Source organism: Doryrhamphus excisus, chromosome 15 (genome assembly GCF_030265055.1).
Source record: "Doryrhamphus excisus isolate RoL2022-K1 chromosome 15, RoL_Dexc_1.0, whole genome shotgun sequence".
Taxonomy (NCBI): domain Eukaryota; kingdom Metazoa; phylum Chordata; class Actinopteri; order Syngnathiformes; family Syngnathidae; genus Doryrhamphus; species Doryrhamphus excisus.
This window is the reverse complement of record NC_080480.1, coordinates 6,870,290-6,931,237: the sequence shown is the minus strand read 5'-3', so window position 1 is coordinate 6,931,237 and position 60,948 is coordinate 6,870,290. Positions and strand designations below refer to the sequence as shown.

Sequence of the window (60,948 nt, the reverse complement as noted above, 5' to 3'; positions counted from 1 at the left end):
TTACAGCAAAGTCAAACTAGTATAGAAAAGAAGTCAGTTCAATTTGTGTGATTTCATTTCACTAAGCAATGCTGAAGTGTGCAAATGTTAGTTAACCTAACATGGTTTTGTTGCATCTAATACAGGTTCAATGAGGTTTTTTTGTATTGGTCAGGAGGGAAGGGGTTAAACGTGTAGTTCCAAACAGAAAAGGCTCCCCAGCCAGCAGCTTCTGGCTAACTTGAGGGAATTAAGGGCAACATAAGCCTGTGGTGAGCAGAGGCGTGCTGACGACATGAGGAGAGAGCCGATCACTCAGTGCCTCTGCCGGCTTGAGCAGCCCCAACCTCCTCACTGGACCTCTAACAGAAGGTGAGACATCTTTTATGAAATATCTTGATTTTTTTAAATCCAATGACAGTTGCTACACACTGCTTTGTACTTGCAGTGCCACTTCATGAACTGACTGGACATTTTTGTGGGACTCCCACATGGAAGGAGCATCGATTCTTTATGAGAATGCTCCATAATTGAGTGACCAAATTTTTTTTTTAAAACTCTTTCCACGGTAGCCATGAATGGATATAATTTCACCGTGTGGAACTCCACTGACGAAGCCCATGCGTATCCCTATTCCACCTCCATAGAGGACCCACTCTACAAGCAGTACAAGCCCATCTCGAAGGACCTGATCCCCTTGCCCAAGGCGGTGCTCTACCTGCTCATGGCGGCCCTGGTGGTGGTCGGAGTTGCCTATGCCATCATTGGTCATCTCATCAAGGATCTGGCCATTGACATCGCAGGTATGATTCTTCTTGAAACTAGTCAAAGGAAAGTCCAACATTTAGTGAAATCAAATCACACAAATGATAATTAAATGTTGAACTGACTTTTTCTATACTAGTTTCTATACTTTGCTGTAATGTAACAGTAATATTTTAGCTTTTAAAATGAATATCAAATATTAAAGTCTTGTATAAGATCTCATTAGACTCTATGTGATATAAATAGATGGCATAAATAGATGAAAAAAATAAAAATATACATGACATTAACATGGCATTTACGTGCACACTATCAGCATTTTCATAGTGCCATCAGGTCATCTATTTTAGCATTTTGACTTGTCTAAAATAGCTAAAATGCTATCATGCTAACAGTTAGCAAGCTAAGTTGTCCAAGTACCACGACAGTTCTAGTGTTTCTACATGATGGTAATGTATTTGCATTTAGACACAAGTGAAATAGCTAAAATGCTACCTTAAAATGCTAGCACCTATCAAGATATACATTTTTGACATGAGTAAAATAGCAAACAGTTAAGTATTGAAAGTGTTAAGGTAGTTCTATAGTGTCCTTACATCATGCCATGTACGTATTTACATTCAGATGTGCATAAAATGGCTATAATGCTAACTGTTAGCATGCTAACACCACCGAAACTTGCATCATGCCATGTAATTGTATACGATTTAATATGAAGCTATTTGCTAAACTAGTAACATGGCACCAAGTACTGAAAGTGTATTTGCATTTAGACATGAATGAAATGGCTAAAATGCTAACTGTTAGAATGCTAACACCACCAAAAGTGCAGTTCTGTCGTGAATGTTGAATGATGCAACATAAATGTATACGATTTAATAGAAAGCTATTTGCTAAACTACCAACATAGCACTAAGTATTGAAAGTGTATTTGCATTCAGATGTGTGTAAAATTGCAAAAATGCTAACTGTTAGCATGCTAACACCACCAAAACTGCAGTTCTGTTGTGATGTTGCATCATGCCATGAAATTGTATATGATTTGAAGCTATATATATATATGAAGCTATTTGCTAAACTACTAACATGGCTCTTAGTACTGAAAGTGTATTTGCACTTCAGCATGAATGAAATGGCTAAAATGTTAACTGTTAGAATGCTAACACCACCAAAAGTGCAGTTCTGTCGTGATGTTGCATCATGCCATGTAAATGTATACGATTTAATAGAAAGTTATTTGCTAAACTACTAACATAGCACTAAGTATAAAAAGTGTATTTGCATTCAGACGTGTGTAAAATTGCTAAAATGCTAACTGTTAGCATGCTAACACCACCAAAAATGCAGTTCTGTCATGATGTTGAATGATGCAAGGTAAATGTATACGATTTAATAGAAAGCTTTTTGCTAAACCAGTAACATGGCTCTAAGTACTGAAAGTGTATTTGCATTTAGACATGAATGAAATGGCTAGCATGCTAACACCACCAAAAGTGCAGCTCTGCATGATTGTATACGATTTAATAGAAAGCTATTTGCTAAACTAGTAACATAGCACTAAGTATGGAAAGTGTATTTGCATTCAGATGTGTATAAAATTGCTAAAATGCTAACTGTTAGCATACTAACACCACCAAAAGTGCAAATCTGTTATGATTTTGCAAGCGCAATATTATACAATATATATTTCAAGGAGTTGGACACGCCTGATGTAGAGTTACATAGACTTATAATGTATGCCAAGGTTTACTGAAGCTGTCCTGGTTCACACTTAAAAGCCTCTTTAACCCAGAGATCCCGCATTGGCAACATTGATGGAACAGGAGATCTTTCTGTCAGACTGCATTGGTCCATTCACGGATGACAGAAAGTCCAATAAGTGCTAACTCTTCATTCTTAAATCGAACGTTAATTTGAATTCATTCTTGCCAGGCCGCCACAAATAAATGAATGCATGGGTAACACTGCGGATGAAGCTGGCAGTTAAGTGTCTGATGGAAAAACGCCGAACTTTTCACTCTTTTCTGATGCTAAATCGTTCTCAGATTGCATGCTGGGTCCACTTGGCAACGAGAACAAGGACCAGAACAACACACAGCCCACAGCCAGTCACCCACCGCACCCCTTCGCTCACAACGCCTTCCACGTGTGGGACCAGGATGACGTGGTCATCCCTCTACCGCCCGAAGACAGCCCCCAGACCAGCCCTCTGTTACTGGCCGCCATTCCCTACATCCCCTCTTTTTTTCCACACCCGCACAGCCCGACAAGTCATCAGAACTCGCCAGCCTTCCCCGACCCCGGAGAACAGCATTTGCAATGAAGACTAATAAGACCATGAACCTTGAAGAAGCAATGCGGGGGAATGGACTCCCCGGTAAAATGACTTTGACATTAAATAAAAATGAATAATTGAGGGGGATGTTGTGCAAGAGATAAATTCAATTTGCATGCAATGTGTGCAAAGGACATGTGCAGACATGAACCCGCTGTGCGCTTCTGTTAAATTTGCAAAGGTTTCTGTGAATAATGTAACGTGACTTGAGACTCACGTTTTGACGAAAACTTGGAAGCAGTCAGTGAAGAAGACAAGAACGAAGAGGAGGATTATAATATAAATATCTGTGTGCCTGAGTTTACATTATAATGGGTTGAAAAGACATACTGGTATATTCATTATTTGATTAACCATTCATTCCTTTGTGTATTACGCTATTACTGCTGGTAACCATTCGTGTTGTTGCCATATTTGTGCAGGCAGCATCACATTAAACCAATATTTTACACAATTGACTCGCGTCGGATGTCGTATTTTTTGGTGTCACCCATTTGTTACTGTACAGTCCAGACTTCCTATTAGGGTTTACCTTTGAATCCAGTCTGCACGTCAAGTCAGGCTGCCGTCCAAACCTGTAAAGTGACCAGCTGGCCCGCCTCACACACTTCACTAAAACGTTATTTCAAGACAGTGAAGGGATTAAGATTAAGGCGAAGACTTAGGGAGTTCCAAGGAGTCCGCTTGTACACAAGACTTAATCCTGGAGTCTTTTAGTGTGCAGGGAACACTCTCCTGGAGTTCCCCCGGCTGGTATGAAAGGCCTGTCATGGAACATACATATTATATCAGTCCAAATAACTGCAAGTAGAACAGCTCCAGTGTGGGAGATTTGTGACCGTTCATCAGGGTAATGATTTAAGCCTAATTTGTAACCATGCTTTTTTTAAGCATTCATGAACCTAGAACACATACTAGTAACACAAACAATTTCAACATTTTGCTGCTGTTCTTTTCAAGAAAAATACAGTACTAAAGTTTTTTTTTAAATATATTTGATTACTGCTGTGTTTCAAAAATATATCAATAAATCCTGTCCTCCCCCTACTCAGCTTTCCACATTTACAGCAACACTCAAGCACAATTCTTGTCTTAGTTTACTCTTATCAATTCTACTATATTGGGTAATTTGTAGAATTGACTATGGGTGTCATTTCATGCCTGGAAAGGTCTACTGACATTAAAAACCATACAGGAAGGTCATAAACAAGGGTTCTATACTCTATCAAACTATCAAAATATTCTCTATAATGATGAATCCTACTTCACGGTCCGGTCTGGAACCAAGCAACTGTGATAAACGAGGGATTACTGTACTTTTAACATTAGAAGATGGAAGCTTTTTGTCTATTTATGAACATATTGACCATTTTCATGAGCTTATCATGTTTTGATGGCTAACATATCACTTCTGATTAGTTGTACGAGATTATCTTCCAAATTACCTACATGAGACAAGCATAAGAGCATTACAATATGGACAGTTTATTTTACCGTTGAAAAAGAAACAGTGATTTTCCCAGTACAATCCGAGTTATGTGTTTTTGTAACAAAGGAGGGTGTCAGTATTAGAGACTGAAACAGAAACAGCCTCTTACATGATTTCAAAAGCCTGTTAATAGAAGTGTACTTAATTATAGCAACAATGGCAGCCATGAAGGTGTCCCGAGGTCTATAAAAAAAAAAAAGAGCTGTACCAAACTCAGGACTCGAGTCGACAAATGGGGCTGTCGTAGACCATCTGTAGGTTGATCTTGTGTCCCACCAGCTCTCTGATGTTGTTTATGCCGTATTTGATCATGGTGGGTCTGCAATGACATAAGACAAGGCTGGCTGAGTTACGGCTGAAGGAAGAGCAGATGGTTGCTGACCTGCTGGCATGTTTGAACGACAGGCACATGAAATCCATACACTGACTACTCGGTCATATTCCTGTTTCTCTTCTATATTACGATCTCATGAGAATACATCAATCAATCTTTCTTTGTAGAGCACTTTTCATACATAGAATGTAGCACAAAGTGCTTTACATGTTAAAAAAGAAAGACAACAGCAAGACACGTATATAGTATATATATAGTATATATGTGTATATATAGAAAAAAAAGTGTATACTTTTATATGTATATATAGAGTATACTTATGAGTTAAAAGCCAAATTAAATAGGTGGGTCTTGAGCCTATTTTTTTTTTAAATCGCAACGTTCTCTACGGCCTTCAGGTCCTCCGGCAGGCTGTTCCACAGACGGGGCCATAAAACTGGAAAGATCCCTCACCGTGTGTTCTTGTTTTAACTCTGGGAATATATAACAGGCCGGTGTCGGAGGACCCGAGGGTCTGCGAGAGTTCATAACTTAAAAGCAATTCAGAAAGATAAGAAGGCCCACAACCCCTAAGACATTTAAAAACTATTAAGAGAACCTTACAATCAATTATACATAATCATATAATTGCTGAAATGTGAGGTGTGTACTGTACTGTAATCAGAAACTAAACAGAAATAAAATCATGCATGTTCACTGAGTTCCCCTTAAGCCAATTAGAGGCTTAAGGAAACACCACGGTTATGTCTACCAACTAAGAAGCAACTAATAATCATTGAAAATGCCAACTGAGGATTCTGGTACACCTAATTCTTTTGTGTGTTTACCTTTCCAGAGAAAGCCCCCATGCAATAACCGATACATCCTCAGGGAGGCCCATCGGTAGCAGCATCTCTGGTCTGAAGACGCCAGAGTTCCCCACTTCCACCCACTTTTTTAGACCTGTATGTACATAGAAACATCACACACAGCTATGAAAAAAAGCATCTATTTTTGACAATACGTGAGGTGGTAGACCAGCATTTATGTCGGCTAAAGTGTGTATTTGTGTGTTTAAACCTTCATGATAGCTGAACACCTCCATACTGGGCTCTGTGTAGGGGTTGTATGCGGGTTTGAAACGTAGCTTTGTGATTCCTGGAAGACAAAAGTTAAGATCTGAACATCCACAACCAAAAAAGCAGACTCTCGAACTCTACTCTTATCATTTTATTGTCAATGAAAACATCTACTATATTTTGATATTTTTTTGTATGGAACAAACTGTGTATTACTTACACTTAGTCAATGTGTGTTATATTGATAATAATGGTTTAGTATTTTATATGAACTTTTATATTTGTATAATTATAATTTTTAATCATAATTTTAATTATAATTTTATAATATATATTTAATATTTTTATATTTTATATATATTTTTAACTTTTATATTTTATGTGAACCTATATGAAGCTAGTTAACATGACCATGTACATGTAATGTTAGCATAAGTAGTTAAATGGTACAACTGGCGGGAGTGTTGCCACCACTACATACTGGACACATGATTTCATGATGTTTGTGTACATTCTAACCCAGCTTGGTGAAGAACTGATGCAGGATGCCCATGAGGTCCCCTAGAGTGAGCCTGTAGTCCGCCACCACGCCTTCTATCTGGTGGAACTCGGCTAGATGGGTGGCATCTAAAGTCTCATTCCTGAACACCCGGTCGATGGAGAAGTACTTGACGGGGGTGAATTTCTCCTGGTGGAAAAAAAAAGGAATAAGTGGAACACATACACACACGGACGCAAAGACACAAAATCCCTGTTCCCCTCAGAAGGCTTTCCAGGAAACCGAGTGTGCCAACGGTATTAGTGAGGTCAGATGTTTGGCATGGGATACCTTCAGGTTCAGTGTTAAGGTGTACTGCAGTAATAAAAGCTCTCCATATTCTTCTGCATACACCCATTTTCAACTCTTAAGTGTTTAGTTAAAGAAAAAATCAACAAGCTTATTATTCCCTTAACTCTACAGCTCACCTGTTGTGCAAGTTTATACAGCATGCGTGCGCTGACTGCTGTGGTGTGCGTACGAAGGATGTTCTTCTGTGCTTCCTCAATCTTCCAGTCGTATTTGTACCTGAGGAGCATTTATAGGAGGCAATAAAATGGGAGTGGTGGTTAGTTGACTCAAAGCAAGATGAATGGACGTTTGTGTGTGGAGTCAAAACATATATATGCATTTCTATTATAAACATTGATCTCAAATTTGAGGAGCATGTGGGGACATATAACCACAGGAAATGTACAACACACCAACCAATCACAGGCTTTATGGTGTACATGCTGAAACGCGACAATAGATTTTTTTGGAGATGCACATCACAATCAGCAGGGGGAGGAGCAACTTGATGTAGGTACAGTCATCTTTTGCTTACTGCAGTTAATTGCTTCCAGACCAGACAGCGACATAGGATTCAATATTAATAAATTGAATATTTTCATAAAAACAGGCTGGACGGCACACAAGTGGTTAGTGGGCAGGGCACACAGCTAGGAGACCCAAGTTCGATTCCACCCTCAGCCATCTCTGTGTGGAGTTTGCATGTTCTCCCCGTGCATGCATGGGTTTTCTCTGGGTACTCCGGATTCCTCCCATATTCCAAAAACATGCTAGGTTAATTGGCGACTCCAAATTGTCCATAGGTATGAATGTGAGTGTGAATGGTTGTTTGTCTATATGTGCCCTGTGATTGGCTGGCCAGTCCAGGGTGTACCCCGCCTCTCACCAAAAGACAGCTGGGATAGGCTCCAGCACTAGAAAATGAATTAATTTTCATAAAAAACCTGTTCATGACTTTCTAAATATGCTTTTTAACCATTACTAGAGACATGAAATGACACCGCTGTAGTCACCTTTGCACTCCTATTTTCTTTGTTTACACCATATTGCTAATACTCAGGGCAGGGGTCCACTGGAGGCACACAAGAGAAGGCCACAGCTTTAAGCATGGTATGATAGTGAGTTAACTTGCCTCAAATCTATTTATTCTAAACTTGAAAGGTAAAAGGTAGAATCCAAAAACTTACCACTTCCACACGGAATGGGAGGAAAACTTTATTTCACTCTATCCTGTCAGACATGCTGTGACTACATGCAGTGTGACAGTAATGTTATGTCATGTCATGTATTATCAATGTTTTGTGTATTGTGTGACCACAATAATTGGTCTTTCAATATTTTTTGACAAATAATGGGCCACCCTCCAAAATCCCTGTTACAATAAGTGTGCAATAACCATGCAATGATTTTGCACTTTCTGTGCTCTTGTGTGCTTTTGTACCTTACTTTTGCTTGTGGGACGAATAAAGGCATATCTTATAGTCAACCACTTAATAGCAGCCATTTCTTAATTCATTAATTTTTCAAAAAATGCAATTAAGTGAGGGAGCGATATTCGAACCGAAATGTGGCGAGGGGCGACTGTACGCGAGTGAGCACTGTGATTGACTGGTCATTAGTCCAAGGTGCACCCTGAATATTTTAACTTTTTACTACATAATAAGACGCCCTTGATGAGTCTCATTATGTGATCATGGGATTGTCTCACCCTTGTGAACCGAACCCCCCCTCTGTGTGGACCCTCTTCACTCTCTCCAAGTAGTCTTGTGGCAACTCACGGGCAAGTGCAGGGTCTAAAAATCAATGGAGTAAAATTACTTATGAAAAAAAAAAAAAAAATGTCCAACACACTCACCTGACAGGAAGAAGGTGTCATGCTGGTCTCTAGCCGGGTGCTGCTGCGGCTGAAAGAGGGAGTCAAAGTTCCAGAAGGAGCTCTCTATGAAGTTGTTGGTTGGCATCTCTGTGAAACTAAACACACACACACCGTTGTGGTCAGGTAAGTTCTCCTGATCCCTTCATAGAAGCAACTCACCCCATCTCCAGGAAGATCTGTCTGAACTGCGTTCGCACTTTCATCAACGGATGCAGGTGTCCGCTGTCTGGAGCCACACCCATTGCCTCAAAGTTGTACGGTTTGAAGTTTTTCTCTTTCCAACTGCCGCTACAGTGCAATGCATTGGATTAGAGAGCACACACACTAGAGAGATAGTCCAAGTAAATAATATAATTCCACATGTTTAAAGGTAGACTACAATGAGATGTCCTTTTGCACTTGTTAGCTTGAACATGTTCCTGCAATAATGGGCCTTTAAATCAATTAAAAAATGTCATCCTGTATGGCTTTGTGCCGCCCTGCCTTTAGGACATTGTCCTCATCTTTGGACGTGTCCCCTTGTGATGAGCGGAGGCTTCTCTGCGTCCACTGTCTGAAACTCTGCACACTGTCACTGACTGACACATCAGAGCAGACCCAGACGGATTTTAAAGTTTTGTTCAAACCGTATTCCGGTAGAACAGCATTTTTAAAATGTCTAATTAAAACACAAGTTGGACTCACGTGGCAATCATGTCGGGTGTGAGCTCCGTCTCCTGTTTGGTGACAGTGGTGCTGAAGGAGGTTCCTTTTGCGATCCAGTAGGACTTTACCGTCCTGAAGACAGTGATTAAAACCAGGACACTCAGATGAGCTTGCATGACCAACTTTCTCCTACGATTTCATTTCAACATTTGCAATCAGAGTAACTTGGAATTATTACATTACAGTAATCTGAAGTAGGACTCCTTATTATAAATGGAATATTGTTGTAATGTTTATGACCTCCCAAATACATTTTAATTCATTAGAGTCCTCCAGATATGAAATAACCCCTATAGTCATACTGTGCTACTATACTGTGCCTATTGTGAGATAATTCAAACATGTAATAATATCCTGTTGTTCCGGCAATCAAGACTGGTGCTTGTCTCTCTCTCCCTGAACATTACAGTAACATTACTTGAATGCACCTTCTTAATGCCTTATATTAGTTCATTCAGTCATTTTGATGTTAAAATGCTTCATTTAGGCTAAAATTGTATACTTATGTACTTTTGTAAATAATAGGCCATATTTGACCAGCAAAAAGAGCAAATTATTAATATATTTTGGAGTGAAGCCGCAAAATTTGAAGCACCAAGTGGCAAGGGATTACTGTACATTCAGTAGCGGAACCCTATCCTCCTTGCTGCAATATGCCTCACATACTTATTAAAACACATATATGCATATATACAAGTTTCACTTTTGCACCTCACAACAACTGTGGTGTGTTCAAGGACTGTAAAACTGTGCTAAATCTCAATGCTTGACGAAAACACTGCAGTCTCATGTTAAGTTTGATCTGTTTTACCACTCGAACAGTTTTCTCAAGAACTTTTATGAAAAAAACTATCATACAAAAAGCTACAAAATGGGGACCTCTGCTGCCACCTTGTGGCACAAAAGGAACCCCGGTATCACTTACACCTCAGTGAGAAGTTTGCGCTTCTTCAGCTCGTTCTTTTCTTTCTCTTCCAGGTTTGTGGCGTCCCCTTTTTGAACCAGAAGCAGTTTCTCTCTCACCTGGTCCTCTATGTTCTCCATCTGTGAAATCAAAACAGAACCACACAATTAAACACATCCTCTGGATCAATCGAATGTAACAAAACACATACGGTTCTGAATATTCTGGGGCCGCCTTCATGTCCTTTGTCCAATCGGATCCACTTGTTGGACATGGCTTTGCTGAAGCCAATCTTTCCGAAGGACAAGTTCTACAGACAAGAGACACAGAGTGAGAAATGTCTTTTCACGCTTTAAAATGACCAACTATATGAACAGATGAATGTGTAATGATGTGACTAACCATCTGTCACACTCACCATTAGGTCACTTTGTGCCAGACCCTCCAGCGGGATGGAGTTGAAGACCCGGGCTTCATGACTGCCTTGCTCAGCAATTTCTTTGCCCTCAACTGTCAGCTCCCAGTGTTTGGAGGAACGCAACTCAGCTGAGATGATCTAAATGCCAGAAAGCATGGAAGTATGATGATTTGCCTTCATATGACATTGAAAAATGGCCCCCGGGCCACACTTTGTACACCAGGGTTTGTTGTTTGGAATTTAATATTTATATTACAGGTCTTTAGAGGGTGTTCAGATTTTTGTATTTGTAACACTGTGTCGTTACAATTGCGCTTTAAGTGAGAAAAATATGATATTGGTGGTCTTTATTTGTTGCCCCATTACTAATATAAATTCCACTAAAATCGGTAAGTGCCTCTAGCATTGATTTTTGTGCGGAATGAATACGACTCCAAAGGATAAAAATGCTGGTTGATACAAGACATCTTAATAAACCTGCCTGACAGCAACTCACTTAACCCGTCTGCTGTCCTCATTGCATCAGTCCGGACAATGTTGCCTGTCACAACTTGACTTCCGGTGCCACAAACACCGGGAAAACTCACTTCGCCGAGAGCCTGCAGACTCTTCACGGCTCCCACGACGACCTGGTGGTCCACTCCGAGGCTAGACGCCACATTTAGGCTGTCCACGCCGTCGTCCACCTTCTCAACGAGCTGAAGCAACGTCTCCACCACACTCGTGTCAGCCATACTACCTCGCCGTCTGAGATCAAAGGGACCGGATATGACGTCGCAATGTCTGTGAAATAGAAGGTAATCCGTAGTACTGTATAGTAAAACATACCTGTCAAACCTCCCCCCCTTTTTTTTTTTTTTTACTTGTAAACCACTTTATTTCCCCTTCTTTTTTGAGTTTCCCATATTTTAAGTTTCATGAAAAATCTAATCTGCCGGAGCAGTACAACTTCCGGTACGATCGCCTAACACATCCTGTACTTAGTAAAGTCAGGCCTTCAAAATAAAACAAAACAAACCGGGATGTCCAATTTACAGGGATTACTGTAGATCTTTTAATAACACAGATTATAACCAGTCTTTGTAAAAAAACAAAAAAAAAAAAAATATATATATATATATATATATATATATATATATATATATATATATATATATATATATATATATATATATATATATATATATATATATATATATATATATCGGTCGGTTGATCGAAATTCGTATCCTATCATGGAGTGGGTAAAGCCAGGCCAAGCCTTCAAAATAAAAAAGTAAAACATGGTCACCATGTTGCATATCTGCTTCTAAACCCATCGGAGATTAAGGCCAGTCTTTAGAAAAACTACTAAAAGTTAAGAAATAAATGGGATTCAAATGTAATGTTTTTTCTAATCCTTCATGAATGTACTATTCATTAATCAATGAAGTCTGAAACATAAATTCAAAATAATTTTTATCAATACAAACACATATTGTTACATACACAGAGGGGAAAAAAATACATCCACAAAATCAAAAGCTGATTAGACCATTAATATGGATTAAACATTAGCAATTATGCATTTCCGGTAGCCTCTGCATCATTAGTAAATTATGGCATCAAACCACAATATGGAAATAAAAGCAAAAAAACTCAAAACTAAAAGCCAAGAGAATATCTACAAGCCTTGGGTCATTACAAGCAGAGATAAACATTACAGTTGCCATGCAACTTGTTAAAAAAATTGTGCTACACAAGACCTGTCGCACCAGATTTCATACTCAGTGGTTTGTATAAATAGAGTACAAGACAAAACTAGAACTAAAAAGACAGGACTGAGCACATCAAATCTCTTAAGCAGATCACCAAATGTAACTACAACTCAGTCGGACATCTTCTGGTGATGTGCAGCACAGGACCAAAAACGCACATCAACAGCAAACATGTAGGAAGGTAGGGAGAGCACAGAAGGATTATTTTTGGAGGGGGGGATTTAGAGGTGAGGATTCACACGAGCAAACTGAGTCTATCTATACTGGTAAGTTCCGCTGGTGTCTGCCTTGCCGTAGCTTGCAGGACTGTGGTACTGAGAATGGCTGGTGCCAAAACCTTGGTTTTCACCACCGCCTCCTTGCGTGTTGTAATTGGATTGGCTGTTGAAACCTTCAGAGGGGAAAATTTAAATTAAATACGTCGTCAATTAGTCAGTTTGTGTGTGGTATACTTATACGCTAATATCAACAAACATCACTCACCATCATAATTGTACTCCTGGTTTCCTCCAGTACCCCCCGTCACCTGGCTGGGGTAGGCAGTGCTATAAGGGTATGCCCCTGCACCACCCTGGTTGAAATTCTTCTTTCCCTGTCCATAGCCTTGGCCATACTGGTTATAGGAGCCCTGTCCGGAAGGGTTGCTGGCCTGGTAGCTTCCTGCAGCACCACCGCCCGCACCTGAAGGACTTTGAAAAGATGGCTTTCCTCCCCGTGTGGGGGGTTTCTTTTTGGGGATTTTTGCAGCCCCTGCGGCATTGTAGGCTCCGTCACTCTCGTAGTACGAGCCATATGAGCTTTGTGTTGATGCTTGTCCTGTGCTGGCTGCAGAACCACCTGCAGGGCCACCCGATGGCCCGCCTCCTCCGTTTGCGCCACCATTGTTGTAGTAATCTGAGAAGTAATAGCATGGCACTATCTTAACATGCAGCTGGTAATGCTGTGTGTTTCTAACAAGCGCACACACACATGGAATCAGGCCATGTAGGAACACAGCAATTAATGGTAAAAATCACATTTATTGCAATAAAAACAATACTTAAAACAACAAAACAAAAACAAGGACTTTGTGGGTGAGATATCTGCTTAACAAAACTAAAAGCATCACACATTCAGTGCAGCCATAATTCAAACTGTTCAAAGTACAAACTACAGTTGCAAAAGCATAATCATCACAGATGTCATAAGGAATGTATCATATATAAAAGCCATACTCAACAAAAAGGGAGACTATAGACATCCAGATGTTTGCACCATCCATAGGAGATGGTAACTTATGTTTAAATGCATGCAGAGGCAGAGTGTCTTGTGGAGGTTACAAGTGGACTGACAAAAGAGGGGTTCGTTATATTTCCAGGGTTGCGGACTTTGAAGGGTGTTCTGGAAGCAGCTGGAACACATCTGAGTGTTTTTTTGTCTTATCTACATGTCTTTTTTTTGTGTGTGTCTAGTTCTCAAACTCGTGGTAGCCATAGAAGTCTGAGACAAAGTCACCTAAAGAGTGAGACAAGGCAGAGAAGGAGGGGGAAAATGTCAAAATGAGATTTTTTTTTTTTTTTTTTTTTAAATGAAGATTTTTCTGCCTTAAAATTTGGATTAATGTGTCCAGATTGTGAAATTAAGCATGACTTCAAAAGATTTCTCTGCTCCTGTCACGCTCAGGTAAGTAAGTCAGTGCTCAGAATAGGCTGCCAAAAGCAAGAAAGGGTATCGGGGAATTGTACAAAGCAGATGCAGGCCTGCCAACTTAAAAATCACTGAATTTGGGATCATCCAAACTGTTCAGTATCTATTTTTGCTGGTTGATAGGCAATGCATACGAGATGTGGCAAGTCCTGGCCTGACATAACAAGAGCAGGTAATGGTATGGTATGGTTGCACACACAGACTGACTGGTAGTTTGGATTTCTCATGTTGTAACAGTGGAACTATAATCAAGCAAAAAAAGGAAAAGAATACTTACTGTATCCAGACATGGAGCTGTTTCCATAACCGTACGTGCCAAAGCCTGTTGAGTAACAGATCAGATGAGAAAATGAGTGAGAAATTAGACAAAGTCTGGGTATTAAAATAGCAATATTAAATGCATGTTGGCAGTTTGTATTGACTTTCATACACTGTAGATAAAAAAGCACTTCCATATTTGATATCTGGATGTCCATGAAAGGCAAGGCGTTGAGAAAAAACGTCATTTGTGCAGTCATTTATTAGCCATGTTTACATAAAGAAATTTTCCTCTTTCCGAATGACGTTCCAGAAAACAGTGTATACTGTAAATTCCGGACTATAAGCCGCTACTTTTTCCCCAAACTTTCAACCCTGTGGCTTATTCAGTGATGAGGCCAATTTATGTAATTTTTCTAACGGCCGCCAGGGGCTCTCGAGTAGAAAAGGTAAGATTAAGACCGGTGGAATATATGCGTCGAGGAAGACTGCGACTTCTTGTCTTGTGCATAAATTAAATTAGCGTGAACATACCCTCATCATGGAAAATGCAAAAAGAAAGGCATATGACGCAGCTTTCAAGCTAAAAGCAATCGAGCTGTCCGATAAAGAAGGAAACAGAGCTGCTGCACTGAGGACGATGACTTCGATGGCTTCAGTTTAAAGGAGGAAGATGAAGACGCCTTACCGTGATTTTTACCAGTATGTTCTTTTACCAGACCTGTTTTACTAGACCTGTTATACCGTGTTGCTAGCGTGTTGTTACCATGTTGCTACCGTTTTACTGCCGCGTCACAGGCACAGTTTGTGAAGAAAGTTACATTATTATTATTGTTAAGTTATATTATTAAAACTTTGAAAACTCTGTGTACTGTCTTTCTTTGTAAATATGTTTACATGTTTTAATGTGGGCACATGCGGCTTATATACAGGTGCGGCTTGTGTATGTACAAAAACGGTTTTCCTCTAAAAATGTACGGGGTGAGGCTTATAATCAGGTGCGCTCTAGAGTCTGGAAATTACGGTAAATGCGTGTTGGGAGTTTGTATTGACTTTCATACATTGTAGATTAAAAAAAAGCACTTCCATATTTGGTATCTGGGTGTCCATGAAAGGCAAGGCGTTGAGAGAAAACGTCATTTGTGCAGACATTTATTAGCCACGTTTACATGAAGAGATTTTCCTCATTCCGAATGGAATCTTTCCGAATGACGTCCCAGAAAACAGTGTATACATGGAAAGGAATATTCCAATTCCCACTATAATGAAACAGAATAGTCAATGGGGCATGTGCAGTAAAACGTAAACAACATCACATGATTCATCGAAGATGGCGGACGAGAGTGTGATTACCACGGTTGTCGGGACAGTTGCTATGCTTTTTTTAAGCAGCAACTTCATTCAGTTCTTTTAAAGTTTATATTAAAAACAAACTTTCCGCTGTAGTCCAGTGATGACTGCTTGCCGCCATTTTCAAAACCTGAGCGACGTCTGCATGTTGCGTCACAGCTGAGCATGCGCTGAAAGAACGCACCCTGACAACTTTCCGATTGAGCGGGTACAAGATACCTCAATTGGATTGGGGAAAGGAATATTCCACCTCTGTGAATCCGATTATATATTCATTCGGATTGGCACTTTTCTTTAGGAATGAGGTGTATACAAATTCTTTCCGTCTGAGCAAATAACCTGAATGGAATTGGAATATTTGAGTCCATGTAAACGTGGCTATTGTTTATGAATACAGTTACCATTTTCTACCTGATTTTTCTTACTAACATGCAAAAAATTACATTTGGAGTTTCCAGGATTTTTGGCCATAATTAATTTTTCCCCCCTGAAAATAGAAAACATGCTTCACTGCCACTCTTTTCTTTGAATGTAGCATAGTTGAGAGATGCCATGAGATGCCGACGTTTTGTTGGTTTGACATTCCACCGGGCAAGTAAACAGAGCAGTCGAACAGCCAGCAAGCACTTATGGAGTAATGGCAGTATCCGTAAATTCTGCCAATATCGGAATCAAATACAGATACAAATCCCGAAGCTTCATTCCTAGAATTACAATTTAATAAGCCAGTGCAACACCAGTTGAGAACCCCGAGTGTGTCTGGTATTTTACCTCCTCCGTTATTGAATCCCCTGCCTCTTCCACGACCTCGCCCTCCTCTCCCTCTTCCCCTGGGCATAGTCGCATCGCCAGGAGGTCCCATCATGCCAAAGCCTTCATTGTTCTGAAAGGACATTTTCAACAAGACTGTCAAAGACTCCATCTCGGATAAACATGACCATGCGTTCTCTGGGTGCTTACTGGGAGTGATCCCTTTTTCTTTTTAGTCGCTTCAGTCGCAGAACCCTCTGGAAAGAGCCGATCCAAAGCAGCCAGTGCTGCATACGCCTTGGCCACCTTCTTGTTAGATCCTGTCCCCTGGAACTTCTGCCCATCAATCTCCACTTCCATGACAAAGCGTTTATCATGGCTGCCACCGGTCTCTGAGGTAAGTTCGTACTTCAGGCCACGCCGCTTCTCGTTCAGTTCCATCACGGGGTTCTTGCCGTGTTTGGTCAGAATCGGTCCCTGTTGGCGGGTGGTCTGAATAGCAGAGAGGGGGAGGAAGTCATAATGTCTCAATGCTTCATGCCTGTAACCAAAGACAGGGTCTCTGTACCTCTGCAGCATCGGTGTTGTCGGTGACGGCTGGTCCTGTGGCCGCTGGAGCAGCTTCAGTGGTTGTTATCACAGGCTTCACATCCTCCAAGGGTACTGGGGTTTCTTCCGGTTTTATGGGCTCTGGAGTTTTTGCTTCCACTCCTGTGGGCAAACCCATGTCTTGCAAGGCCTGCAGATGAAAAAAAGAAAAACAAGGGGGTTCAAAGCAAGCAGATACACATTTATTTTATTATTCTATGTCAGTGTCTGCCCTCTAAACATGTTGTATACAGACAGGATATAATTTACTAAAAGCTGAGCAATCACAGCCTTTTGCGGTTAGTGTCGCTGTTGCTTGAGGATTTCATTTAGAGGAGCGTAAAGACTAAACAAAGAAACAGAAACTGGCAAAATGCAACAAAATGTGCACCTGAAAGCAGCAAAGCGTACAAGCATATTAAAGGGTCAAAATGCATGCATATTCGTAAATTCGTAAACAGTTTCTAGGACATTCCTTTTCACACACACTGCGCTCACCTTCACAGCTACATGCAGCTTGGCGGTCCGTTTGGACGGACCGGAAGCCGTGAAGGTCTTGCCATCAACTTCTACCGACATAGTGAAGACAGGAACATGAACCGGTCCCGTCTGGGATATCAGCTTGTATTGCAGACCCGGCTTCAGCTGGTTGAGCCGCATCAAAGCGTTCATAGACTGGGGAGGATCAGGCTTATCCTCTGCAGCTGGTGGACAGAATACAACCATGGAATTATGACAAGATTGGAAACATATGGGTATATTCACTCAAAGACTTAGGAAAGTTCAATTGAGGAGAATATACGGTCATTTCCTCGGTCCGTTATGCCAGAAACACCCGTTTTGGTGTCAAGTTGCAACTTATACCTAAATTAACACCTAAGTCACCCATACTGTACACAGATTACAGAAAGGATATTATATACTGTAATAAAAAAACATTAAATACACTGGATTTGCGCACTGAAAGGGAGGGCACTCCATTGCTTACTTATCAAACCTGTTCCCTTGTTCGAAGATACTATCTTTGTCCTGGTGATCACAGCGTTTGGACTCTGGGACCAGCCAATGTTAATGTGCATTTTACAAGTCACTTTTCTTTGACACACTGCCATCAGAAGAGTCACTCGTACGTAACTTGTTCTCTTTTTTCTTGTTGTACAAGAATCCAGACTCAATCCAGGCCATAGTTCCACATACTGAAATGCTAGGACTACGTTAAAAAGCCATAGCATTTCAGTATGTGGAATCAAACTATGGAATGGATTGAGTAAGACCCTCAAACAATGCACAACGATGAGCCAATTCAAGAAACAATACAAGCAGTTGATGTTTGCTAAATACAAGGATGAAGAGTCTTGAACCAGTCATGATGTGCTATATATATCACTATATTGACACTTACTATGGTACCCATTATGGCATTGGATGGTCATATCACCTTGTAATTCGGTATGTGACAAAAAAATAATAAAAAAAAAAACGTAAACCATATTAGGAAAGCAGGAAGTGAACAAATGTAACAGTTACTGATTGTAAAAGTACCAGATGGAGGGCAGGGCTCGACAATAACGATGTACCGATGGCCCGGGGCAAGTTAAAACAAAATTCGGGCAAGTAAATCCAATCAGTGATATTCCCGTCGGGCAAGTGCACTTTGGCATGCCATACTGCCAAGAGTTTTTTTTTATAAAGCGGTTCTTGTTGGGTGTTGGTAAAACACGGACTGCGTAATTCCGGTGGTAATTTGCAAATCTTGAAATGGACCAATCAAAATCGTTTATTTAGACCGCGGTCCGTAATCCACAGTCCGTGTTTTATTCCACACCCGTTGTTCGCGATCTACCAATCAGCGATCGTTTGACTACGAAAACATTCGTCATGGCGGCGCTCGAACATCGTCTAATTCTGAAGGAAACAGCAAAAAGTGATGAACCAGTGCCCCCTAAACAAGTATTTTATTAGCGGCAGCAAATCAAATGATGGCACAGGTGAGTGAATCACATTGCTGTGACAATTTGAAGCGGTCACAATGAAACACCACCGATTAGATCCAATACCAAGTGCTGATTTTGCACAAGCTACAAAATCTAGCACTTCCATTTCTGTGTATTTTTCTCACCTTTGCTTCACAAATTGTTTGACCATTGAGCATTTTTTCTGGATTAAAAACACTTTACTAGTACACAAATGTGTCTAATCAATAATGTTTCATTGTGGTGCACAACTTATAAATATCACTGCTTACTACGACTACCATGTGTAAGGTATTATGGTAGTACTCTCATTTCATCTTTGAGATTCCCATGTGATGCCACAAAAAATTAGATGATATCATTATGGCAGTCTTTTCATGGGGCAAGTTCGGGCAAGTAGTTCTCACCTTAAGGATTCCCTATGGGCAAGTCATTTTGGTTTTTAATGTAGAGCCCTGGAGATGTAGGATTTAATAAGCTTTGCTTCTTCCTACTCCTTTTGGACATGTGGAACTGTGAACTGATTATGGGATGCATTCAATTGTAATCTGATGCATGTTCAAATGAAATTAAACCATTAACATTACTATTACAATAATAATAATAATTTAAGGGCGTCACATAATCTAGCAAAGTGAACTTACATTTCTTCTGTAGTTTTTTCTTCTTCTTATTGGGAGACTTGTCTTCAATTCCCTCCTCTTCCTCTATGGGCCGTTTCATTGGTGGCGCATATGCTGTGCTGGGCGGGATTTGCACTGAAGATACAATTAATGTAAAAGGTTATTTACACTTTCCAACTTTTTAAATTATTATTTAAAACAGTCAGCAGTTTACCGATATAATCAATTGGAGGTCCAGGAGTTTTCTTGGGTATCTTAGAGGGAAGCGGATCCATTCCAAGCACTTTGTGAAGCTGTCCAAATGCTGAGAGCCTTAAGGCATGCTAAGAACACAAGCAAGGGTGAATTTCCCCAAGTTGCGGGTACACCTAAACCTCACATCATCCCACTCACTTGTGCACTCAAAGTGATGTCTTCTCTCTGCTGGAAGTCTAAATGACTAATAGCGTCTGTGGGGTCCTTCTCACATGGATCGCAGATTCCAGCTCCATCTACAACAAAGGAGACCAAAGACTGTTTTGGACTACTTTTTCCCCATTATGGATTAAAACAAAAAAGGTGATACGCAAGCTCACCTGGCATCAGGATTCCTGAAGCAAGACATTCCAGAACTCTGCGCAGTGCTTCTCCTGCCATCATGGGGCGGTTTCCTGTGCCAATGGCTTTCTCACAAATCAGCTCCAGAGGCTACGCATGAGAAACGTAGACACTTTTTTTAGATTAAGTCGAAGGAGATGCGCAATATGCAGGCACCACTCGAAATCTTGCAATCTCTGACTTTATTTTATGGCTGACAGAAACATCCGGATCGCCCCTTAATCAAGAGCCTTGCACTCACCCAGCCACAAAGAGGAGTCCATGTGGGGACACGGGCACACAAATCCCTTAGAACCCGAATGACAATTACACAGGAGCGCAGTCCGTTGGCTCTGGCCTGAGGACACAAATAAGGGAGGGGTGGGAGGGGGGCACGAGGACGACAAGCAAAAGTAAGCCAAAAGGGGAGAGACAACACAGACCATTAAAAAAAAATCCATAGAAATGGAACTAATTTTGAAAAATGACAACACTAGAACACCTGAGCGAAGTTATTATGGAAATATACTAATGTAAAGGGAATCCCTTATGAGTGAGTTATGAGTCATCTGACAGATTCACAGTGTAGTGATCAAGCAGAAAACATTAAAACCAGGACTTAAGTGTCTACGAAGCTGTGTCCGACATACACCAAGCTTAAAATGAGAGAGCCATTTTGAAATGGCAGGTCGGTATAGTCAATGAGAGTAAAAAGAAAAAAAACCACGAGGCTAGAAAGGTGCAATATTCCTGATGGATTTGTGGCACAAAGCGACAAACAGCCACAAAGCAGGAAGAGATGAGGCTACGAACTAGGGTTGGGCGGTATTTTTATTTTTTTTATATATTCTTCCAATAATACGAAAATGACGTATACCGGTATGAATTAAAAGGCGGAGTTGACGGCTGTGCGCCGCGGTGGATGCATAAGATCAGGGGTCTCAAACACACGGCCCGTGGGCCAAATGTGGCCCGCAGGACACTAGTTTGAGGCCCCTCCTTGATATGAAAGTTTTATGTTAGTGCGGCCCGCGCAAGTTTAATATGGATGCTGTATGGTATCATGTACCCAGAAAAAATTATTACGTTTGATTAATGTTCATGTTAAAGGTTATATAACTGTTAATAGTTATCCTCCCTATCCGTGTGGAAGTGGTAAGTTTTTGGCTATTTAGGTTTAAAGGAAATAACTTGAAGGCTACCGTTTAGGTCGCTAGCGCTCTAGTTTGCGAGTTAGCATGTGTCTCAAGACCCTGCAGTTGCGCAATATGTTAAAAATAAAAAAAGTATAAATGTGACTATAGTCGTGTTTTGTCATGTCTACAGGGCTCTAATAATGCTTTGTTCATTTTAATCTGAAAAAAATATTTGTCTACCCACCAACTATGTATATGTGGTTTCTTAAGTTTTTATTATTATTATTATATTTATTTATTACTGTTTGATTGATTTTCTTTATTCTTGATTTGTTTATTTATTTTACATCTTATTTTGTGCAGAAAAATAAAAACTAAGATATTTGAGAACATTGGAATGTTTTATCAGAGCTTTTCTTGTAGAAAATCGGAGCCAAAGCACTGAAAAAGTTTGTATATTTTTCTGTTTTTAATAAATGCATTTTTTTTTTGGAAAACCTGATACGGCCCAGCCTTGCCCAGACCCGAGCTCCAGTGGCCCCCAGGTAAATTGAGTTTGAGACCCCTGCATAAGATGAATCAAATGCTGTCATCGTGAGAAGGAACGTTCGTGTGGGGAAGAATTTACTCGGCGGACCTTCCGACCTAAGCAGGTTGAAATTTAATGAAGCTAGCAGAGGTTAGCTTAATTTCGAACGCCAACTAGTTGTGCGCAACTCGGGCTTGAGTATATTTTCACCACGTTGTGTTTTAATTCTTTAATTTAAAGAACGTTTCACAATATCCAATGAAGATGTGCGGATTCTATGTGAAAAAAACACGAGAAGCACATTTATTTTGAACGCAGCTCGTCTTAGACGTAAATAGGCATTCTCCACACACTGAACACACTTCCGTGACCGTCTTTCAAATTAAGAGCGCCATCTGCACCCATGTCTGGGTAAACAAAACAAGCGTCTCATAAAAATATCTTCCATATGCAGTTGGACTTTCATGGGTGACTACATCTTCCTAAATGACAAGCACAGGCATTACAGTTTTTTTTACATTTATAGCAATGTGTGCAGAGGATTTTCATTAGAAAAGTTAGCTAGTTTCTTACGAATAAATACACGTGCTTTACAATTTGAGACAAGTGTATTTCGTTATATGGCTTAACGTTTGTAGCTTTTTTTTACAAGACGCTGCTGAATTTTAATTTTAGATTAACATTTATCACAATATTAAACAAAGTCCATATCACCCAACCCTACTAAGAACTGAAGCGGTGATAGCAACCAAAAACAACAACACGCACAGAGCATAATTATGTGTTTGCATGTAATATTCCACACGCAAACACTTAAATCTCTTCATTTGGCTCACAGTCAAATGGAAGTCAGGTGACACCTCCAAATGCTGATTGAAGAGCGTCATTTTTTTTTTGTCAGCATCCTCAAGTATTCACAAATAAGAACTTTGACAAACCTGTCAGCCAAATTTCAGAGAAGCAAGCTTAGCTTTGCATATTGATAATACTGCATCTTGGAAACATTCAAACTTTTACTTTTAATTTGTGGAATATATGATTTGCTATCTGTACATTCACTATATCAGGGGTGTCCAATGTGCGGTCCGCAGCACATTCTATGCAGTTTCCTCCCACATTCCAAAAACATGCTAGTTTAATTGGCGACTCCAAATTGGTTGTTTGTCTATATGTGCCCTGTGATTGGCTGGCGACCAGTCCAGCCTCTCGCCCGAAGACAGCTGGATAGGCTTCAGCAAGTTGAAAATGAAAAATATGCAGTAATTTTACAAGAATAATTATCAATCCGCTGAATTAAAATTTTATATCGTCATACTTCCGAAAAATATCGTAAAACACGTTAAGGTCCACCCAACCCCAATATACAATATACTGTATATAGAACTTCATAGCTCATCTACTTAGCTCTTGATGGAACACGTTTGGACACCCCTGCATTATACTGACAAAAGTATTTGGACATCTGGCTATTGCAACACAATTAAGTGCAAATGAAAAGAAAATAACAAAACAAAACAAAGGAGACCTTTGTCCATAGTTGCATGGCAACTATCATTACTTCTCACGTAAACAGTGGCATTATAGAAATATTGCACCTGGATACCTGGTTATGTCTATGTAATGGTGCTCATACGAGTAAAGTCGCCGTTAAGGTAAATTATAAAGAGTAAAAAATATGCTATTGAACCTTGCATCTGAATTCCTAATGGACTCAAGGACACTGTAATGGCAAATGTTTTACATCAACAATCACTACAGGAAATACACTTCATATGAGCCAATAAAAAAACATAAACACCAATTAAAAACACAAAAAAGACACTGCATAAAAAAACAAACTTGAAACTACTTCTGTTTAGAGACAAAATAAAGACAAGATCCAAACCTGGAACCACTTAGCGTGGCGGAGAGACGCCAAGGCAGTTAGGCATTTCTGCCTGTCCAGAGCATCCGGGGGATCGTTGACTGATAGCGTTTCTATTGGCAGGTGGAATAAGAAGACAAGGTACAGTTTGACCAAGGGGAGTTCTGTCAGCCGGCCAGGGGGAACACAGGCAGCCTTCCCAAACCACAGGCAGGAGGGGGAAGGGGAGGGGGACTCCTCCATTGGAGAACCACCAAACGTTCTCAACCTCCGAGATAACATGGCGGTGCACGGTCCGGCAGGTAAGGCATCCACTTAAAAACCAACCAGCTACAGTAATGCAAAGTAAGTTGACATTGGATAATTTAAAGAAGTATTTCTCAAATGGATAAATGGTTGTATGTGGAGGTTGTATCTCCATGGTTGCATCAGTGTCTGAGCTTGACAGGAGGAAGAGCCCCTCCCCTTTGCCCCAATACTGGGTGCACTGCACTTTGCCCCTTCCGAGACAGAGAGCGGCCAGTTGGTCAAAGGTCCAGCGTCCCTAAAATTGACAAACTAGAAGGCTTGACAGAGAGAATCAGAATTGGAACCACAGGTAGATAAAGTACACAAAAGGTGGGTATCAAAACAAGTCTGCACTGCAGCAAAATTGATGGCTTATAAACAAAGACCCAAACTACGGGGTACCAGTAGCACAGGAGTTGCAGATAAGGTCAAGAGCCCTCTGCTTAAGAGCTCCTAAAGGCTTATGTCTCCACTATACGGAGTTTTAGTGATGAGACACATCCTGGTGGAAACTGAACTAACTACAATAATTCTGAGCTTGTCACCGCATACATATGTACGACTAAATGATTCTTTTATGTCAACTAACTCAAGGGGTAGAGCCCATGGGCTAACAAGACAAACATAATGAATCCACACATTCTTGTCCTTATCTGGAACCCTACGCTTTCCCCGCCAGGGAATACTGCAATCAAACTGGGTCAACCAACCAATGACAGTTTCACAATACAGTGGAACCTTGGTTTTCGAACGTCCCAGTTTTCAACAAAAAAAATGTCTATTATTGAACACAGTCCAAAGCATCTACGATGAAACCTAAAAATATATTTACTATATACAATGTTCCCTCGCTCTATTGTGGTTCACCTTTCGCAGACTACCTGTTTAGTCGATTTTTTTTTAGTGCAAAGTCGGTTCACTGTGACGTGACAATGAGCCGATATTGGAAAAACATCCAAATGCACAAAACTCATTATCTGAAACTTTGGCATCATTTAACATGACAATACAACATTATAACAAAATCTATAGGTCAGAAAAGTGGAAAAAGTATAGTACGTCCACTTTAAAAGTCGCTATGAGACTAATGCAAACTCATTAGCCACAGCTAGCAGTGGGCAAGGCATTACACGCTCAAGTACTCCATCGCTCAGCTGCTGAGTTTCAAATCGATGACAGCTCGTATATTCCACAGAGGCCCCCCCTAAAAGGTTTACTGTAATGCAGTGAGTCAACAATAAAAGGTAAAATGTTAATTTATCAATTTCACTCACTTATAATTATTTGTATTGTTTTCTGCAAATAAAACTAACCATTTCTTAATATTTTGGGTACCTGCAATAGATTACATTTTCATTATATCCTACATGGAAAAATTGCACGCGTTGTACGAAAACAGAGGTTCCACTGTATATTGTGCTACTCATTTTTGCTGCAATGCAAACCGTTCATCAATGATAAAGAACATGCAAACAAAGTGGTCTCTCTTTTTGTGTTTGGTTAAATTCTCAGTAAGCCTTCATTTCTTTGGTGACCTTGACCTTTCATGGAGAAGAAAAAGCTACCTGCCCTATACTGTATATTGGGCCATCAAAAATGTACAATTACATTACATGGAACTATGAGAGTGTCTAGAGAGCTATAAGCATAGCAGTATTTGGTTATGTGACAGTGTAGTCTTGTCCCCTAGCTCCATTGAAGGCCCAATAAACAATATCTGTCTTGTTGCCTGCGTGGCCTCCCAGCTGGAGGTGTGGAGTGCCAGAAAAGAAACACTGCAGTCCTATTGCACTTACCGCCAGCAGCGGCCATCTCCATCTCCTTACGAACCATGGGGGAAGTCAGGTGAATAGTGAGGGTCAAAGGGGGCTCCTTTGTGCTCTTGATGGCGATACTGGCCTCCCGGATGTGCTGGCTTACAACGTACTTGTCTTCTGTGACGAGCTGCGGGCAATATAATCCAGACAAATGAACAAAACACTTGTTTGTGACTATCCATATGTTTTTTTCCTTGATTAGAGGGCTCTACAGAATAAATAACATCCCTATAGTCACATTTACACTCATATTACCCAAATTAGTAGACATAACACAAAACTTGTGTTTTGCTGTTTTAGGGTTTATGGTGCCTTTTGTGAGATAATTCCAACCTGCAATAAAAGCCTGTTGTTCCAACATTCAAGTTTGGTGCTTGTGTGTCTCACGGAACATTACAGTAACATTACTACACACTACATACATCACAGAATCTATGAAAATGTGCTTAAATGTGCCTATTCTCTCTGCATGGCGGATGAGTGATTAGCACGCAGTCCACACAGCTAGGAGACCCGAGTTTGATTCCACCCTCGGCCATCTCTGTGTGGAGTTTGCATGTTCTCCCCGTGTGTGGGTTTTCTCCGGTTTCCTCCCACATTCCCAAAACATGCTAGGTTAATTGGCGACTCCAAATTGTCCATAGGTATGAATGTGAGTGTGAATGGTTGTTTGTCTATATGTGCCCTGTGATTGGCTGGCGACCAGCCTCTCGCCCAAAGACAGCTGGGATAGGCTCTAGCACCCCCGCGACCCTCATGAGGATAAGCGGTAGAAAATCAATGCCTATTCTCTGACGAATAATGGGCCACATTCAACCGGCATAATTAATATAATTTTGAAAAACCGTGACACTAAGTCATTCAAAGCAGGAAGTGGTAAAGGATTAACTGTATGCCACAATCCTTTTACTGTCACTTCACCATGGCAGTGCTTTCATAATTATCAAATAGACGTAAAGGACTTGCGCATGTTCAGTCTGGGTGGATTATTCTCTCACCTTAAGCTGTGTAACGAGGTTGTCGGACACCTTCTTCAACAAAGTGATGGTTGGCTTGTCCTTGCACAGGAGCACGAGTGCAAGGTCCAGATCTCCCTTCAATAGCAGGCCCTTTGCCACCAGGCCCACCCTCATCACACCACGAAGGGTACGTGTGGCTTGATCTTTCTGTTCACTGCAGCACAGAAATGAATCAAAGAGTCAGAGCATTCATTTTGTTGTGATTTGGAATATGAAAGTACGCTAAAATGTATAAAACCAGTTGGGATATGTCGATAATCTGTCACCACAACATTGTGAGCTTGTTGGTTAATGTGGACTCAAATGATGTAGATGTTGTCATGTCTTCATACCTCTCTTTATCTGCGTCTGAGCCATCAGAGTCAGACTTCTCTTGTTTATCAAGCCAGTCTGAGACGGCCTTGAGGGCTCGTTCTGTGTGGGACACCATGTTTTGCACATTCTCCAGTTCCTCCTGAGTTGGGTAGATGGCCGAATGCTTGGCCATGACATGGCGGTCGTCATTCAAGAAGACACGCAAGGAGCGGTATCGAAGTGGAGGGCCCTATTGGTATAAACAAGAAAGGATTTAGGGTACAATATATGTACAAACGCGTGCACATTTTCTGCGTCAACATTAAGTACAAGCTCTTAATTTCCTCCGTGCCACACACTTTGGGACCCTCTCATTTAAGGGGTAGACAAAAAATGATTACCATCTTCATCGTGGAGATAGCAGCAGCAGGTATGTTGCAATGTTGTCTGAAAAGGGGGGGGAAACAAGTAATTACCACTGTCAATCCATGCATTCATTAACAGTACCACAAGCCTTTGTGTCACAGTAGAATACAATTCAAGTCGATACCACAATGCCATTCACTTATAAAAATACAATTTTTACAATGTCAAAATCAACGTAATTAAAATCTAGGATGACTATTAAAGCCTCGTGTGATTTGACGTGGAATAGTATGAAAAAAAATCAGTCGAGGCACCTGAACACAACACGGGGTAAATGGAGCATTAATAACGTTCGGCCAACAAGTGATGGACTGATACTGCAATCAAAGGCCTAGCGGCAAAATGTCGATTGACACACATTCGTCCTTTCGTTAGTCATACCCATGAAAAATATGTAAAAGCCAATTGTTATTGTTAAAATACCCTACACCATTTGGTCAGATTCAGAAAGCGACGCCATTTTAATTCCAGTACCAGTGCGACTTGATGGCGATGGCTAACATTAGCTACCACCGCCTCGGAAGAATACAGTTAGCTCATTGTTAGTCATCGATGGGCCCAACAATCACAATAACAATAAACGTGGGCGCTCATTTTATTTGATTTCATTTGTGGGTTTTAAAAGCCATATGAGAGTGCATACAATGAGCTACCAAACACCAATATGTAATAAACGCACACATCCTCAATTAACATGTTAGCTTAGCCTTACCGACGTAGCATTGTTGTTTTGAGTCAAATTGGTCTTGCGGAGAGACGCGTTTAATGGCATCTACACTCTAACTATAGCGCAATAATTGGCGTACAAATGTTGATAACGTTAATGTATGTATTTTACTCACCTTGCAGTAACTTCCTCTGTCTGCACGCAAGAATTCAGCGCTCTGCAAAAGGATACTGACGTCGTCAGTAAGGTTACGCCTACTACTGTGTTGATTGGACGCTGCTTCCGGGGTTGTTTTTTTTCAGCCAATAGGAAAAATGTTTTTCAAACAGGGTGTGGTCTAAACCCACTCTTCATTATTTTTCTGATTAGATGTAAATATTCAGCATTTATTAATCGTGCTTATATAATAAACTGCATCCAAAATGAAACTGGTCACTGGAACTTGAGGGCAAAATATTATTCTTTTAAAAGTAGTATTAATATTTCATGTATATTTTATATGTACTGTACGTATTTGTATAGTCTATTACAGTGGATCCCATAAACACACACGTATTTTGATTCCAACTATAACTCTTTATTTTCAGATTTCCACAATAGAAGCACAATCACATTCATGCCACCGTAGTACAACAGGCCCTGGGGCGGTTTTTCACATCATCAAGATGAGCTTAAATAAGAGGTGGTTTGCTCTCCATGCGAGCATATACACAAGTCATTGACTTTTCTATTTTTGTACTCCGTCACACGGCAAAACACATATAACTTCACATATACTATGTGGTGACATATTGGACACATTATACTGTACATCTCCTTCAACAAAGAATCTTTTGAATTTGCTTTTGTTCTCATAGAGGACATGCTTTCATGCAAACGTGGTGTACAATTTGCATTTGGACTATAAACTACAATCAGTTCACAATCATTATCATTCAGAATCCCATCAAATCATTTGGAACACAGAGTTCTGACCTGCTGAATGACACACAGAGTTCTGACCTGCTGAATGACAGATGGCGTGCGCCGTCCCCTTAAATCTTAACATTATGTTTCTCCGAGGTCTGAAGGGAGCTGACTTCCCAGCGGAAAGAGCGAATCATACTCCCCCTCAAACTGGCCTGCCTTTTAGTGATGCTGTAAATTTTACGTAGAATGGCGCGCCGCAGCAGGATGTAGACCCATGGGTCCAGGATCTGGTTGCAGGTCGCCATCCTGACACCGGTCACCATTAACGCTCTGTAGGTGTCTATGTTAGGGTGTAGGGAGCCCCTGTAGGACCGGGTGGCTGAAATCAGTCCAAAGACCTATAAGAGGGGGGGGTCAGTGAAACAGCTTTAGGAACAGAACTGCACTCTACAGTCCTTCCAGGATTTAACAAGCTTTGAAACGGGTGTAAGTCTGAAACTCACCAGCAGAGGACTCCAGCAGATCCACGAGGCGACCATGATGCCAACCAGCTGGACCACCATCTCAGTGTCGTGAGACCTCGCCGAGCCGCGTTGGGAGCAAGACTTCTTCTTTAGTCGTGCTCTGACCAGCGTGATCCCACTGATGGTGTTACACACAAAGGCAAAGGCCAGTGAGCTCAATGCCAGTCCGGAGAAGAGTGCCACAAAGACCAGGTCTGTGGCTCTGGTGCCTTCCATTACCCTGATAAAACACCATGTGCCCGGGTACTGGTAAGTGTACGCTCCTAATCCAAAAAACGGCAGCAAAGCCACGCCCAATGCCAGCAGCCAGATGAGAGCTAGTGCCATCTTTGTCCTTGCCGTGGTGACCAGACGAGCGTGTAGCAACGGTCTGGAGACGCCCAGGCAGCGCTCTGCCGCCATGGCACAGCCCAAAAAAAGGGGACACAAGCCAAAAAACACCATGCAACCCCCCAAAAACAAACAGGAGCCATCTGGATCACTTTTGAGTTCGCCTCCTGAGATGGAAGGAGGGCCATTCAAGGTCACAGCCCCCGCTGAGTATCTTCTGAGCACCAGGGCTCCAGGGATCACATGTCCTGCTAGATCAGTCGAAACCAGACAACTGGCTAAGAACAGAAACGTAGCCTTTGACCTGCGGCGGAATCGTTTGTAGGCATTGGCGAGAATGAGGAGCGCCACCACATTGAAGATGATTCCAAGAGTCATCGTGATGCCAGGTACTGTGGGACTGTTTGTCGATACGGTGGCGTTATCGAACACGGATCCCACTGCTGGCTCCTTTACCATGACGTTATGGTTCGATGGGGGCGAGGAGGCAAAAAAGCCGGAGGTGTTGTTATGCTGCATTGCCAACATCACTGCTCAACTTCAGGGTTGATATGGTCCTCTTGGCTGAGAGGGTCCTTGAATGAAAAAAAGGGATTAACTTCCTGTTTTGTTAATTAATGATAGTAATCAGGTTGAACTGTTACATCAATCATCATCATCTCAGAATTACATCCAAACATCTCTCCCCCAAAGAAGGGGATAACATGATAACAGTAATAATAGTTGCAGTATCTTGCCGTGTTTTCATGATTTAAATCACAACAGAAACTTTGAAGCACATTGATACACATACTTATGCTAGCTCCATCAACAACAGCAGCATAGATACTTGAGATGGCTGTGTCTTCCAGCACAAGACGTGTGCTCCAGTCTTCAGGTAAAAAAATGCTGACGGCAAACAAGCATCTTGTTGAGTCTTTGTAGCGAAATTGAGAGCTAGGTATCCACTTATTAGCGACATGTTGTGTTTGTCCGCCAGATAAAACTTTTCATGTTATTATCGCAATATCACTGTAGCTTCGCTAATATACAGGTCAGTCATGTAAATTGAACCCTGTTGGTGTTGTTTTTAGTGTTTTTTGTGAGCGCTGTAGCATCAAAATACCCATGACGCCGGTTGTTAGCTCATAGCTAGCTGTTAGCTAGCTCATATTAACTCGTTTTCTTGTACCAGAATGCACAGAAAAGAGAAATAAGTATTTCCCCAAAAGTCCAGCTCCCCTTTAAAGTATAAATAAATCAATGTCGTTTCTGAAATCAATATTTGAGTTTACATTAAAAAAAAATTATATGCAATTTGGTTTGACGTTTATTTTATTTTATTTTATTTTATTTTATTTTATTTAATTGATTACAAACCAGTTGAGAAGCACTACTCTAGACTTAAAATAACAACCTTAACGTCACATTTACACTCATATTAGCCAATATAGTAGACAGAATGACAGCAAATAAGCAATTTGAGACATAAATAAGACTCATGCTCATGTTCAGAGTTGTTTTTTTTATTTCAGCGTGACTTACTGCAGCAACACTAACTTGTGTTTTATGAGAGAATTCAGACCTAAAGTAAAAACCTGTTGTCAAATTTGATGCTTGTGTGCGTCATTGAAAACTTACAGTAATATTTCTGACACCTAGCAACCAGTATAGAAACTACATATCATTCACAGCATCCTTGATTGCGTCTACTGGATGCTTTTTATATGTATTTTACTTCATTTATACATTTCTATTCATGAAATTATTAATTTAGGCAAAAAAATATATGCAATTTGCTTTAGTAGGCATACATTTATGACCATTCATTCATCCATTTTCTACCGCTTATCCTCAAGAGCAGGGGTGGGCAAACTACGGCCCGGGGGCCACATGCGGCCCGCCAAGTGTTTCAATATGGCCCGCCTGTTTTTTCCAAAGTATTTCATTTAAACTCAACACATAACCTGGCATTGTGGCTTGGGCCAACTTTTTGATGGTTGAGGTAGCAGCTTTATCAATTTCGTTATTTGATGTGGTCTGTTGTTTCCAAAATGCTCCTGGAAAAAGTAACACAAGCACAAAAATAAAAATAAAAATAATGACAATAATAATAATAATGATAAGAATGTTGTTAATAATAATAATAATGATAAGAATGTTGTTAATAATAATAATATTACTATTATTATATTCATATTGTTGTTAATAATATTAATATAATAGTCGTAATATTATTATTGTTATTATTATTAACAATAATAATAATAATAATAATATAATGATAATAACATTACTATAACTAATAATAACAAATCAAATATAATAATATATATATGAAATAGTAATAATAAAGACAATAATAATAATAAAAATAATAATACATTTAATTTCCAACACACTTTACATCAAATAAATGATTTCAAAGTGCACATATAGCAGATTGCATGACACTTTTACATGTAAAATATGCGTAAAAATAGGACCGTTGCATGTAAAATACTATATAGTCTGCCCCCCCCCCCCCCCCCCGTCAATTTTGTTAAAAAAATGCGGCCCGCGAGTCAAAAAGTTTGCCCACCCCTGCTCAAGAGGGTCGCAGGTATGCTGGAGCCTATCCCAGCTGTCTTCGGCGGGGTACACCCTGGACTGGTCGCCAGCCAATCACAGGGCACATATAGACAAACAACCATTCACACTCACATGACCAATAATCGGCCATTTTCAACCACAAAACAGCATGAAAAAATCATGATAGAGTGAAGCTGCAAAATTAGAGTCACAAAGTGACGAGAGACTACTGTAATACTTCACTTTTTGGGCATGGTTGCTGTAATAAAGACTTAAAATCTTGTTGTAATGAGGTTTGACTTTGTCTTCCATAATACCAACAGTACGGGTTGTTGGAACAGGTTCGAACAGTTTTTGCCTTCCTCAAAAATAACAATTACGCATCCAATTTCATTGACCTCATGTAAATGCTGTATGTATTCTTAGTGTTTTGTACTATTATAAGCTGTATTATGTGAAGAATGAAACACAGTATGAATAAGAGATTGAGATTTTTGAATAAAGTACATGTTTTTAAGGCAAATCAAAGGCACACATTTGCAAACTAAGTACCACATTTCACTAGAGCTCTTATGTTCTGTTTTTTGTTGGAAAGAAAACAGCCTGCTTTCATGTGTTCAGGTGTTCTTAGTGCGACAAACCTCTCTTTCTTTAAATTATAGAGCTACTTTATATAGAAGTTTTAAAAAGGGAGCAAAAAGCGTTGTCTTTAATTTAGGCTTTTTACAAAATTAAATATGTAGAAATCCCAAAGTGGTCCCCTGTATCCTTTTTTTTTGTATGCAGCCCTCTTGGAAAAAGTTTGGACACAAAATACAAGAAAAAAAATCAAAATGTTGAAAACAAGCCTTAATTCATCCTTTCTACCGTACCTCTGAGTGAGGAAATCCATGCATTCCAAGCTTGTATTGACAGCCAGTCATCCGTGTTGTTATGCTCAATGTGACGATCCAGCTTTCAGATCCTTCCAAATGACTTCTTTGGTAATTCCTGACTGTGTGGTTCCTCGGTGATTCCTGTTGGAGCAAGCAGCCTCGCAGTGACATTGCACAAGCATGCCCTCTGTTATTTGACTGCGGCTGCTTGCTTTTACATGTGAGTGGCTGCAGCCAGCCAACGTCACCTCTGGGTGTCTCACTGACGTCCTTGGAGGAGAGACCGCCTTTTTCTGACCACTCCACTAAATCACAGATAATGGCATAAAGGCTTGCACGGAATAGCTCGTTATTGTGGTTGCTGTGTGTCTCAATGAGGTCATCAAACTATTGTTGAACTGTGCAAATGTAAGCTTTATGTAACTTGTGAAGCGTGTCTGAAACGCACAAGGACATACATACAAAAGGAGTACATACAAAAAACATTTTTTTAGTCTTCTCTGTCGCAATTACTAATATTAAGTACCCCGCCTCTTGCCCAAAGTCAGCTGGGATAGGCTCCAGCATACCCCCGCCTCCCCAGTGAGGACAAGCGGCACAGAGCAATGCTCTTTGCATAAGTAGAATGTGGCTATATTTAATGTATTTGCCATTGTATGACTCCACTCGAAATGTGTACCTAACAAATATACAAATATTTCCCAATATGAGTTCATCCATCCATATATCCATTTTCCTCCACTTATCCGGGTCCGGGTTGCGGGGGCAGCAGTCTCAGTAGGGAAGCCCAGACTTCCCGGTCCCCGGCCACCTCCTCCAGCTCCACCGGGACCGAGACACCAAGGCCTTCCCAGGCCAGTTGTGAGACATAATCCCTCCAGCGTGTCCTAGGTCTGCCCCGGGGCCTTTTCCCGGCTGGGCATGCCCAGAACACCTCACCAGGGAGGCGTCCGGGAGGCATCCGGACTAGATGCCCGAGCCACCTCAACTGACTCCTCTCAATGTGAAGGAGAAGTGGCTCTACTCTGAGCGGCTCACCCTAATATATAATATGAGTTCAACATGGAAAAAATCCCCAATATTTTTAAATGTTCCAATAAGGCATTGCATCTGAGCAATGCACTGATTGGGGTGCTGCAATGACGTCAGCTTCCCTCTGGACTTTGGATTCCGGAGGAGGCAGTATTGCAACACCATCCACCATTTTTGTGCTTTCTATGCTCTTTGGATTTCTGGTTTTCTGAAATGAAATGCATGAAGACAAAACATTAAAATGTTGTTTTTTCATGTTAATTCAGAGGAAGAAAAACACTCCCTGCAGCTGAAAAACCACAACAGTACCTGTTTCATCCGCTTCCTTTCCAAACAGCTCCGTAATTGTCTGTGCTGACGGTGACTCTCAATAATCATTTGCACCAAGGACAGCCAGACCACAGCTAGTGATGCTGTTGAGAACAACAGGATTTCATATACTCACCAAAACGGGTGTTTGTGAGTATCATTAGTTCCTCGATAACTACTCCAAATGTATGTGCCTTGGTTCCTCAGTAACTACTCATGAGGTCCTCAGACCTACCAGCAATAGTACTGTTGGCCAAATATTTCAGCCAAGAATCATAAAAGCACATCAAAACACACATTTTTTCAAAACTTGGAAGCAATACTTTAAATACGTATTCATGCGGTTTCCCGAGAAAGTCTGGTTTCACATTAAAAGTCAAACAAACGTTGAAATATTGTTTATAGTTTACCGGAATGCAACACAACACAAAATGTTTCAACCTTGGAACATTTATTATGTGTCAGATGGTGTTTAACTTGGCCACTAAATACCTTGTCCCTCTCTCAGGCGTCTGAAAGTTGAACTCTTGCTACTTTCATATTTTTGGTTTTAGGATCTTCTTGTGTGTTTCTTGCAAAATTCTTACTTTTTTTGTTAATTTACAAGTTTTTTTCTTAATATTTTGACTTTATTCTTGTAAACTTGTAGTTTATTTTTGTGTTTTAGTTTTTTATGTTATATTTAACAATACTTTCAAATATTTATATTAAAAAAATATGCTGTGGGCCAATGTGATTCATCATTTTGCACTTATAATGTTCTGTGTCCATTATTCTATTTGATATGACTAATATAAGTTATAATGATGCACTAACATACTCATGTCGGATTAATAGCTAACCCGAGCTAACCCTGATGAAGAACTGACTGATCCATCAATGTTGATCATGACCAAAAGCACCATCGTGCATTCCTGCACGTACATCAAGTGACATGGACTGAGGATGCTGAAGATGAAAGGCCCTGTTTCGGCACACAGGAGGGGTTATGACACACTTGGGATCATCACGAGGACCTTTAAGGGACCAGTAAACCGCAGTTTCCTTCCCATGCATGAGAATTTATACTCATACCACATGCATGCACGTGTAAAATCTCGCCTACGCAGCTGGAGGATGTTTCTGTTATGTCACTGTGGGGGACCGTGCTTGTAAAGTGCTTTAAAATGATAACTATACATTTTAAAGATAGTTTGTTGTTAAAAAAATACAGCAGCAACAATACAGGGGAAGCAATACTACTACTAGCTACTGCGGTAATTTCTCACAGAGCCTAAAAAACTGAAAGGGGACCTGTCATGCTAATTTTTTGACCCTTTGTATTGAGTCGTGATCTCCTATAGAGCAGCTACACACAATAACCTGCACAGAAATTGTTTTAGATCTTCCAGAATCTGCACCTATTCCAGCTGTTTGTTCATTTATTCTACCCACGCCCTGCCTCCGGGCATGCCCTCTCCGCTGTGATTGGTCACACACCCAAAGTGCTTCCTAACTATGAACCATATAAGGACGTCCGCCCCTCTGTGACATCACAAAGTGTCACTTTTACCCCGCCTTCTGAAACCGAGCATTTTTAGCCTTCCCAAACTTCTTTCAGGGCTGACTTTCAAATGCGCAAACCTCATTATCTGAAACTTTGGCATTGTTTAACACGAGAGTACAACATTTTAACTACATTTATAGGTTAGAATAGTGGGAAAAGCGTATTTTAAACAAAAAATTTCTTTGTTAAACTGCACGTTTTAGAATGGCCTGTTAGTGTTGCCAACCTAAGGCACACCTGTGTAATAATCCTGATGTCTAATCAGCAACTTGATATTTCAACAGATTATTCAACAATATTTGCGAGACACAGGCCTTTTGTGTACGTAGAAAAAGTTCAGGAGCGAAAACAAAAGTTGCCTTTATATTTTGTTAAGTGTAGACAGTATAACCTCCACTGCAGCATTTGAGACTCTGACATTATCACTCCTGTCTTTCATCAAACACAGGTAATGACTCCACTCACTGGTGTGTGAGATAGCCACAGCTCAATGATAAGAACAGTACAGTCCCATAGCCAATGAGATGTAAAACCCATTAACGATAAGTAATGTTAAAATAATCCACTGCCTCATAAGAGGAACTACGTACATCATTCTGCAAATGTCAGCACGGAAATAAATGCCTTGATGCATAACTTTGCCATTCTCCTAGCAGGACATTATGATTATAATATTGCTAAAATGGTTTTTTTTCCAGTAATTAGCCTTCACAAAGGTGAAACAGTGGTCATCTTCATAGCTTTCCATTCTACCTCACTCACATATGTCAAGCGTAAGCTATTTTCAGCTCGACTGCGGGACTCCCATTCTTAACATTTGCTCCAGGCTGTGGTATTAATCTTGTTCGTACTTGTCTTGAAGTGAAGAGCTCTCTTTTTCCTCCCCTTCGTCTATGGCTGGAATTGAAACAATGTTTATGTCTGACAGTGCGCGGTGGTGAAAGAATACAATGTGTGCCTTGTAAAGAGCTGCACTGAGGAAGAATTACATTGCTTGTTATCATAAATTCCTGTGTATAAGCCCACTAAATTTAGATAGGAAAACAGATTTGCATATATAACAGTCTGTCACTGTGTCATCTTACAAAGAACACTAAACTCATCACACAGCAAACTAACACTCAAAAGGAATGTAAAAACATGTACCAATAGTATTGTTTATGTCACAGGCACCAATCATGAGTGAGAAAAGTTTGTAACCCCATTAGAAATTAGCAGGAAGTCATTCCTCAATATAACAGTCTGTCTCACTGTGTCATCTTACAAAGAACACTAAACTCATCACACAGCAAATTAACACTCAAAAGGAATATAGAAACATGTACCAATATGAGTGTAACATGGAAGAAGATCCATAATTTTCCCGTAATGCATTGCAAAGCAAAGCATTTCATTGGAGGACAAGCAGCCCAGAGGGAGGCTGACGTCATTGCAGTGCCAAATAAAAGGAAAGCCCTGAACATGGAAGTGAAAATGCACATCATAAAAAGTTCAGAGAGAGGACACACGTCACTATGTGCTCAGCTAGATTAAGGATAAAAATTACTGGTGAGGAGAAGAGGAGGTTATCCTCCCAGACTAGCCTGGGATAATATTTTAAGAACAGGGGTGTCTAAAGAACAAGCTGATAGAATTGTAATTGAATATGAAAAAGTCGCAATTTTACAAGAATGATGTCATAATATTATGAAGTTATTTTCCTCATAATATTAAAAAATATATATTATTATTTAAAAAATGTTATGTGTTTTTTGGTTTTACATTATTTTCGAAAGTTTGCTTTGGTTAGAGTCCATTTTGGTTTGAGTTAGACCTTCCAGAGCGGATTAATGACGTTAACCAAAGTTCATAAAAAAGGTAACTCTAGCTAGCTTGCTGCCGCCAGAGAGAGAGAACAAAGTGAGAACCAGGCAAAATATGTAAACAAAGATGGTAGAAAAGTCGATTAAATGCAATTGAAACGTGAGCGATCACACACGCTGCCGTGGCTAGGCTTAGACTGTGACGAGTTGTCGTCATTTGACTCCATATTTTTAATTCTCACAATAATAAGGGACAAAATCTGTTGCTTTGCCGTTGCACCTGTGCAAGCACATAAAGAATTCACTTACAATGTCTCATATTTTAGTCGCAAAATGCAACCATTTAGTTGCAGTCTGGAGCTTTGCATGAACAAGAAACGCAATGAAGACACATACTCCTTCCATGTAGGCCCTTCCTTGTTTTTAAGAAGCACGCTAATCTTGCCCCCAATGCGGTAAACCTCAGCCATGGCTGATACAGCACTTACAAGCTTGCTGACTTGAAGCTTTTGCACATGCTAGATAGCAGATAGTGTATATAAAGTATGTGGAATCAGCAGCACATATCAGGTTTGGACCAAACATCAACACTTGTGGGTCTTGGAATGCAGCACTCATTCAATACTATAATGGCAGCAGACTTCTAACCTACATTGTTGGTCTTCTTCAACGACTTTGGGTTTCAAATAGCAGTGTTGTCGCCACCTATATAAAAATGAATAAACAACATTTTAAAAAATCCCTTCAAAATAAAAGCGCAAGATAAGACCAGTGACTCACTGAAAAAGGCCTCAACCTTGCTTTTTTTTAGGAAACCATTCAAAAATCTAACAAAAAACTAACTTTTGCCATAAGAAATCATTTAAATCTGCACGGTGGTTGAGTGGTTAGTGCGCAGGCCTCACAACTAGGAGACCCGAGTTCAATTCCACCCTCGGCCATCTCTGTGTGGAGTTTGCATGTTCTCCCCGTGCATGCGTGGGTTTTCTCCGGGTACTCCGGTTTCCTCCCACATTCCAAAAACATGCTACGTTAATTGGCGACTCCGAATTGTCCATAGGTATGAATGTGAGTGTGAATGGTTGTTTATCTACGTATATGTGCCCTGTGATTGGCTGGCAACCAGTCCGGGGTGTACCCCACCTCTCACCCAAACAGAAATCCATTTTAGAGAATATAATTATAGTTTTGCAGTACATGGACTAATGAATTTAACATCACTTATGTGGACTTTCGGTACATCCTGGTGAGATCGGCCACACTTTTTTTGGCCCCATGGTGAGTTATTTAACAGACGAGCAACAAACAACAAAGAATGAGCTTGGGCAATTGATTTTGCAAAATGATACATGGGAAAATTTAGCTTGCTATGTGTAATATTTTGACTGTCTGCAAAAACTTTTTGTGGAAAATTGTCTTCAAACACAGAAAAGTAGTAAGCTTGGGTGAATATGCAAACTCCACACCTGGAGCAATAATAATAATAATGATAATACATCTCCATCAACCGTTAATGACACTTTTCCATTATTGTTTGGTCTTGTGTTATATGTAGTCTTTGTACGGTGTCCTTGGGTGTGCGTCATTGTGCTTCTGCTTTGGCACAAATACCCGGATGAAACTAAAATAATACAATGACACCCACGGGAAAAATATATATCTATTTTCTGGGCCTTGTGTCCTTGACAGTCGCCAACTGTTTCTATTTAATATTTACTCCGTATCGAAGTCTGACTTACCGCTCTCTTACAATATACGGTCATTTCAAATACTTCAGAAGTGTGTTCTTTTTCCAGTTGATGCTGATTCAAACAAGACGATTAGCGGCCAAACAGACTTGATTAGTCAGTCATAATATTGTGGTTCAGATGGGCTGCAAAAAAGGGTGAAAACTATTTCTGGGAGGCCACAGAGATAATTCTCCCAACTGTATTCTGTACAGAAGCCAAAAAGATGGATGAGTGTGTGACTGCGGAAAACATCTCCATAGAAATATGATAATGCACTGAAATAAAGTCAAATATTAAGGCTCATTCATGTTAACAAAGTCGATACCCTTTATATCAGGGGTCTCAAACACGCGGCCCGCGGGCCAAATGTGGCCCGCAGGACACTAGTTTGAGGCCCCCGCCTTGATATGAAAGTTTAATGTTAGTGCAGCCCGCGCAAGTTTGATATGGATGCTGTATGGTATCATGTACCCAGAAAAAATTATTACGTTTGATTAATGTTCATGTTAAAGGTTAAATAACTGTATAGTTATCCTCTCGGTCTGGTGGTTAGTGCGCAGACCTCACAGCTAGGAGACCAGGGTTCAATTCCCACCCTCGGCCATCTCTGTGTGGAGTTTGCATGTTCTCCCTGTGCATGCGTGGGTTTTCTCCGGGTACTCCGGTTTCCTCACACATTCCAAAAACATGCTAGGTTAATTGGCCACTCCAAATTGTCCATAGGTATGAATGTGAGTGTGAATGGTTGTTTGTCTATATGTGCCCTGTGATTGGCTGGCCACCAGTCCAGGGTGTACCCCGCCTCTCGCCCGAAGACAGCTGGGATAGGCTCCAGCACCCCCGCGACCCTCGTGAGGAAAAAGCGGTAGAAAATGAATGAATGAGTTATCCTCCCTATCCGTGTGGAAGTGGTAAGTTTTTGGCTGTTTAAGTTTAAAGGAAATAACTTGAAGGCTACCGTTTAAAGGTCGCTAGCTCTCTAGTTTGCGAGTTAGCATGTGTCTCAAGACCCTGCAGTTGCGCAATATGTTGTAAATAAAAAAAGTATAAATGTGACAATGTGATAGTCGTGTTTTGTCATGTCTACAGGGCTCTAATAATGCTTTGTTCATTTTAATCTGAAAAAAATAATTTGTCTACCCACCAACTATATGTGGTTTCCTAAGTTTTTATTATTTGCTGTTTTATTATTATTTTTATATTTATTTATTTATTACTGATTGATTGATTTTCTTTATTCTTGATTTGTTTATTTTTTTTCATCTTATTTTGTGCAGAAAAATAAAAGCAAACCAAAGCAAAGTTTATTCATTTTTCTGTTTTGAGTAAATGCATTTTTTTTAGAGGGGGGGGGGGGGGGGGACCTGATGTGGCCCAGTCTCACCCAGACCCAAGCTCCAGTGGCCCCCAAGTAAATTGAGTTTGAGACCCCTGCTTTATATATAATGTTACCCTTCATATTTAATACAGCGTATGTGTGACATACAGTGTAATAAAGGTCAAACATGAGTGTTATTGTGTCAGGACAATAAGAAAAGTCCACAGTGGGCTACAGACTTCAGCCTAGGGTTCTTGTCTGGAACAATAAGTAAGTCAGTAATAGATCCGCGTTCCCAAATATGGGAGATAAACAAGGGTGGGTGACTCAGCATGTCTTTTTTTGGGTTTCTTTGGAGACATTTAAAACCTCCAGCTAAATCACTCCCACCTTAAAATTCAAACACTTTTCGACTAGCCCTTGTACAGTAATTGTGTAGCTTCTCCTAAGGGGTATTTAACTATTACATTAAAAAACATGCAGTATGTGGGGGCTTACTTCATGTCTCTGGTAGAGGTGGGCAATAGTTAGGAGATGAGTTACCGTAGTTACCAAGGCATGGAGGAGCAATAAATTTATACATAAATAAACAACCGTCAATTGGCCCATTATTGATCGGCCCACTGGGACAACTCCCAGTACTCCCGATAGCCAGGCTTCAATTGCCATTGTTCACTCACGACAACATGCAGGTTTAAGCCCGATATAGGCTTAAGACACTTCCCTGTCATTTTTCAAAAGACAACCCCTTCAGTTCCGTCCATTTATATGATTTTGACGGATCTTTCAAGGCACACAGAATATTGTGTTTTATGGCTATATAAACATAGAACCTACCAAAAGAAAGACTAAACCCTTGTTTTTCAGTAATCAGCAGTAGAACATGTATACGTTTCAAGAAAATATCAGTTCCCAACTAAAAAAGGACTTTGTATTTAGGACTTAAAATTGCTCTGAAGTGAAATGCATTAGTGGAGAGTTATGTCATCACCTCTTTTAGACGTACAAATACGTTGTTGGGAGGAAAAGAAGTACAAAATAAATAATACAAGATGATGGATGGGGCTGCACGGCGACCTCACAGCTAGGAGACCCAGGTTCAATTCCACGCTCGGCCATCTCTGTGTGGAGTTTGCATGTTCTCCCCGTGCATGCGTGGGTTTTCTCCGGGTACTTCGGTTTCCTCCCACATTCCAAAAACATGCTAGGTTAATTGGCCACTCCAAATTGTCCATTGTCCATGAATGTGAGTGTGAATGGTTGTTTGTCTATATGTGGCCTGTGATTGGCTGGCGACCAGTCCAGGGTGTACCCCACCTCTCGCCCGAAGGCAGCTGGGATAGGTTCCAGCACCCCCGCGACCCTTGTGAGGATAAGCGGTCGAAAATGAATGAACATCGAAGCTGGTGCTTCCATAGCGAAACAAACTTTCTCAGCACACAACGATGGTGCATTCAAGGACCACAAGACATTTTTGTAGAGACATGAATGGTGAATGTGCAGGGATGCACTGTATACTTCTTAACAGTAACCAAATTAGGACACCTTTTATGAAAAATATGTGTAATCTATGTCGAAAATTGTTTTTTAAGTCCAGCATTTTTTTGGTGGGGGGTTGTTTTTTCACAATTACTATAACAAACGTATCTATAACCACCAAAAAATTGGAAGCATGCATTACAGGACCATTATGTGAAGTCATTTGTTATTACAAGCAATCTTGGCCCAGTCCAGCCCTTCCGCTCTAAGCGTGGAGACACGGAAGGTCAAGCAAGGACAGCAGGCAGCTGTAAGACCAAACACTGCCTTTACTGTGGAGTTGTTGTTGCTTCACTTCTCAACACAGCGTCTAAAGCTGTCCCATTTCATGTGTACCACCGGCCACTAATTAGCTCAGCCCTCTTGATCTTGAAATCTGTATTCCTATTGGTGGATATGAAAGGTTAACACATGATTACTGCTTGTTTGTTTGTTTTTTGTCGTGCGGGAAAGAATGAGTAACTAACTTCATTCATTTTCTACCGCTTATCCTCACAAGGGTCGCGGGGGATGCTGGAGCCTATCCCAGCTGTCTTCGGGCAAGAGGCGGGGTACACCCTGGACTGGTCACCAACCAATCACAGGGCACATTTACGTAGACAAACAACCATTCACACTCACATTCATACCTATGGACAATTTGGAGTCGCCAATTAACCTAACATGTTTTTGGAATGTGGGAGGAAACTGGATTACCTGGAGAAAATTCATGCACACCTGAGCGTGAAATCAAACCCGGGTCTCCTAGCTGTGTGGCCAGCACGCTAACCACGCTACCATGGAGCCCACCGTCATTACACAGAATCATAAATGCGGAATTGGCATTAGTGACATTTTGTCTAGGCCTGTCAAATGATTATAACATTTAATCAACTTAATCTGTTTTCAAATAATCACGATTAATCAAATTTGCAACTATGTGCGAAATATGTCAATTTTTACCATATTTTATGAACAAAGAGATACATTTCATATATAATTGAATATATCAATTCCATACAGTTACATGTATATACTATTGTACTACATATACATTTCATACAATTTTACAGATTCATATTTGTATGTAATGACCACACATATACTTATATTATTGATATTTTCTGAATGTTCATGAATGCATCACCCGTCAAAACATAAAGGTGTGGCTTGACCGGAGTACCCGGAGAAAACCCACACATGCAAACTCCACACAGAGATGGTCGAGGGTGGAATCGAACTCGGGTCTCCTAGATGTGAGGCCTATGCGCTAACCACTTGCACACTGTGCTGCCCACAACAAGTTTAAAAATTAAAATAAATGAAATGCACTAAAATTACACATTACCTACACAGTGGAACTCGGGTTAGTGTCCACCCTGGTTAGCATTTTTTTCGGTTTACGTCCACCATTTTACACCAATATTTGTCGTGTTATTAATACACTGCGTAAGTCCAACAGTGTTTGTAAATTTAACATTATTATTTAACATTATTACATTATTATTATTATTGTTATTTAACATTATCAGCTTCTGATGATGGGTGATTTACTGACTTCTGGCTCTGCTTGCCATTTGGTTAGCAAGCTCAGGATGCTAATTTATGACAAAAAGACATCAAAGGGGAACATTTGCCCATCAATACAATCCTTGTATAAAACATAAACATATATTTCTTTCCCTTTTCTGTGCATTACAACACAAGAAAATGAGTTAATATGAGCTAGCTTACAATGCTACCATTTGGACACACCCTTTAATGTATTTGTGTCACAAATTAGCATCGTTAGCTTGCTAATAAAACAGCAAACCGTAGACAGAAGTCAATAAATCAGTCATCATCAACAGCTGACTTCATAATATGTTAACACAAAACCTACTTTTATAGTTTTAAATGATAAATGATAAACAAATGACTCCTATTCCCATAAGTATACACTAAGAACAAATAAATCTGCCCCCTAACTTGACCTTCACACTGGTTGAGGAGGATAAATACCCGTTGATAAAAACATCATCATCTCCAAATCGCTGATGAAAATACTTCCCAGGACTAAAATAGCCTAACAGGAAGGTTGAAGAGGAGGACGCACAACTGAATAAACAATCTAAACCAGAGCAACACTGGGATTTTATCACATCTTAAAAGGAGAAACGTGTGTGGTCAAGATACACAATCGTGTCTCTTCCTGTACTTGTTGAGTTGAGGAAATAAATCGAGATGTCAGACAATTGGCTTCATTAAACTGGTGCCCACACATGGAAAATAGAAGTACAGTGAATAATTCTAATTTAATTATGTCTACTATATTGGATAATATGGGTGTTAAAGTGACTATGGGGATGTTATTTCATGTTTGGACGGCTCTAATTATGTTCTAAAATGTATTTAGAAGGTCCTAAACAGGTTTCTATGCTCTCACTACATAAATATTTAATTAATAAAATTATGAAATTCACTTATCACAGTTGGGTTTGAAACCAATTATCTGTGACTACAGATATACTATGATTACTGTTAAACTATTCAACTCTACAGTACTGTACTATTTTTTTTTTTAATGGTAATTTAAATAGAAGGGCGGCACGGCGGACGAGTAGTTAGCGCGCAGACCTCACAGCTAGGAGACCAGGGTTCAATCCCACCCTTGACCATTTTTTGTGGAGTTACGTATATGAACAAATACCAAAAATGGTCCTATCTTGCAATGTTAAAGAATTCTAAAACAATTCTAAACAATTCCTGGATCCAGACGGAGATCCAAATCCATGCAAAAAAAATTAATCAGCTCTTCCATTTCTCATTTCTCTTAATTCCTGAAAATTTGATCCAATTACATACTGAACTTTTCAAGATATTATCTCCTTGGGGGAGGTAATGAATTATCTAAAGACAGCGTTGCCTTCCTTTTGTCTACTGCATTCCTGTAATTGTCATGTAAAACTCAATTGAAAATGTGGTTAATAACTATGAGAGGCATAATTGTTATAATTTCCTTAACTGGCTATATGCAAATGAATGAGCAATTGTGTCGTTCTTGTTGAGGCTGCATCAAAAATGCCTCTGCTGGCTGCAGCCAAATTGTGCATTTCGTTAGCCTCAGTTTCTCAACTTAACGTCATTTTTCTCCAACTGAATACACTTGAATGGCAGTGGTAAACTTACGAATAGTAAATAAAGTCAGTAATTGTTATTTTTTTTCAGTATAAATCAACAGCATGTACTGGTGATATCTCTCAGGGCCGCCCCTGGTCGAATTGGGACCCTGAGCAGAAGATGGACTCAACTTAACTTTGTTTTTTTGGTGACGGCATCAGGAAGTCTCCACAAATTACTCACAGTTACGGGAAAGCCATTCAACCTTTTTGCGGAACGAGTGACATTAACCTTCATTAATGAGCTGGCAATGAGGCGCTAATGCGTTTGCGGGCTGCAGGAATTGTAATGGAGTCGTAATGGTGGTCAGTCATTACCTCAGCCAAGCAGTAAACATACATCTTTTTATGTTATTTATTTGGAATGACCTGCGAAGAAACTGGACTTTCATCCCATAGTAAATGTATGAGAGGGACTTGAAACTTCAAGTTGCCAAGCAACAGCCTCAAAATCTTCAGCACTAGAGAGTCTGTTGCATCGCGTCTGTTGGTTGCTTTCCAGTATCGGAGTATTTGGGGCTCAAGTAGCTTTTGGTTGAGTGAAATAAGTATTTCATCCCCAAGCCAAAAGTGACTTGGTACTTTGCAGAGAAATCCTTGTTGGTCAGACGTTTACAGTCCAGAGATCGGGAAGACCTGGGTTCGAATCTCAGCTGTGCGGAGTTTGCATGTTCTTCCCGTGCATGTGTGGGTTTTCTCCGCGGACTCCGGTTTCCTCCCACATTCCAAAATACATGCATCCTAACTTAAATGGCGACTCTCACTGTAAGTTGTGATAAACTACCGTTTTTGCCTTATTTTGCATTTGCAATTCCAATTTTAATCCAGTACCGAATGGTGGAAACTATACATACAGACTTCTGCACTTCCGATGTACTGTTTCTTTGTTAGTGGCCCTTGTGGCCCTTGCACTTAAAGCAGGGGTGTCAAACTCATGCCATGGAGGGCCGAGACATTGTACCTACTAAAGTAGGTGATTTTAATGATTAACTCCTTTGGTGGGCTGCACGGTGGTGAAGTGGTTAGCGCGCGGACTTCACAGCTAGGAGACCAGGGTTCAATCCCACCCTCGGCCATCTCTGTGTGGAGTTTGCATGTTCTCCCCGTTCATGCGTAGGTTTTCTCCGGGTACTCCGGTTTCCTCCCACATTCCAAAAACATGCTAGGTTAATTGGCGACTCCAAATTGTCCATAGGTATGAATGTGAGTGTGAATGGTTGTTTGTCTATATGTGCCCTGTGATTGGCTGGCCACCAGTCCAGGGTGTACCCCGCCTGTCGCCCGAAGACAGCTGGGATAGGCTCCAGCATTTAAAAAAATGATTGAAATGAAAAAAATATATATATGTTGTCCCGCCAGTGTCGTCATTTACCTGTCAACGATTTTGTGCAGCCAACGTCCTAATCTTCAAACCCCTCCTGTCCTGCTCACTTCCTGTTAAAATGAGCTTCACTGAAGACAGAGAAGACATGAATGAACGCAGGATTAAAATGTGGGAGGTCCTAAAGGTCACGATATAACCTTATATACAGTAGATAAGCATATTCAGATATTTGGATGCATTATTCCGCACACTTAATGGCTAAGGTTGTGCATTTAAAAACAAAGCTATAAATGGATCTGAACCAGGTTTTATCTCCTCACAATTTAATCAATTTTCCTGAGTATTTGGCCTTTAATACCATACCATTAGGAACAGGTTATGTAAAGCCAATCATCTATCACAATTGACTATGTTTAATGCCAAATGAGCATTATCATAATGTCCTGGCTCATTTTGCTACGTCGACACTCTCGGTAAAAGCATATGGAGCAGGGAGAGATCGATACAAATGCTCTGTTGGGACGGCAAAGAGCTGCGCCACAAAGTAAACAGCGAGATAGATGTGGGTCTAAAACAAACATATGGAAGCATGCAGGAAATGAGATTCATAAGAGAAGAGCTTGGACGATAAGACTCCTAACAAGAATGTGATGCGCATCTATAAAGGAGTAAAGTGCCTGAGGGTTATGTAAGGAGAGAAAACACACCGGGACTGAAATCAGCACAATCAGGAAGCTAAGTAATCAGTCCAACAGTGAGCAGTTTGGTCCTGATAAGAGTTCAAGCATCTTGGGTTTTCCTTCCTTTAAATGCATGGCCGAAATGACTCAGAGTCACCGCGTTGCAGATCTGACTTCAAGACTCTGACACTGTCTTCAAGACACTGGACAAAAACCTGAGTCTTGATGATCCCCAAGACCTTTGGGAAAATACTCACAACGAGACAAAAGTTGACCTTTTTGGAAGACGTGTGTCCCATTACACTACAGCACATTTTAGAAAAAGAACAATCGTACCAACAGTAAAATATGATGGTGGTAGTGTGATGGTCTGGGGCTGTTTTGCTGCTTTAGTACCTAGAAGACTTGCTGTGATAAATGGAATGGAAATCCTGAAGGAGAAATATCCGGCCATCTGTTGGTGACCTCAAGCTGAAACCGACTTGGGTCCACTTCAAGCTGAAACCAACTCGGGTCCACCTCAGGCTGAAACCGACTCGGGTCCACCTCAGGCTGAAACCAACTCGGGTCCACCTCAAGCCGAAACCAACTCGGGTCCACCTCAAGCAGAAACCAACTCGGGTCCGAAACCAACTCGGGTCCACCTCAAGCCGAAACCAAGTCGGGTCCACCTCAAGTCAAAACCGACGAGGGTCCACCTCAAGCTGAAACTGACTCGGGTCCACTTCAACCTGAAACCGACGCAGGTCCACCTCAAGCTGAAACCGACGCGGGTGCACCTCAAGCCGAAACCATCTAGGGTCCACCTCAAGCCGAAACCATCTTGGGTCCACCTCAAGCCAAAATCAACTTGGGTCCGAAACCAACTCGGGTCCACCTCAAGCCGAAACCAAGTCGGGTCCACCTCAAGTCGAAACCGAGTCGGGTCCACCTCAAGTCGAAAACCAAGTCAGGTCCACCTCAAGTCGAAACCAACTCGGGTCCACCTCAAGCTGATACCAACTCGGGTCCACCTCAAGACAAAACCAGCTCGGGTCCACCTCAAGACAAAACCAGCTCGGGTCCACCTCAAGCCGAAACCAGCTCGGGTCCACCTCAAGCCGAAACCAACTCAGGTCCACCTCAAGCCGATACCAACTCGGGTCCACCTCAAGCCGATACCAACTCGGGTCCACCTTAAGCCGATACCAACTGGGGTCCACCTCAAGCTGATACCCACATGGGTCCACCTCAAGCCGAAACCAACTCGGGTCCACCTCAAGCCGATACCAACTCAGGTCCACCTCAAGCTGATACCAACTCGGGCCCACCTCAAGCTGATACCCATATGGGTCCACCTCAAGCTCAAACCAACTCGGGTCCACCTCAAGCCGAAACCAACTCGGGTCCACCTCAAGCTGAAACCAACTTGGGTCCACCTCTGAATGGCTGAAGAAAAACCAAATGAAGACTTTAGAGGGGCCTGGTCAAAGTCCTGACCTGAATCCTATTGAGATGCTGTGGCTGAATGACAACAAGAGACTCATTGCAAGTTATCACAAATGCTTGATTGCAGTTGTTGCTGCTAAAGGTGGCCCAACCATTTATTAGGTTTAGGGGGCAATCACTATTACTGTAGGTTTGACGGAAAATAACCTATAAGCTGGATCATGTTAGCACTGATGTAAATAAAGTTATGGCCTATGACGGTTGTGACCTCGTTAAGGTGTTTATGAAAGGTTCTATGGTTCTAAGTTCTATTTCACAAACTGTACCCAAGCCAACGGAGTTCAACGTGTGGACATGAATGTTGACATTTCACATTTAGTGGTTTTACCAAGAAGTATTGACTTAAGAGCACAACGACCCTTCTTTCATGACTGCAGTCCATCATTCCTCGGTGATAGATAGACAGCAATGGCACATATTGGCTTGATGCAGCTGTTTGCTGTTTGTGTTCGCAAGGTGTTTGCGCAACCTAGCTGCAGCAGCATGGTGCCACTGTTCTTCTCTTATTGGAGTCCAAACCAAACATCCAAGTATGAAGGACTTAGAACAACCAAACCATGAAACATCCATTATGGTTTTTTGCATGTTCAAGCAGGCCCGTCACATTTGTAACAGTTCAATGCCGTAGTGGGGAAATAAATGAACTAAATCCACCAAACATCACATCTTGAAAGAAACATGATATGATTACAGTGTGTGCTGTAAAGATTGTATAAACACTGAAGAAGTGGCGAGAGAATTCATCCAAATATTGATAATGTCCATACTTGAGTGATGATTTTTCAGTTCTCAACCATTTTTTTGTCATGTTGTTCATATTATTACATGTACTACAGTTAGAAAGTCCACAATTTTTACATATTTATGCTTTACTGATGCCAAACTTTTATTCTGGCGGTCCTTGAACCCACCATGGTTGTGTACTGTGACTTTAATTCCGTCTGTTCTTCCACCAGCTTTCGCATTTTGTTCAGTGGTCCTTGAACACACCAGAGTGTAACAACTTGACCTGAATAAACTGGATTGTGCATTTTGCTTTCAACTTGCTAGCGTCTGTTGCTAGTGAACGATGCCAACTGAAGTTTGAGAGCCTGATACAACCTTTATTGCAAATGTTGATCCGAAATCGAGGGAGAACATCAACATCAAGCGAGTATGAGGGTTTGAAGGTTTTGGAGTGTCAACAATAGAACTGTTTATGGGCGTATCAATTACTTGTGCACTTTTGCCATTCGCTTGTGACCCCGGATATAACCCCTGTGAAAAGCGGGCATCTACTGTTTTATTGATATGATATTGTGGTAAACAAATATCATTTTTGCTGCGAAATCATTCATTAGTGGCGAGTATATATCGATTGTGAGGGCTTAAACCTGGATTGTGAACAATGGCAATTGAAGAGACATGGGAAGGGTTCTGGAGCTTTATTACAAATACTGATCCAAAATCGGGGGTAATCTACACACAAGCACAATAATCCCAAATAAAAATCCCTTATAACCCGTAACCCAGATGAAGCAGAAACTCAACTCTGAACATTCAATGTCACTTCCTGTCTGCCATTCTGCTCCATTATTGAATACATAGGGGTGTTATTTCATATCTAGAGGGCTCAAATAATATTAAAAACCATATTCATAAGGTTGTAAAATGGTTGATTGTGCTCTAGCTACAAAAATGTCAAAATAAGGAATACTTGTTTGAGGAAATTCGCTTCTCACGGTCGGATCTGGAACTAATTAAACGAGGGATCACTGTGATCCAGGGTTGTCATTGCAACTACAATATAACTTTGTCTTTATTATAACCCTGTGTATAATTACATAATGATTACTTTCAAGTTTAAGTCACTGAACTCCACTGGATGAGTTACCACGCCTCTTCAGAGCACTTGTGAACTGCTTGCACGGGTCAGTGGGAGGGATGAATGTCCAAGCAAAACAACATGGACAAGCAATTACAGGGGGCACGGTTATTTACATTAACTCAACCACCCGTCAGAGGTGTTTTGACAGGAATGAATCATTTTACTAGATGCAATAAATCAATAAAGCCCTGGAGATTTACATGCTTTTAGATGTTTAAGCAGGGAAGGGATGGATCCTATCGCTGAGAAGTAATCAGCTTCCATCATTGACAATAAACTAATTGCTTTTATGGTAGGTTCCGGGTCAATAAGAATTGAAAAAAAGGTTTGTTTGTCTTTTCAATATGCTCTTCATGAGTAAAAGCCCTTTTCAAAAGATGCCTTAAAAACAGAAATCAATATGCTTTTGTGATTGCAGTGCATTGCATGACTGTGTCCCCTTACGTCTAATGACATTTTCATGTCTTTCAACTAATTTAATAGACAACAATCCATTGCATTAGAAGGTAATTTAAGTGTTTTGTGTTTGTTTTTTTATCTGTATTTTTAAACAGGGGTTTTTGAACTATAAAATTTGGAGCAGAACAAATTTTGGTCATATGTGGGAGGTGGACATCGATGAAAATTCACATAGTTAGATATTATTAATAAACCTATAGATTCAGCCTAATAGCTTTTCCTTGACACACAGACTCAGCAGAGTTGCACAACACTTACATACCACTCATGGGAAAATACTGAGAAAAGAGGCAAACAGAAGTGAAATCCATTAGTGGGGAGTTGCATCATCACCTCTTTCTGTCTCTGTGCAAAAAAAAAATAGTAAAAGACGTATAAATACGGTACTGGGATTGGACATTCGGGATTATATGGATGTTTGGTATTGAATGAATTAACATGGTTTCTCAATACAGTGGAATACAATGCATTCATTGCCACTTCATTTGTTTAGATTTCGAAAAGCGTTGACCTGGTTTTTTACCTCATGATTGGCACTACTATCACTACTTATCATAAATTTATGACTTTCTTACCTTGTAATCATGACCTTTTATTTCATAAATTGAACTTTTATGTCAGATATAGAAATATGATCTCAGGGAAGAACTAAATTTGAAACACTTATATGCTAGGACTACGTTAAAAAGCCATAGCATTTCAGTATGTGGAATCAAACTATGGAATGGATTGAGTAAGACCCTCAAACAATGCACAACGATGAGCCAATTCAAGAAACAATACAAGCAGTTGATGTTTGCTAAATACAAGGATGAAGAGTCTTGAACCAGTCATGATGTGCTATATATATCACTATATTGACACTTACTATGGTACCCATTATGTCATTGGATGGTCGTATCACCTTGTACTTCAGTACGTGACAAAAAAAATTAGAACTTAAACTATATTAGGAAAGCAGGAAGTGAACAAATGTAACAGTTACTGATTGTAAAAGTACCAGATGGAGGGGTAGGATTTAATAAGCTTTGCTTCTTCCTACTCCTTTTGGACATGTGGAACTGTGAACTGATTATGGGATGCATTCAATTGTAATCTGATGCATGTTCAAATGAAATAAAACCATTACTATTACCATACATATGATTTACTGTTGCATTCCCGTCAACCAACAGTGCAGATTGTAACCACACAGGATGCTCTTAAACATTCATAGCAAACCTAAAAGTGAATTGTCGAATGGCGACCTCTGTTGGAGAGTATAAGGAATGACAAGACATTGCCATAGGACACCTTCTCAACCCCTTGAGGACCCCAGTCTGTGTGGTGATGTCCACATTGCCAGCAACCAAATGATGCCACGGCACAAGTTGGTCCAGGCTCCAAAAGTGTCCAGTAAGACCAATCACCATGCAAAGGTTCACACATTCATGGTGTAGAAATAACTTGGTCTTTGATGCAGACTTAGTGGCGGAGCTATGAGGTGGTCAGGGGTGGCTGTGGCCAACCTTGTTCACTCTCCGGCCACCCCCACATCTGGGGGACAATTTCGACAAAACGAGGCTCTGTGGTGCAAAACATGAATTAGTTCAGCCTAACCACCGTTTCACTGCAGCACACAACTTTCTGTGGTCAATAAAATCAGATTTTAGGTTTTCCATGATTCCGATTCCGGTTAAATTTGACTTCAAGGCCTATGTAGCATGGGTAGCCACTTCCATTTGGCCGCCATGATGGTGAACAAGAACCATTGAATACATGTCCTCGGAACACTTCTCAGCTATTAATTGTTCTAATAGACGCAACTGGCAGCGTGATGGCCACAACTCAAGTATATCAGAGTCATGGTCTCAACCTTGGCCACTCCAATGAAAAATGTCCGTCCGTCTCCGCCATTGTTTTTCTCAGTAGCATCGCACACCTCTAGTGCAAAGACGAGTGTGTTCTGGAATAAGTAAGGCAACAATTCCGATTCTGAAACGGAAGTCACATTTATTGTTTTGTTCTGGAGTTGTTTCACCTAAAACTCTGTATACAGTACATTTTTTTTTCTCTCACACATCTCTATTCTTCCATTGACACCATCATTTCTTTTGTCTCACACAAACACACACACACAAACACACCAGTCAACTTTTTTTTTTATCATTGATCCCAGGACGCCACATTTAAACGGAAATAAACTTTTCCTCACATTGCAACCACCTGACCAGCATCACCGTTTTCCACCCGGAGAGACTAAGAAATAAAACATGTTCTAAGATTCACTTTGCATGACTGCAAGTACAGAAAATGCACAGAATAAAAACACATCAGAATCAAAAGGAATTAAGATCACTTCTTTTTTCAACTACCTTGCTAATAGAACTGCTAATAGCTCTATTAGCTTCTTAAGTACATGGAGTTATATGGTATGTATCTATATTCCATACATGGGGAGGACCAAACAGTCATGTTTGAACACGGGGGGCAACACTTGAACTTTAACTTTATTGCTTCACCGACACGCTGAAGCAACTCAGAAAAACGGCATCCCGCTTTGGACTGCAAACAGACAGCCCCTCCATCGCCCCCGTCTTGGAATGAAGTTTGGTTTATGTTCGTGGTTTAACAGGAACCATCTCCCGTTGGAGTCCTAGGAAGTCACATTTCCCCCAAAGAAGTCCAATGCCCGTGACACTGCAGGGCTTCGTTCGTCCGTGATGGGGGTCCAATGTAAACAGCTTTTACTGTACATAGGCGAGACGAGGGACTAAAAAAAGTGACTCTTTGGCCCACCCTAACTTTATGACAAACGCATACAATCAGGAGGCCATATTTTGAAGTCACAAAGACGTCCTATCAAGCGGTTTGTACTTCTTTTTTTTTTTTTCTTTGAAAACAAAAGACCACCTGTGCGTTCTAATAAGCTCCGATATAAAAGCAGCATCAAAACTAGTTTTTCCCGTCCCTAAAAGACAGCAATGCTGAAATATGAGTGTAATATTCTAGGTTATATATATAAAAAAAAACTATATGAAAGTATTAGACACAGCTCTCACTGGGAGTAAAACCACAATAATAAACAGGAGCTATAAAGGCAGAATGACTTTGATCTCCTTAGACCAGTGCTTCTCAAATAGTGTTGGAGGGGGGGTACTGTCGAGACTCTCCATTATGTTGCATTTTCCTGCTTTCAGTTTCAAGTTAAGTCTGTACAGTATAGGCAAATTAATAAATATTGTCAGTTCCAATCCTGGGGGGGTGTTTGTGTTGTTTTTGCGGGGTGGGGGGGTGACAGAAAATAATTGAGAAGCACTGCCTTAGACGGTGCAGGTGTCCCTTATGTTGTACAGCATACCTGTCAACATTTGCATGTTAAAGTAAATGATATTTTCGGGGGAAAAATAAAGGGAATTTCTACCAATTTGTATCACACTGATTATTTTCTAAGTGAATTCTTGAATTTTAAAAACTGAAAATACCGGAAACTATCAAAAAGTGGGATGAAATTGACAGGTATGGTATACAGCATACTTACGTCACCTTTCATGAATGATCTAGCTTATTAACACATTCAGGTGCAAAGTAAATAAATAATAATTTGGGTTACAGATATATATATATATATTTTTTTAAAGGCAGGAATATGATGGCAACACGTGAATTTAGTGTTAAATTAAAAAATCCATCCCACATATCTAGACAGGGAGGTTAAAAAGCATCTTTAGCACAGAAGCAGTGAAACATCAGTGGTGTATTCATAACACGGGGCATATTTTTGATTGTAGAAATGTATGCATATAAAAAAAAACAAAGTATCAATAGGTGCTGTATGCTACATTCAAGCAAAATTCATATTTGGGGTCAATTTGACGTGGAGTTCATTTCCCTTTTTTTTTTTTTTTTTTTGTGATGTGCTTCCACTTCTTGCTCCTTTAAATTTCACCCAATCCAATCATTTTAGTAAGTGCTCAGTGTCGATGTCAAAACAAAAAGTGCCAAGTTAGTTTTAACACTCAGTGTTAAAATATGTTTAAAGTGGCTTGAGACTTCTTTAGAAGTCTTATATTTCGGGGTCAGGACATTGGGTCATTGAACAAGTTCTGCCAACATTCTCTTACAGGAGGGGTGTCCAAAGATTCTAACAATGTAATGAATGCACTATTAATGATATGTAGTGTAGTGTTACATAATACACACGTTTTGTCACAAATAAGATGCGGATGTTTTGTTCAGATAGCTTAGCATATTTGATAGATCCACTGGGATAACCAGTTAATAGTGAAAAACAGCCGGTAATTTATACGCCCAGAATAAATGTACAATGGAACCTTGGTTAGCGTCCATGTTTTTATGTTACAGGTTGAGCGGTTGACTCAAAAAAATAATGACAACATGACTTAAAGCTAGTGCTTTCGTAGCCATTGCTGTAACATTGGCGTCTCAAAGTCACAGCACACAAATGTGGTGAGTTCAAGGACCGCCGAACAAAGAAAAGCATCATCAGTGAAGCGTAGACATTCATTCATTTTCTACCGCTTATCCTCACGAGGGTCACGGGGGGGGGGGGGTTCTGGAGCCTATCCCAGCTGTCTTTGGGCAAGAGGCGGGGTACACCCTGGACTGGTGGCCAGCCAATCACAGGGCACATATAGACAAACAACCATTCACACTCACATTCATACCTATGGACAATTTGGAGTCGCCAATTAACCTAGCATGTTTTTGGAATGTGGGAGGAAACCGGAGTACCCGGAGAAAACCCACGCATGCACGGGGAGAACATGCAAACTCCACACAGAGATGGCCGAGGGTGGAACTGAACTCGGGTCTCCTAGCTGTGAGGCCTGCGCGCTAACCACTCTCCACCATTGTATTATCACATATTTATAAATGGACTGTTCGGATTGTCTTAGCCTCTCATTCGAGCAGGCTTCATCAGTTCATGCTCAAAAAGTATATGTAGATTGAGAGCTTGGTGCAAGATGCAATCTATGCTCTATCCTCTAAAAGGAGAAGACCGGAATGAGACAGACAGGAATGGTTTGGCTCTTCAGTGTTGTCAAATGAGGATTTTTTTAGGATAGAATGGATGGAATCACCTTGTCAGATGTAATGGTGGTTATGAACTCACCTGAAACTAAGGTGGCTGTGCTTTGTTTATTTGTTAGAGGCTAACTCGGATGAGAGGCGTAATCCTGGACAGTCCCGATGCGATCGATTCAATGCTCTGAGAAGTGAATGAGATGTGTTTTCCCGAAAATGATTATTTTTGGCACTAAAATTCCAAGAATTTACAGGGGCGTGAAGGGCGAATCTACATTGAATTGATTTAAGCACCATTAATGCACAAAATGTCATTTTCTTCTATTCAGTTATGCAGTTTGGACACCCGTCTTATAGAGAAATGCTGCTAGAAATGGTTCAGATGTTCCTGCCGGCATAAAACAGGAGACAAAAGAGGGGAAAGGGTGACATTTAAACCCTTAAGCCACCCAGGTGGCGGGGGTACAGCAATGGTCCTTGTCAACTCCTGGACATTCAGCATAAACAAGGCATAAGAATAGCTCATCTCTCCATGAAATATTGGCTGTAATCACCCTTAAACCAGGAGAGCTTGGTTCCCACGGTAACAGTCTAAAAAGTAGCTTCAAAAAGGTGCATGGGGCTCAGAAGGCTCTTTGGCCTTCATTAAGTGTTGAAGAGGAGCATTGCCCTCAAAAAACAACCAAAAATCAAAGTAAAAGAAAATGAAAAGGAACCATGATAGTTACTGATGAGCTTACACCACCTGGGCAGGAAGTGGAATGGGGGCCGGGGTGGGCTTGACTATCTCTCGAGCAAGTTCCGCCGGGGGAGCGAGGGAGTGGCTGTTCGGAGCTGTGGAGGCGGTGACGGTGGACGTGCTGGGGGCGGAGCATGGGGCAGAGGCGTGGTGGATCTCGTCAGATTGATCAGACACTGCTTTGGGTTCAGCAGGGTTGTTGTAGTTCATCTTGCGGATGTGTTGCTGGAGGTGTCGGATCCAGTCTTCCTGCACTGAAAGTGGACCGTGGAACTCCACCTCGCAGAACCTACGTAGAAGATATTTTGTAACTTAGGAAATAACTTTGGTGACACAAATTAGGGAGACAAGAAACTAAAAAAATAAAATAAAAAATAAAAATAAAAAAACAAAAAAAACTTAAACTACAGTGAAGAAAATAAGTATTTGAACACCCTGCTATTTTGCTATTTCTCCCACTTAGAAATCATGGAGGGGTCTGAAATTTTCATCGTAGGTGCATGTCCACTGTGAGAGAGATAAACTAAAAAGAAAAATCCAGAAATCACAATGCATGATTTTTTAACAATTTATTTGTGTGATACAGCTGCAAATAAGTATTTGAACACCTGAGAAAATGAATGTTAATATTTGGTACAGTAGCCTTTGTTTGCTATTACAGAGGTCAAACGTTTCCTGTAGTTTTTCACCAGGTTTGCACACACTGCAGGAGGGATCTTGGCCCACTCCTCCACACAGATCTTCTCTAGATCAGTCAGGTTTCTGGGCTGTCGCTGAGAAACACGGAGTTTGAGCTCCCTCCAAAGATTTTCGATTGGGTTCAGGTCTGGAGACTGGCTGGGCCATGCTAGAACCTTGATATGCTTCTTACGGAGCCACTCCTTGGTTTTCCTGGCTGTGTGCTTCGGGTCGTTGTCGTGTTGGAAGACCCAGCCACGACCCATCTTCAATGCTCTGACAGAGGGAAGGAGGTTGTTCCCCAAAATCTCACAATACACGGCCCCAGTCATCCTCTCTTTAATGCAGTGCACTCGTCCTGTCCCATGTGCAGAAAAACACCCCCAAAGCATGATGCTACCACCCCCATGCTTCACAGTAGGGATGGTGTTCTTCGGATTGTACTCTTCATTCTTCTTCCTCCAAACACGCTTATTGGAATTATGACCAAAAAGTTCTATTTTGGTCTCATCTGACCATAAAACTTTCTCCCATGACTCCTCTGTATCATCCAAATGGTCATATGCAAACTTAAGACGGGCCTTGACATGTGCTGGTTTAAGCAGGGGAACCTTTCGTGCCATGCATGATTTCACATCATGACGTCTTAGTGTATTACCTACAGTAACCTTGGAAACGGTGGTCCCAGCTCTTTTCAGGTCATTGACCAAGTCCTGTCGTGTAGTTCTGGGCTGATTCCTCACCTTTCTTAGAATCATTGAGACCCCACGAGGTGATATCTTGCATGGGGCTCCACTCCGATTGAGATTGACCGTCATGTTTAGCTTCTTCCATTTTCTAATGATAGCTCCAACAGTGGACCTTTTTTCACCAAGCTGCTTGGTAATTGCTCCGTAGCCCTTTCCAGCCTTGTGGAGGTGTACAATTTTGTCTCTGGTGTCTTTGGACAGCTCTTTGGTCTTCGCCATGTTACAAGTTAAAGTCTTACTGATTGTATGGGGTGGACAGGTGTCTTTATGCAGCTAACGACCTCAAACAGGTGCATCTGATTCAGGATGATACATGGAGTGCAGGTGGACTTCTAATGGGCAGACTAACAGGTCTTTCAGGGTCAGAATTCTAGATGATACACAGGTGTTCAAATACTTATTTGCAGCTGTATCACACAAATAAATTGTTAAAAAATCATGCATTGTGATTTCTGGATTTTTCTTTTTAGTTTATCTCTCTCACAGTGGACATGCACCTACGATGAAAATTTCAGACCCCTCCATGATTTCTAAGTGGGAGAAATAGCAAAATAGCAGGGTGTTCAAATACTTATTTTCTTCACTGTATATTAGGAAAGCAGGAAGTAAACAAATGTAACAGTTACTGATTGTAAAAGTACCAGATGGAGGGGTAGGATTTAATAAGCTGTGCTTCTTCCTACTCCTTTTGGACATGTGGAACTGTGAACTGATTATGTGATGCATTCAATTGTAATTTGATGCATGTTCAAATGAAATAAAACCATTACCATTACATTGTTTTAACAAATTTAGACCGTTTTGACTGATATTTCAAGGCACACAGAATATTGTCTTCTATGGCTATTTAAACATGGAACCTACCAAAAGAAAGATTAGACTCTGGTCCAGGGGTGGGCAAATATTTTGAGTCGTTCTGAGTAAAAAAAAAAATTGTCTGGGGGGCCAGAACATATATTTAACACACACAAATACACATACTATTTTATGCTTAGAATTTTCCTTGAATTATTTGTCTAATTTTATCTGTAAAAGTGTTACACTATAAGTTGCACTTTGACCACATCAAACTATAATTTAATTAAAATATATATATATTTTTTTACAAAATAAGACATCCGACTTGCAAGTCATGTTCCCAGTTTGTATGTTAAAAGTTGAAATACTTAGAAATCAACTTGTGGGCCGGATTCAAACGCTTGGTGGGCCGCATGTGGCCCCCGGGCCGTAGTTTGCCCACCCCTGCTCTGGTCTTTCATCAAAAAAAAAAAATCTGTTCTTTTGTAATCAGCAGTAGAACGTAGCTAAGTTTCAGGAAAATATCAGTTCCTGACTAAAAAAAAGGGAGAAAAACTGCTTTTTGTGAAAAGATTCATCACTTTCACACGTTATTTTTTTAATTTGTGAAAACTTAAATGTATAAACAACTACACCACAACATAAATACAAAAAAAAAAATTCCATTCCCAATCCGGGTTGTGGTGGCAGCAGTCTCGGTTGGGAAGCTTTACATCAAAATAACAATTTATTCGCAAATATTAACACCATAAACTATTTACAATTTTCCCATTTGGAACTAAAGTGTGTTTGTGAATGCTCTTTGCCACCTTGTGGTCGTTTTTATGGCTAACAACTGCTCGAAAAGCAACTTCTGTCACCTCTGTTCAGCCTCTCAACTTAATGACGTAAAAGTAAAACATAAACAACACATATAGAGAATGTATTACTTGTAAATATTTTTTGCAAAAAACTAATTACAACTATTCACATTTGGAACTGAACTTATTGGGAATACTGTCCCCTGCATTTACTTGGTATTGGATGGATAACATTTGCTGAACCGCCCTCCCCTCGTGTCCAAGCACCCCAGGAATCTTTCCCCACGCAAATAAGGTCTGTGAACGACGGAGTTTCTTCCACTCACCGGCACTTTAGGGTGTAGAACTTGCCCACCAGCCTGACTAGTGGGTAGGTGGGTGGCTTTGGCACTAAAGCAGGGACGGTGCTTGTGCGGGGGGGCTTCGGAGGGCCGCTGTCCCTCT

At 40.6% G+C, this 60,948-nt stretch overlaps 4 protein-coding genes across 9 annotated transcripts in view; all 4 read right to left on the bottom strand.

Annotated features, from left to right (window-relative positions):
* Nucleotides 1-548: 548 nt before the first annotated feature.
* On the bottom strand, nt 549-11,474 carry farsa (phenylalanyl-tRNA synthetase subunit alpha). The gene is made up of 14 exons (XM_058050121.1): nt 11,280-11,474; nt 10,693-10,830; nt 10,486-10,584; nt 10,296-10,414; nt 9,350-9,442; nt 8,825-8,953; nt 8,645-8,760; nt 8,498-8,582; nt 6,927-7,026; nt 6,480-6,648; nt 5,962-6,039; nt 5,730-5,844; nt 3,612-4,887; nt 549-800 (listed from the first exon to the last, which is right to left on the bottom strand). Exons 1-13 carry the CDS (start codon nt 11,424-11,426, stop codon nt 4,782-4,784), a joined length of 1,494 nt encoding a protein of 497 aa, XP_057906104.1. The 5' UTR covers nt 11,427-11,474; the 3' UTR covers nt 549-800; nt 3,612-4,781.
* Nucleotides 11,475-12,133: 659 nt separating this feature from the next.
* LOC131103856 (interleukin enhancer-binding factor 3 homolog) lies at nt 12,134-28,540 on the bottom strand. Of its 2 annotated transcripts, XM_058050481.1 has the most exons (18): nt 28,469-28,540; nt 27,602-27,647; nt 27,239-27,450; nt 26,886-27,060; nt 25,867-26,014; nt 23,804-23,895; nt 20,516-20,611; nt 20,253-20,364; nt 20,071-20,168; nt 19,892-20,000; nt 19,699-19,812; nt 17,580-17,785; nt 17,062-17,232; nt 16,704-16,985; nt 16,515-16,626; nt 14,413-14,457; nt 12,933-13,343; nt 12,134-12,840 (listed from the first exon to the last, which is right to left on the bottom strand). In XM_058050481.1, exons 2-18 carry the CDS (start codon nt 27,608-27,610, stop codon nt 12,704-12,706), a joined length of 2,529 nt encoding a protein of 842 aa, XP_057906464.1. In that variant the 5' UTR covers nt 27,611-27,647; nt 28,469-28,540; the 3' UTR covers nt 12,134-12,703. The 2 variants fall into 2 exon arrangements, with proteins under 2 accessions (XP_057906464.1, XP_057906465.1); XM_058050482.1 differs by lacking the exons at nt 12,134-12,840; nt 12,933-13,343 and adding an exon at nt 13,449-13,943.
* A 325-nt stretch (nt 28,541-28,865) lies between these two features.
* LOC131103858 (prostaglandin E2 receptor EP1 subtype-like) lies at nt 28,866-33,728 on the bottom strand. Its single transcript, XM_058050486.1, has 3 exons — nt 33,479-33,728; nt 29,706-30,631; nt 28,866-29,600 (listed from the first exon to the last, which is right to left on the bottom strand). Exons 2-3 carry the CDS (start codon nt 30,582-30,584, stop codon nt 29,328-29,330), a joined length of 1,152 nt encoding a protein of 383 aa, XP_057906469.1. The 5' UTR covers nt 30,585-30,631; nt 33,479-33,728; the 3' UTR covers nt 28,866-29,327.
* Nucleotides 33,729-53,615: 19,887 nt separating this feature from the next.
* Nucleotides 53,616-60,948, bottom strand: part of wizb (WIZ zinc finger b) — a 37,958-nt gene continuing 30,625 nt past the window's right edge. For 4 of the 5 annotated variants that reach the window (XM_058050477.1, XM_058050476.1, XM_058050478.1 and 1 more), the window contains 2 exons: nt 60,831-60,948; nt 53,616-57,768 (listed from right to left, as the gene is read on the bottom strand). The exon at nt 60,831-60,948 is cut by the window's right edge and continues 48 nt beyond it. In XM_058050477.1, coding sequence (XP_057906460.1) covers nt 57,477-57,768; nt 60,831-60,948 — 410 coding nt within the window. In that variant the 3' untranslated portion in view covers nt 53,616-57,476. The remainder of the gene's footprint in view (nt 57,769-60,830) is intronic. The other variant, XM_058050480.1, reaches the window with a different exon arrangement.

Excerpts from the sequence above, each read along its gene's own strand:
- LOC131103856 (XM_058050481.1), bottom strand. Across the intron at positions 20,612-23,803 it reads GCCACGCTAAGTGGTTCCAG|GCCAGAGCCAACGGACTGCG; the intron begins GTTTGGATCTTG and ends TTGTGTCCTCAG. Across the intron at positions 13,344-14,412 it reads CAGCTCCATGTCTGGATACA|ATTACTACAACAATGGTGGC; the intron begins GTAAGTATTCTT and ends ATTACTTCTCAG.
- LOC131103858 (XM_058050486.1), bottom strand. The coding sequence starts at position 30,584 with ATGTTGGCAATGCAGCATAACAACACCTCCGGCTTTTTTGCCTCCTCG. Across the intron at positions 29,601-29,705 it reads TCTGCTGGAGTCCTCTGCTG|GTCTTTGGACTGATTTCAGC; the intron begins GTGAGTTTCAGA and ends CCCCTCTTATAG.
- farsa (XM_058050121.1), bottom strand. The coding sequence starts at position 11,426 with ATGGCTGACACGAGTGTGGTGGAGACGTTGCTTCAGCTCGTTGAGAAG. Across the intron at positions 6,040-6,479 it reads TCAGTTCTTCACCAAGCTGG|GAATCACAAAGCTACGTTTC; the intron begins GTTAGAATGTAC and ends TTTGTCTTCCAG. Across the intron at positions 5,845-5,961 it reads GGTGTTCAGCTATCATGAAG|GTCTAAAAAAGTGGGTGGAA; the intron begins GTTTAAACACAC and ends ATGTACATACAG.